General features: G+C 39.6%; 3 protein-coding genes across 4 annotated transcripts in view; 1 reads left to right on the top strand and 2 right to left on the bottom strand.

Annotated features, from left to right (window-relative positions):
• LOC134285019 (uncharacterized) overlaps nucleotides 1–1859 on the bottom strand; it is a 6535-nt gene extending 4676 nt beyond the window's left edge. Inside the window, exon 1 of the mRNA XM_062844881.1 lies at nucleotides 1–1859. This exon is cut by the window's left edge and continues 4448 nt beyond it. Coding sequence (XP_062700865.1) covers nucleotides 1–1705 — 1705 coding nt within the window. The 5' untranslated portion in view covers nucleotides 1706–1859.
• Nucleotides 1860–26791: 24932 nt separating this feature from the next.
• LOC109422046 (pupal cuticle protein) lies at nucleotides 26792–57432 on the bottom strand. Its single transcript, XM_019696681.3, has 4 exons — nucleotides 57087–57432; nucleotides 27688–27902; nucleotides 27387–27569; nucleotides 26792–27329 (listed from the first exon to the last, which is right to left on the bottom strand). Exons 1-4 carry the CDS (start codon nucleotides 57093–57095, stop codon nucleotides 27077–27079), a joined length of 660 nt encoding a protein of 219 aa, XP_019552226.2. The 5' UTR covers nucleotides 57096–57432; the 3' UTR covers nucleotides 26792–27076.
• Nucleotides 37974–53454, top strand: LOC109421349 (uncharacterized). 2 transcript variants are annotated; one of them, XM_062844882.1, is made up of 2 exons: nucleotides 37974–50459; nucleotides 50536–53454. In XM_062844882.1, the coding sequence occupies exon 1, from the start codon at nucleotides 40760–40762 to the stop codon at nucleotides 43661–43663; it is 2904 nt and encodes a 967-aa protein (XP_062700866.1). In that variant the 5' UTR covers nucleotides 37974–40759; the 3' UTR covers nucleotides 43664–50459; nucleotides 50536–53454. Both variants share the same exon structure in this region, with proteins under 2 accessions (XP_062700866.1, XP_062700867.1).
• Nucleotides 57433–72089: the final 14657 nt, after the last annotated feature.

Raw genomic sequence — 72089 nt, forward strand, 5'->3', positions numbered from 1 at the left:
CCAGGTTGAGTTCCTTGAACTTCTCGCACTCTCCAGCTGGATGTCCGTGTTCATTACACGCAGGACATGACTTCACTTCCTCAGCTTTCCCTCCCTTTATCACTTCATCTCGTTTCGATTTGCTTGACGAAGACTCGGGTCCCCCTGGTTCCATGGTCGAATGGGCATTTATGTATGCCTTCTCCTTGAGCTTCGGTCGGTCTTCCTTAACGAATTTTTGGTGAGCACTGAAGAGTGTGACGCTACTTGTGGCAGACGTGACTCGGGCCATATAATCACTGAACGCATTTAGGTCGACCTCTGGCAACTGCTGTTGATACAAGGCCCAGTTGAATTTAACATTCGCCGGTAGTTTGTCGACCAGCTCCTGCAATAATGAAGGGTTCGACAAGTGCCAATCCAATCCAACGGCCTTCAGATGTGCACAGAGATTTTGAACAACTAAACCGAAAGATATCAAGGTTTCCAGACGTTCAGACTTAGGCGGAGGAGTTGCCCGTACCTTTTCGATCATAATGTGTACAATTTGCTCTGGCCGTCCGAACAGGGTTTGCAAAGTCGAGATCACCTGTGAAACCGTGGATGGGTGTAGCAAAAAACTGCTTACTGCATCCTTTGCTGGTCCTTGTAAAGCTCGTTGAAGTCGCAGCAAATTTTCAGCATCAGAGTATCCACAGGCACTTGTTGAGTTACTGTAGCTACTGAAGAAGAGTGGCCAGTCGATGGGATCACCGGTGAAGCTTGGCAATTCCTTAGAGAGAACTTGTCTGGCAGCGAGTTGTTCTGGCGATGGGCAAAATACTTCGTGATGTCCGGGTAACGGCAACCTCGGACTTCCCACTGGTAACGACGTAGCAGGCATTGTTGGGTGGTTTATCAGATGGGGCAAAATATGGTCCAAGGGGGGGGATCGATTTTTATTAAAAGTCATGGATATTGGGGGGTGAAGATCATAATTTTGATACTGAGGCGGTGATGTGTTCGTTTTGGTTGGGTAAAGTGGGGCGGCACTTACCGGGGACGGATCAATTACAAACCCTTTAGTTCCAATAGGACCTCTTGGCTGGTTCGTTCTCTCTGGCTGCTGTTGCTCCATATGTGCAGGCACGTTGTTCACTTCTATAGCACCGTCCCGCTCGCGTTTCTGGCTGAACAGGTTGAGTTGATCCGTTAGTCGCCTTTCTGCATCCTTCAGTCGGCGTATCTCCGTGTCGCGTTGCTGCAATTCCTCGTGCCGGCGTAATTCCAGAGCTGTCTGTCGGTCTGAGAATTCCTGCAGCCTCTTTTGCGTATCAGCTTCGTGCTTCCGAAACTTCTCGATGTCAGAATCTTTCTGAAGTTGTAGACGTTTGATTTCGTCTACCAGATCCAGTTCCCGCCTCCGTCGTGTGTCAATTTCGCTTTGGTGACGCTGCTCCAGCTCGTTTGTCTTGCGTCGAAGAGCTGTATCCCTTTGCCACTGACCGTACGGCAGTAGAGCATTCCTTGCTAGTTTTGGTAGCGCCCCCGTGTGATGAACGATTGCTTTTTGTTCTTCCAGAAGATTCTGCAAGGAGTTCAAATTGACCAGCGAGATGGCAGGCGAAAGAAGATTATCATCCACCTGAGAATTTCCTCCGGCGGCTTCTCCGGGATCGCTTTCTCCGATTGTGATGCTACCGGTCGGTGACATCAAGTCTATGAAATTCGAAGGCTCGCGTTTCATGGGAATCTCGCTGTTTGTGATTTGTTCGTCACGAATAGGCGTGGAAGTACTTTGCTGACCGTGTGCACCTGCCGACTTTACTGGCGTATGATGAGTTGGCGCGGATGGCTTGGACGTCTCTCCAACGACGCCCGTACCAGCATCGCTGGTTGGCTTCTCCTGCGTGTCGATCCAATCCTCAATAAGTTTTTCAGTCGAATGGGTGGAGCGATGGCTCCTGATGCTCACAATATCATCTTCCTCGTCCTGCTGTATGAGCAGATCACGTTTACGCGCCAAGTACTGCTTGTCGCGTTCGATTTTCTCGTTCACGGCCCTCTCATTCATTAACCTTTCTCGGTCCAGCTGTTCCTTCCGCGCTTCCTCTTCTAGTCTCCGTTCTTCCTCTAACAAGGCTAGCTCACGGGCCAGTCGGGCTCTCCGTGTACTAGAGGTACTTGAACGTCCGCAACTGGATAAGGCTGGTGGTGCAGAAAAACGTTGAGCGCAGGATTCACACGTAAACTGTTCTAGACGATCCGTACTCTCTCTGATGCAAGCAGAATGATAACAGTTTGTACATTTTTGGCATTGTACACTACGCTCCGTGTTAATCGGCCCATCACAGGCTTTGCATTTGTGTTGAAAACCACGATCGGCTACTGATTCTGACGTCATGAATCTAACTTGGCGGTTTGTTTGTGTATCAACTTCGCGAACAATGCTGCTCGTTGGTGTCGCACATGTGTTGATTGCACTCATTGGAACACAATTACCAGCGGTAACAATGTCGTGACTCTGTTGCTGGCTAGCCGACGCTTTAGCCTTGGCTTTAGCTTGGGATCGTGTCTTCCTTGTCATGGCTAATGCTCGTTAATTTCTTGAGTTTTTGTTCGTTTCGTTCGGCAATCTTGAAGCAAAGTCGGTTTTGCAATTCAGGACAGCTCAAGCTAGAATTTTATTGATAAGTTTCTGTTCATTTTAAATTTACAAATTTAGCAAAACTTACAAATTAGTGTCCGAACAATTCCGGCGACGAACAAATATGTATAATAATGATACAAATAACCTATAATGAAGTATTATAACTATAAGAACAGTAACAAATACAAATTAGAAAGAAAAACTTACTATTTCAAATGATGTCCAATTCAGCTAATTAGTTTTGACAAATTATATAGTATCTAGTCCTGCTTCTAGTTCCAAGCTCTATTGGTTACAAATGGTGTGCAATGTTGTGACATTAACCTAATCTCCCTTTTCTGACCTAATCCCCCTCTTTTCTGACATTCGCTTGGACATCATTGGGACTCTTTGGGCCATCATTTTGGCTCTTTAGACGAGGGGCTTGCACGTTACATATTGAAAGAATTCCAAGTAATGTTTTCTTGGGCGAATTTCTGTGGGAATCTTGAACAAATTTAGAATTAGATTTTTCGGGATTTAGAATTATCATTCGGAAATTTCTTCTAGATCTTTTTCAGTAATTACTTTGGAAATCCGCGCAGGAATTCGTTAAGGAATATTTTTGAAAATTAATTTGGAAACTGCTTCGGCAGATACTCTGAAAATTTTCTTCGGAAACTGGTTTGGAAATTCCTATTTTTTTTTTTAATTCATTAACAAGGAATTTCCAAGAATCTAAGGATGTTCACAAACAATTTCCTAAGAAAAATCGCTAAAATGTTTGAAGGCATACCAGTAGCATTTTTTGGGGGAAATTCTGTAGAATGCTTAAAAAAATCTTACATTTTTATATGAATCAGTTGAATCTCTGGAGAAATCGCAAAAGAATTATTGGATAAGCTAATAATGATATCTTTGGAAAAAACTCCTGAAGGAAGTTTGGGAGGAATTTCAAAAGGCCTCTTTGAAGGAATTTCTTTAGAATTTTGAATAAAACCTTGGTATAATTTTTTAAGCGATCCCTGGGAAAGCCCAAAAGTAATCCTCTGAAGAGATCTTGGAAAAAATATTGAATAAATTAAGCATCATTGCTTCATCCGATTTATGAAACCTTCGCAGATGTTCCTAACAAGATCTTTGAAGAAACTCCAAAAGATTTTTTTGAAGAAATATTTAAGAAATCCTTGGAAAAAAAAATCCCGTAGGAATTTTTGAAGCGTTTCCTGAAGAATTGGATTGGCAGATGGATATCCTATATGAAGTCCTAAACTTGCATTAACCACTTTAAAGATGCTTCTAGGCATTCTTAAAGAATTTCTTAGTCTTAGGAGGAGTCCTTGGAGAAACTTCTGAAGAAATTATTTTATTTTATTTCATCAAATCAGGTATCTTTTCCTTTACTATTTAAGCATATACGCTCCTGTTTTCATCCTACTGAAAACAAAGGAATGAAGCGCTTGTTTGTTAGAAGTGGCACGAATGATAGCAAAAATTACGTAATCAATCGGTGCCATAATGGCTTTGTTTTCGAACAAGATGAATTTGGAATTGTAAGATTATTAAGGCACGTGATCCCTACCAGGAATCCTCAGAGATTTTGTTAAACAAATTTTCAGAGCAATTTCTGAAGAAATAAAAAATAAAAATAAACCCTGGAGAAATTTTTGACTGACTGGCTTGATGGACACTTAGAATGGTTTTTCAAAAGGTTTTTCGAAAGAATTTTTAAGGAGTCTTATCAAAAGTCGCAATTGGGTTCTTTAGGGGTATCCAGATTATATCATAATCAGATTCTCCACCCAAAAATTAGTCGAAATCCAAAATTTCATAATTTTTGAAGTCCGGGAACTATTTTTAAAGTGCATTTAAAGTTTGTATGCGGAAAATTTTTTGTTCAGGGTGAACTGTCATCCACGAAAATTAAAATTGTTTTGTCAATTCAACCATCAAAACAAAGGTATTGGAATTTAAAAAATTACATTATACTTAGAAAAATGAGCTCTTTCGATTAGGCTATAGAAAATAGCAACATTTTATTCACTAAACAACCCAATTGAAATTTTTAGAAGAATTCCCCAATTGAAATTTTTAGAAGAATTCCGCAACGCTGCGAACTGAAGAAGGAGCACGTATCGTTCACGTGAAGAAAGCGCAAGCAAATCTAGGTAGCAGCACGCAATCTTCGCATGAAGGAAACCCCCCAAAAAGGAGCCAATCGCCACGCTGAGAAGGAGGAAAAAACCATCGTCGTCGTCGACGACGGCCGTCGAGGACGAGAGCAGAAGAAGCGCTACTTGGTGAGCATCAGTTTCAATACGCATCTCGAAGTGATTGGATCGCAGCAACCGAAGAAAAATAGAGAAGTCAAGCCGGCGAGCCAAGCCCGGCAGAAGAAAAGTGTGGGCAGATGACGGCCAGAGTAAAAGTTATGTAAATAGTGTAAATAGTCAAACATTAAAATGAATTAGAGCAAAAACCAGTGTGTGTGTGTGTCGTTTGTCTCTGAGCCGGAAATTCCCTTGGTCCGCCAATCGCCTGCGTGTCCGGTTGAGTCCTTTTCAGGGCTAGAGTTATTTGGAGATAGTTTTCCCACCCTATGGAGTTCGCCGCTGGTCCGTCGGTCGCTGCATGGCAGTTTCCATACACCGAATCCACTTGGGGAATCGGTGAGACCGGCGGGCGCGCTGCAGTCAAGGCAGCTTGGAGAAGAAAAGCAGTTTTACAGTCCACTGCAACACGCCGCAACAGATATGCTAGCAAAAATTCCTGAAGAAATCTTTGGGGAAACTCCTAGAGTAGATGGATATTTCAGAATTCGTGGGAACATATCCAGAAGGATTATTGGAAGAAAATCCTACAGAAGTTCCTCTGAGAATTTTCTTATAGGAACTCCTGTATGGATCCTAGGAGGATTTTTTTAAATTATTATCCAATGGATTCTTTGGAAATTTCTCGTAGGATTTCTAGGATGAATCTCTTAATGAAACTTTAGAGAAACTCCTTGCATTCTTGCAGATTTTTTTTTCGAAAAAAAAAAATAGTTGCAGTATTTCTAGAAGACACATTCCAGCGTAACGTGACACCGCGAGGAACTAACTTTCGTGAACAAATGACGTCTGCAATCGAATATAATGTTCATGACCATATGGTTTAACCGGGGGGAGCGACACTAGTTTTGCCAAGCTCAAAAACCCCAAAAAAGCCGAAAAAAAGTCGAAAAAACCCGCAAAACTTTTGCGGATTTTAGCGACTTTTTTGAGCTTTTTTCAGCTTTTTTTAGGTTCTTTGGCTTGGCAAAACTAGTGTCGCTCCCCCTGGGTTTAACAGGTTTTATAACAAGCTTATTAGATGTACTTCTTGATGCAATACTTGTTCTATGGGGTTTTGGTTTCAATTTACTTTATATAACATGTTACATTTCGTAACGGGACACCATCGCAGAAATCTTCTTTTTAAAATTTTCAAACTGAAATGCGTATATCAGCTCTTCTATGAGGTTTTGAATAATAGAGTCTTCTAGACATTTCTTCTTTGGATTGATGTGAACAAGATTGCCGAAGTAAGTTTTACTGAGAAATGTATAGTTTTGGAAATATTATTGATTTCGTTTTGAGAGCGCAGCGTTACGCTCGCGTGAAAACAGTGTTTTGCAAATGGTGTCCCATTACGGTTAAAGACATCTAGGGTATCGGGATGCTTCGTTGGCATAGCCCCCTCGTTTGGCCTATCTCAACGTAAACCAAAAACTCAAACAAACACGCATAGCTGGATATCAGAAAAGCTATGCGACAAACAACTGTAACATTTCGTTTCAATTTTAGCACTTTGGAGCATTAAAATTGAATGAAAATGTCACTTTATTTAGCTTTTGTAGACGTCATGATTCTTCAGCTTAGTGGGTAGTCTATACACATGATCATAAATGGCATGGTTTTGGAACATTTCGAATTGACTTTTCAATAACTGAACATTTGATGCGACGGTCAAAGACGCTATTTTGAAGTTGTATATTTGTTTTCAACGAATAATAACTATTTTACAAATTGAATGTGGGCCGAATATTGAGGACATTTTTTTCACTATGTACGCAAATCTTGGCCCATCAGTAAAGTGGGGTCAACAACACCGATAAAGTAATGTGAACAACATTGTTTGCATAAGAACCAGAAAGAACGACCAGGAAGAAAGATTTTGTGTGCGGTGATTGTAAAAATAAAACCCAATAATAGGATTTCATTACTAAATTAAGAAAGAACTTTAGTTTAAGTGATTTATTTATAGTTTCTGAAAATTTAGTTCCAAAAATGGAATTTAAAAGTAAGATTGGTGAACAAACAAAGATAAGACTTCAGCAAAAATATTGAAAAATGAAATAATAAGTGGTTCTAGTGCATGGAAAGCAATAGGCCAACGTTGTATCCACTAATAGGCCAATTTTTGTACCATAGACCAACGTTGCATACCATCGCATCGAATCTTTTCAAATTAATTAAGTAAATTCTCGAATATTTACGTTAGTTTACTTCCAATTGGTGAAACATGCATTTCCTAGAGTGTGTTGAAGGGTCAACATATTATTTCAAGTGCTATTAATTCATGAGTTATGGTCAAAATTGTCAAGGCGGCTTTCAAATTGGGCCAAGGAATGGTACATATACCCTAGTTGTCGATCAAATGCTTTGCTAGATAGAATGTTGGTGTCTAAGGCAATGTTTTTCAGACAGATGATAGCTGTCCGGCAGCACACAAATAGGCCTTCAAAGCCGCTCTGGCCCTATGATGGCCATCGGAATGGGCCTTGGGGAACCTGTTTCGAGGTTTATATTTAACCTTCACGTACCCGACCGCCGACAACATTTCGTCAATTTTCATCCGGTTTTTTTTTAAATCGCCCTCAATTGAGCTAGTTTATTATACTCATGTGGCCATGCAATATCCGGAACCATTCCGGCGATATTCCGGATTGTGCTGGGGTCAGGGGGTTGTCAAAATGGCTAAAAGTGATTATTTCGTGTGTTGTTGTGTTTGAACCATCGATTTTCAGTAAAAAATTTGTTGCGAACAGTGAAACACAACTACTATAACCAATATTGAATAAGTTGGCCCATCCGGATCCTCGTGACAGGTTTCGCGGGGCATCATTGGGAACACTTCTAGTTTTCAACCTAAACATGCCAAGCGACATATCAATCTTCATGATTTCGAATGACTGAGTCAGAAACGATAGACTGAAGTATGTATCAACTAATATGGCCACCCCGAAGCATATAGCACAGGTTCCACGGGGGTGTCATCGGGAACATTCGAAAGAATGGAATAGAAAAAATTGACTTATGTATGTATTAACTGATATGGCCGCTCCGTAACACCTGAAGCAGGTTCCGCAGGTATGATCGATCGAGGGCGACTTAAAAAAAATCGAATGAAAAGTGAGGAAATGCCAGCATTTTGAAAATGAGTTTTCGGGGGTCTGATACGTGAAGTTTAATTGTATCTCCAAAACTATGGTTGTGTGACGTATCTATCTTCGCGGTTTTTTACATTCTACATTTAATGATTCGAAGAAGATTCAATGTTATCTCTAGTACATTCTTCCAACACAGTCTTTTTAAGCATATGTCGCATGCTGCTTTAATTCTTTATTTGAAGGCTCATGTGCCTTGGGAATTAAGGAGCCAATTTCATTTATAAATTATTTTACATTTTTAAGGGGATTTTTCTTTTATACTTAGCTAGTTTTAGGGAACCGTTAAACTCGCCGTTTGATCGAGGTTAGAGAGAACAATGTTTTGTTTTTGAAGGGATGGGATTATTAGGGCTTTCAGTTGATATTTAGCTAACGACAACCAGTAACGATACAAACGAACGGATTTCGAGAAGAAAAAAAGGTTGACAATTAAAACGACAAGAGGGAGGTTGCTGGACTTTCAATCAATGGTTACTAAATATGTAGTCACAAAAAGTAATGCAACGCCATTTTCGTGATGCATTTTACATTTATTTTAATTTTCAATAAGAACATAAGCTTCAAAGTATTTTTGTCGTCATAAAAGTAAATTATACGGTGATTAATGGGGTAAAAAGGAATGCCAACCATCACTTTTCGATCTTCAAGTTTTGAACGTTGTGTGATTCTATAAACCTTTTTATACATCATAGTGATAATTCATAGGACATGTTAAAAAGGTTATAGCATTTGAAGAGTATGCTGTCACCACAAAACTTAATAAAATATCACTTGTTATACTGATTCACCAGAATACCTGCCCTTTGTTTACGTAGTTTTCGTAGAGCTGAGAAGCGGGCTTTGTTCCAGTAGGGGCGTTACACCAAGAAATACAATGAAAATATATACACCCTATAATATCACTTCATCATGGTTACAGATTTTTGGTTAAATATTTGAGCAAACCAAACTTATTTATCCATTCATGAATGTCTTTAAAATTTCCGTAACGGGACACCATGTCTACGTACCCATTGTATCGCCTAAGATAACGCGTCGATCAAGGTCTCCATATGTTGGAAGAAAGGTCTCCACGAGTACTAAGAGAATCCTGAAAATCATTTTTCTAAAGTTCGTAATAAATTCGTTTTTACAACAAATGTGCTATTTTCGTAACGGGACACCATTAAATTGCGACTATTGCAAAAAGTGCTTAAAACATATCAAACCCCATTTTTATGAAAAGTTTACTTGGAGTGTATAAAATATACATTATTATACTACATTAACAAAAACTAGGTATAATGTTTTCGAAATTTAACATGCAAGCAGGCATATTTGAAAATTGTCAATGAAAAATTAAATTTTTCTTACATAAAATTCTATTACTTCACCTAGCTATTTAAATACGTTAAAAGTCAAATTATAAGTAAAATAAATGGTTTTCGTAAGATCTAATCTACCCTTTTTCATATGCTGGAAAGCTTGGAGCAAAACAATCACTTTGAAATTTCACACCCTTGGCGTAGAAGTGCGTGGAATGTGTCTGCACGGACAGAAATGTTATCTGGTCGATATAACTTTTCCCATAGTTCTACCAAGCTTCAACGAGATTCTTGGTATAATAGCTTCAAATGGTTGTTCCACAATGATTTGATGTTTGCACCAGGCATATATTTCGTTTGGATCAACGTCATTGAAGATCAATCATCCAATGCTAAAACCAAGAATATACGTCATTACTTGAACCCTCTTGGCTGCTGTCTACTCAGTCACAAAGAATTTGACAAATTTGTTCATCATGGCGGCGAAAATTTTAAGAAACGACTTTAATTCTGTCGAATTGTTGTGAAATCTGTAGGTATGTATAAAACTAAAGTTTTACTTCTATAAGTATATTTTAATCATGATTTTAATATAGTTCGGTTTCAGCTAAAGGGAATGATATGTTATGCCTGCAAATTGCGCGAAGAAATGCAATTTCTCCTGTCTCCACCACGTCTAGCAAAGGCATGCAATGGTTTACGAATTGCCTCGTACTTTGATGAGTGTTACAGATCAATAAAGCTCCAACATCCGCAATATTATATAAAAGATAATTTTATCCTTGAGTTTATCATAAATACATATACGGCTTTTAATGATTTTACAAATAGAAAAGAACAACTTTTGAACTATTCTCAGTGTATGCTTAAACCAATCATCCGATATAGTTAGTTCAACCCTCAAGCTGAGGGTCAAGTTAAGCATAAACATGCTCGAATCCAGCATGAGAATAAGTGAGCTGTCAAACCATTAACCATAAATATTGTTGATGTAAGCATAATATGGTTGTATGAACCATATTTCTTGCTCTGATCAAATCTTCAATTCTGGTTAATTCAACCTTCCATTATTCTTCGACCTATTGTATTATGCGTGATACAATCTCAGAAAAGGATTATATAAAAGTCAGTGCACAAATATGCTTGTTCGGGACCGTAATATGATTGACATCACTTTATATTTTTCTCCGTGTGAAGGATTTTCTAAAGAAATCCTTGGAAGAAATTCTTAAGAAATCTTTAAAGGAACGCCAAGATGATTGATGAATGCTTTAGAAAATGCCAAGGTAAACTCGTGGATAAATCTATGGAGAAATGCTTGACTTTCGTGGAAAAATCATTAAAGGGATATTTAGAGGATCTCATGAAAGAAACCATGGAGGAATGTTTGGAGAAATTCTAGAAGGACTTCTCTTCCGAATTCCGGAATTTCGATGTAATTTCTTGGAAAAATATCTGGTTCCGAAAAAAATCATTGGAGAACTTTTAGTAGTGATTTTTTTCTAAAATTTCTTATGGATTCTTTGATCTTATAGATAAATCCTCATAGATATTATTGATAGTATGCTTGGTGGACTTCCTGAACGAATATTTCGAGAAATACTCGATTAAGCCTTTGCAATAATCTTTTGAAGTAGGTACTCTGATGTACTTTTGAAAACATCCTCGGAGACAACACTGTAAGAATTCCTGAAGGAGTGTTTAGAGAAAAACTGAATGACACCCTTGCTATAACCACTTGAACGATTCTTGAAAAGAAATTATTATTCAAGTAAGATTTTTTTTAAGAAAACAGTAAGGCAATCTTTGAAGGACTATACAACCAACGGCGTGATCATTTGAGAGTTAGAAGGATAGATTTATCATTGTAAAATATGTACATCTGTAATTTTCATGGGGTGGGCCACAAATTTGGTTCCGCACCGGGCCCCCAAATTCCTAGCTACGCCACTGGCCCTTGGTGACCAACCACTGTTATTTTTTCCTAACAGTTATTCACAAGCCAGACCTCAAGTCATACAGACGTGTTTCTGAAATAAACTGTTTTCGTTTGTTAACATCTGCGTTATTCGTCACTCGAGTCGTCCTTTAAAAGGTTATGGTGTTGGCAGATTCCAGATGGCGACAGTGGAATACCCAAAAGGAGTTTCGGATTGTTTGGTGGAGAAATCACACACGACTTTACTTGGTTAACAACTTGGTTTAATAAACGTAAACGAGGATAAAAAGAACAGTGTACACGCGGTAGCGGACGACGAACAAATGCTGAACGACGATGGGCGCGCAACGCAATGTAGGGGTGCGCACGTTGCTGTGCGCGATAGGGTTGAGCAAAAAAGCACACAATGAAAAATGTCGAAGATGTGAGCATTGCCCCCTTCAACACTCCCCCTCAATGCGAAGACTCTTTATCTGGTGGGCCTTCGTCATGTCCGAGCAGCTTGCGTAATCCCGGAAGCTTCACGAGATTCAGCAACCTGTTCCCGAAGCCCGCTTCTGCCTGGTGTGTCGGGAGAGGGTCCGAGGAAATCTGCTTGCTGTCGTCGAATGAATCCTTTCGTCCTACTAGCGGGTACCGGTTGATCACCAGTTCATCGGTTGCATCGTACCACACGACATCCTCCTGGAACGACACATTCCTTGACGGCGAATCGCTGGTCATCCTTACGACCGTGGCTGGTTCTTCTTCCTGTACGTGATCTTCTGCTATCCGAGTTCTGGGGTCTACCTGGCTTTTTGAGTCATATCGATAACCAGAGGCGGCTGGCGGCTGTAGCATGTTCAGATAGTACAACCCGCCATGTTGGTGTCCGGTAGCAACAACCGCTCCATCAACGCCCACTATGTCACATCCTTCACTAGCAAACAACACTTTAAAGTTCTTCTGTGCCAACTGATCAACGGAAATCAGGTTTGATGAAAGTCCTGGCACATATTTCACATTGTTCATCTCGATCTTCATTGCCTCACCAAAACCGTCAATACCGTACACAACACCACTTCCTTCGCCTTGACACTGAATGTTCTTCCCATCTGCCAAAACGATGTATTCACCAGAAGACTTCTTCAAGGACGTAAAGAACGACCTGTCGCTGCACATATGCGCACATGCACCGCTATCGATGACCCAGGATCCACACTTTCCTCCACCAACAGCAAAAGCAACATTTCGCGAATCACTTTGCGCTACTTTTGCTTTCCCGCACTCACTGCAACTAGTGCATGATGAATCTGCTTCCTTCTTCAGCGTTGCCAAGTACTTCCGACAGTTGCGCTTGATGTGACCAGGATTCTTACAGAAATGACAAATCCGGGAATCGACATCCGTTCTGGCCTCCGTGGATCGCATTGCTTTTTCACTCCTGGCAAAATCACCTCCCTTGTCACCCCCTCTTCTTTCCATTTGTCGATTGTACTCGTCCACGAGCTTCGACTTGACGACATCGAGCGAAATATCATCGTCCGACCGACTGTCTAATGCAGTAACCAATCCGTCGAACGAAGGCGGTAGACTCCGAAGCAACAGGCATATTTTGGTATCCTTGTCTAAGGTCGTACCAGCCCCATCGAGACGATCGAATAAATCATCGAAATCACGCAGATGAACTTCCATGTCACCGTCCTCCGCGAGATTGCAGGCGCATAACTTTTTCAAGAGTGACACCCGAATCGATCGTGTTGTCTTTTGATGGTACCGTTTCAATGCCATGTACACATCACGCGCGAGCACACAGTTTTTAACTAACGGTAACTGATTGTCTTCGAGAAGCAATATGATCGTCGCTTTGGCTTTTCTGTTGTCCCTTTTCCAATCTTCGGTACGATCTTCTTCGTCGAATACCGGCTCGTCGATCACGTGCCACAAATCGTCGCGAGCCAACAAGCTCTCCACGCGCACATTCCATGTTTGCCAGTTCGTACCATTCAATTTCGGAATCGAAAACTTTGCATCCCCCATTTCGACTCGAAAACACTTACTCGGGTAGGCAGTCAACACACCAACGAACACGCCGACTGGCAAACAGCTCCTCTCAACACGGCACTTTTTCTTCGTCCCTTCCTCGAGCGGCGGTTGCTCAATGCACTAGGGAACACGATGGAAAAACCCCGAAATCTTCTTTTTCGAGCGATGAATGCTCGGCACACTGTTGCTTTCTCCCCCTGGAGAAGCAAGCACTATTCTTCTTCTTTCCCTTCTTCGAACACCTTCCTCTTTCTCCCCCTGGAGAAGTAATCACTTTCTTCGAGAACTGACTCGGAAAATCACTTTTCTTCACCCTCTCCTGGGGCGGAATACCTGTCCGCAACTGTTTCCTACACTTTTCACCGAGCTTTTCACCACGCGAAACTTTCCGTGCCGACGCAGCAGCGGAAGAATAACACCCTATCCGGCTCTTCCCGGCCGAATCTTTCCACGCAAACTTTCTTCCTTTCTGGGCCGCTAGCTGGGGCCAAAACCTGTTGGCAGATTCCAGATGGCGACAGTGGAATACCCAAAAGGAGTTTCGGATTGTTTGGTGGAGAAATCACACACGACTTTACTTGGTTAACAACTTGGTTTAATAAACGTAAACGAGGATAAAAAGAACAGTGTACACGCGGTAGCGGACGACGAACAAATGCTGAACGACGATGGGCGCGCAACGCAATGTAGGGGTGCGCACGTTGCTGTGCGCGATAGGGTTGAGCAAAAAAGCACACAATGAAAAATGTCGAAGATGTGAGCATTGCCCCCTTCAACATATGGGTCCCTCAACACGTGAATCGACGCACGGAATACCTCAATTCGATGGCGGACAAGGCTTCCAGAACTGGAGTTACAGGGTGAAAATGTTCCTGGATTCCGTTGGAGTACTGAAGACCTTGACGGAGAACCCCCCTGAGGTTGCTGGACAACGAGAGAAGTTTGATGAAGCCGACCGTAAAGCCAAAGCCCACATTGTAAGTTTCCTGGCAAATGAAGTGCTGGAAGTTGTACGCGAGAAGACCTTAGCAAGAGAGATGTGGAAGGCCCTCGAAAACAACTTCGCAAAGAAGTCCATCGGAACTCAAAATCTACTACGGAAGCAGTTGAATCGCTTGAAGCTGGAAGAAGGGAAGTCTGTACGAGCCCATCTGCTGGTATTCGAAGATAGCATCAGGCAGTTGAAGACAGCCGGTGCCAAGATTGATGAAGCGGATGCGGTCATTTCCTTGTTCCAGACTCTACCAGATTCGTTTGATCCGTTGGTCACTGCCCTCGAAAATCTCGCTGAGGAAGATCTCACTCTTGAAATGGTGAAGCAGCGTTTACTGGCTGAAGAGATGAAAAAAACGGAAAGGCAAGAGGATTCGGGGAGAATCAACACTGCGGCGTTTTCGGGAGCTGCGACCAAGCCATGGATGAAGCCCAAGCATGATGCCAAGAAGTTTCAAGGGAGATGCCACCAATGCGGAAAACGTGGCCATTTCAAGAGAGACTGTAGGCAGGAATGAGACAATGAAGCGAATGCTGAAGTGGAGAATGCGGAAAACGGAGTAGTCTTTATGGCAGATCGGTCAAGCAGGAAGCCAAGCAAGAACAATATTATTTTCAAGCTTGATTCCGGTGCCAGTGACCATCTGGTGAATCGTCAAGATGTTTTCGCAACATACGGGAAGCTGAGACAGTCAATTGCCATCAACGTGGCCAAAGACGGTGTAACATTGGAAGCGAAGGTTGCAGGAACAATTACTGGGTGCAGCAATCGAGGGATGCCACTACGGATGGAGGACGTACTGCTCGTTCCGGAATTGCGGGACAATCTGATGTCTGTAAAGAAGCTTGCCAACGCAGGAGTGGACGTGACGGAAAAATTAAGAAATAAAAAAATGTTTTCGGTATTAGATTTAAAATCTGGATTTCAACAAATCAAAATTGCTCCTGAGTGCACTAAGTCATAGATAATTAATACATAGATTTCCCACTTGTCCATCAGTGCTTGTATTCAGTCGGAAATAACGATGACTGCGCCATCTATTCAACGGGTGAACTAAATGTCATGCAGTTTAATAAGGGGTGCGCATTTTTCATCTTATTTACCCTGCGCATAACCATTTTTTACGGGCGCATTCACGATTGCCATGGGCTGCCGGGTAACCAGGGCAATAATTGTTGTTTACATTACGAATTGATTGTTGACGTTCTTCTGGACCTTTTCAAATTTCAAATTCGGTGCGAGGATATTTTGGGAAAACCTAATCAAACTCGACCAAAGGATAATGATGAGTGACGGATTGCAACCTCAGATCAATGAGATTGCTGGTGGCGGTGAGAATCGGTTCAGCTCATTGGGTATTGGGCCCGTGACAGCGGCAAGGATCCAACCGAAGTGCTAAGGCTCTTGCTTTCGATTTTGTCACCCACAAGGACAAGATGGCACGAGGAGTCGCGGCCGCAAGATAGATGCTCGATCGTTAGACAGGCGTGACAATAGATGCGACAGTGTCATCGTTCGGTGTACCGCCGGGCCAGGTTAGTTCCGGTGTTGATTATTGAACCGACACTCCCCCTGATGACATCAATGAAATAACTCCGTCAAGCTGTGTCCGGGTCTAGTGACGACGGAACAGCAACCACCACCACCTCCCCCTCCCTTTTAAGAACTGCAATGGGCACATCCGAGACCTGGGACCTACAACAATAAATCAATCTGGCATAGCACAGAACCCGCAACAATGTTCGGGCTTCACGACAGGCCGTAACTCATACCGGCGACCTATCCTGGGATCCTAGGGTGAGCTTTACTCTTAGACCAAGCCCACTCGTGGGCTTCATACTACACACGCAACAGCACGTCGTTAACGATTTTTAATTTCGTTATCCACCCATTTTCGCACCGGTCGTTCGTTTTCATGTGAGTAAAATAGTGATCGGTCGCCTTTGCGCACCGGTGGTCTCTATTCTATCCGTACCATCGGTTTTTTGCACTTCTGTTAATCATCGCAATATTTTGTGTATTTCTATGGTGTTATTGCAAATCTTATTCAGTATAATCATCTGTGCTCATATTTTGAAAGCAGGGGTTTTGGATAAGACTGAAAACTGTTAGTAAAAATTGAACTCAAATAAATAATTCCCTTGGAGATTTGAACCAGTTTTTGTGCGTTTAAAAATGTCATTTTCTCAATAATGTATAATTGTATTGAATCCCGGAATTTAAGCAATCTTTTTTTGAATTATATGTTTGTTGCTTACTGTATGACTTGTAGGTTGAATTTTCATCTAAAATAATATCCATCTCTTCGATATCCATGTTGCCTTTCTCGCAGATAAGAATTTGAGATTTTGAGCATCTTTTTTAATAATTAGGTTTATTAAATAATTACATCCCTTGCATTTCCAACACATTTATAACGTAGTTGTCTCCTTTACAACTTCGCGAAGGTCTAGATTATTGAATCCTGGTCATAGTAGAAGCTGTCTTCTAACAGTCTGCGAAAAGTTTGCGCAACCTTTTTTCATTAACGTGTATTTTAACATCAGCTAATTCTATACTCAGTCACAACCTTTTAGTTACAAAGCATCAATCGGAAATCTTAATATATATTGCGATCTTTTATATACTGGTATATGAATATTTTGTTGGAAGCAGATTTTATGCGCTTGAAGTAGACTGCGTATTTGTGAAAGTACATAATGAGCCCACTCTCTTTTTTGGCACTTCATACAACAATTGTTGTATTTAAACATCCAACACCTTGCTTTTTCTATAACGAGGAACCTATAATATGGCAGTCCTGCACACCGCCCATTTTAATTGATAAAACTTGGCAGCTCGACTACATTTTTTTAGATTTTTATCGGTATGATTAAAGTTTGTTTTTACAACAACAAAAAAAACTGTAGTATTTCTATGATATTTGAATTGAGTTAGGTACAGTCAAAGCATCTTTGAAAAATTATAACTACTCTAATCTAATCTTATACATACGCAGCCAGTACGCGGAATCACCCTGGAAAGCAATCGTGTTACTTTTCTTGTCAATATTGATGCTTGCAGCATATCAGGACACATGCATCAAAGCGGCCAGGTCTATTGCGTTGTATTTACGCGCAAGGAGTACAGAACAATTTCTTTCGGCAAGGTACTTCTTGAATTTACAGGGGAGGAAGGATGCGTGTAAGGTACACCGGGGCAAGTTGAAACGGGTGGGGCAAGATGAAACACGAAGTTTTGAAATTGATTTCAATACATTTTGGAAATTTGTACTCCGTGAAAAGATTGTTTGAATCAAAAACTATGTGTTATGGCAATCAAACTGTTTATTATCATTAGAAAACATTATGTTAACCCCCTGTTTCATCTTGCCCCACCCGTTTCAACTTGCCCCGGTGTACCTTACCAAACAATCCAGATTACATGTTGATGAATTTGTTTTAAATATATGAAAATGTGTATAATAGAGCTATGAATAAATGTGTAATATTGGAAAAATCTCCCCTATTGTTGGGTTGTTTTTATAGATCTAATGTCGAACCTCCTATTCTGTATGATCGGTGTTATTCACATGGGGTTGTCGCAGATTTTTTTCTGCTTTGCCCTATTGTTTCTACAAGGGTGAAGTTACCCATTTCGCACACTTTCTTCCTAATGCCTCGTTTATTTAATTTATATTTTTAAATTTATATTGAATAAACCACCCACTGACGACTACCATTTTCAAAAACAGCAATCAAACCAAAACTCCTTTGCCTTTTTCGAAACATACACGACAATACGAAACTCGAGGCACAGCTTTTTCAAAGCGGGGGATCTCAGCCCGGAAAGTGGAGAAAGAAAACCTTGTGGTCACTTATTACCGTCAAATGGTATCTTTTCGGGTTAGAAAATACGCACATCTTCTTACCGGAATCTGCGACGGATGACGATAATCTTGGAACTTGTCGGAACGAACTTCGCCAGTTATTTATTTGGACATTTTTCTAAATGTGCGAAACCAAACTTTACTTGCAGCGTAGAAACCCCGGCTCAAGCATGTACGTGTTAAAATAGCAAAATTCAGTGAATCACTATACATTTCAAATATTAGTTTTGAAACGATCGGCTGAATCAAAAACTAAAAGTGCGATTATGAACAATCGTGACTATTTTAAGAGAAAATCAATACATTTTCGATATGCATGATCCCAAAATTGGCGAAGAAGGGAAAACTTTATTCATAACTTTAGTAAAATACGTGTTATCTCTTTGATCGTTTATTAGGGTATGAATGTAATCAATGTAGGTACTCAACATTGTACACTTCTTCATACTACAATAACATACTTAAGCAAAGCTTGTCAATTTAAACCTATTATTTTTCTGCGTTTGTATAGTCACTCTATCACAATTGTATGTCAGACAATTTGTTGTGTTATTCGTGTAACGATCTATTATATTATTTGGTTGAAAATTTCAAAGCAAGTAAGAATAAAATTTTTAAATATTTTATGCAAACTAAAATAAATTCCTATCACACAAAACAAGAAAATCATTCTCTAGAAACTATATACCTGGCAACTAATCCATACTCATGTTCTTTCGCCTCCTCTTTACGCTACCCAGAGAGCTAAACGCGAGAGAGCGCATGAGCCCACGGATAGAGACCGTACTTTGCGTGTCTCTATATTTTCTAAGCCCTGCTACGAACCGTACGTAAACTTTTCGCTTTCGAGCCCTACTTAGCAGCGACCGGTGCGGTTCGTTTCTTTGTTCGGGGCTCTACTTAACGTTAAAACGCTTGATTGAGCCCATGAGTGGGCTTGGTCTGAGCGAGGCTTCTTAGGTAGGTACAGTCGAGTCTCTTACTAAACGAATTCCTATTAAACGGACTCCTATTAAACGAACTCCTACTAGACAGGGGTGAGCGTTATAGGAGACTAAGAGCTTATGGGATTTCGGCTTTTTGGGGGTGTGGCCTATTATCTCGGGTGTGTTAAGAGTTAGCGCAATACATTCTTCGGCAAAGTTTTAGGGCTTGATAATATCTACCATTTAGAACTTTGGTTCATATGCTTAGTTGGCAACTTGGCCGCTAGAGGGACCATCAACAGTTTGATGCTAAATTGCACTACTGGAACCATAGCAGGATGTCAAGCAAATGTTACGATATGCGACAGCTCAAGACCCTGATGATTTGGAAGGATAGTGTCTTCGGGAAAGTTGTTGGGTACGCCAATAACTTACTGACGATGAGTTGCGAAGTTCGAAATTCCTCCACTGGGCGGCGCTAGTGAGCAAGTAAATTTTCAAAACCTCATATCTCAGAATCCCGATAACTTAGAAAGTTGGTGTCTTCGGCAAAGTTGATCAGTATGACATAAACTTACATAAAAATAAATATTTGTTTCGCAATTCTTCCACTAGGCGGCGCTAGTGACCATGTTAATTTTCAAAACCTCATATCTAAGAATCCCGATAACTTAGAAAGTTGGTGTCTTCGGCAAAGTTGATCAGTATGACATAAATTTACATAAAAATAAACACTTGTTTCGCAATGCTGCCACTAGGCGGCGCTAGTGAACATGCAAATTTTAGAAATCTCATAGTTCAGAACCCTGATAACTTAGAAAGTTTGTGTCTTCGGCAAAGTTGATCAGTATGACATAAACTTACACAAAAATAAACATTTGTTTCGCAATTCTGCCACTAGGTGGTGTTTACCGGGTTTTTCGTCTTTTTTTCGACTTTTTTTCGGTTTTCGGTTTTCGGCTTGGCAAAACTAGTGTCGCTCCCTCCGATAACTTAGAAAGTTGATGTCTTTGGAAAAGTTGATCAGAATGACATAAACTTACATAAAAATTAAGAAACACCAACTTTCTAAGTTATCAGGATTATGAGTTATGAGATTTCTAAAATTTGCTTGTTCACTAGCGCCTCCTAGTGACAGAAGTGCGAAACAAGTGTTTATTTTTCTGTAAGTTTATGCCATACTGATCAACATTGCCTAAGACACAAGCTTTCTAGTTTATCAGGATTCTGAGCTATGAGATTTCTAAAATTTGCATGTTCACTAGCGCCGCCTAGTGGCAGAATTGCGAAATAAGTGTTTATTTTTATGTAAATTTATGTCATACTGATCAACTTTGCCGAAGACACCAACTTTCTAAGTTATCGGGATTCTTAGATATGAGGTTTGAATAATTTACATGCTCACTAGCGCCACCTAGTGGCAGAATTGCGGAACAAGTGTTTATTTTTATGTAAGTTTATGTCATACTGACCAACTTTGCCGAAGACACCAACTATCTAAGTTATCAGGATTCTGAGCTATGAGATTTCTAAAGTTTGCATGTTCACTAGCGCCGCCTAGTGATAAAATTGCGAAACAAGTGTTTGTTTTTATGTAAGTTTATGTCATACTGATCAACTTATCCGAAGACACCAACTTTCTAAGTTATCAGCATTCTGGCCTATGAGATTTCTAAAATTTACATATTCACTAGCGCCGCCTAGTGGCAGAATTGCGAAACAAGTATTAATTTTTATGTAAGTTTTTGTCATTCTGATCAACTTTTCCAAAGACACCAACTTTCTAAGTTATCGGAGGGAGTGACACTAGTTTTGCCAAGCCGAAAACCCCCAAAAAAAGTCGAAAAAAAAGACGAAACACCCGGTAAACGCCACCTAGTGGCAGAATTTCAGAACAAATGTTTATTTTTGTGTAAGTCTATGTCATACTGATCAACATTGCCGAAGACACCAACTTTCTAAGTTATCAGGGTTCTGAGCTATGAGATTTCTAAATTTTCCATGTTCACTAGCGCCGCCTAGTGGCAGAATTGCGAAACAAGTGTTTATTTTTATGTAAGTTTATGTCATACTGATCAACTTTTCCGAAAACACCAACTTTCTAAGCTATCGGGATTCTTAGATATGAGGTTTTGAAAATTAACATGCTCACTAGCGCCGCCTAGTGGCAGAATTGCGAAACATGTATTAATTTTTATGTAAGTTTATGTCATACTGATCAACTTTTCCGAAGACACCAACTTTCTAAGTTATCAGCATTCTGGCCTATGAGATTTCTAAAATTTACATATTCACTAGCGCTGCCTAGTGGCAGAATTGCGAAACAAGTATTAATTTTTATGTAAGTTTTTGTCATTCTGATCAACTTTTCCAAAGACACCAACTTTCTAAGTTATCGGAGGGAAGCCGAAAACCCCCAAAAAAAGTCGAAAAAAAAGACGAAACACCCGGTAAACGCCACCTAGTGGCAGAATTTCGGAACAAATGTTTATTTTTGTGTAAGTCTATGTCATACTGATCAACATTGCCGAAGACACCAACTTTCTATGTTATCAGGGTTCTGAGCTATGAGATTTCTAAATTTTCCATGTTCACTAGCGCCGCCTAGTGGCAGATTTGCGAAACAAGTGTTTATTTTTATGTAAGTTTATGTCATACTGATCAACTTTTCCGAAGACACCAACTTTCTAAGCTATCGGGATTCTTAGATATGAGGTTTTGAAAATTAACATGCTCACTAGCGCCGCCTAGTGGCAGAATTGCAAAACAAGTATTATCTTTTATGTAAGTTTATGTCATACTGATCAACTTTGCCGAAGACACCAACTTTCTAAGTTATCAGGATTCTGAGATATGAGGTTTTGAAAATTTTCTTTACTCACTAGCGCCGCCCAGTGGAGGAATTTCGAACTTCGCAACTCATCGTCAGTAAGTTATTGGCGTACCCAACAACTTTCCCGAAGACACTATCCTTCCAAATCATCAGGGTCTTGAGCTGTCGCATATCGTAACATTTGCTTGACAACCTGCTATGGTTCCAGTAGTGCAATTTAGCATCAAACTGTTGATGGTCCCTCTAGCGGCCAAGTTGCCAACTAAGCATATGAACCAAAGTTCTAAATGGTAGATCTTATCAAGCCCTAAAACTTTGCCGAAGAAAGTATTGCGCTAACTCTTAACACACCCGAGATAATAGGCCATACCCCCAAAAAGCCGAAATCCCATAAGCTCTTAGTCTCCTATTAAGCGGATTCCTATTGCGCCCCCCGACCAGTGATCTTATAAGAGTCTCGACTGTAGTTAAATCAGCTCTATAGTTTTCGGTACAGATGACCATCCACTTTTCTAGCCAGTAATCTACAAGCTCTCGCGTTCGGTTTCTCATCTCGAAGTCACCTACTTCAGGTGTGCGTTTGGCTCGGCGTTTGGTGTGGATCTCTTACTAATATAAATTTCATTCCCTAGCTTTCCAGTAATCTCTCCAGTTTCTCATAATTTACCTACAGTATCGGACAATAAAAAGGCACCAAAGCCGTTTTCCCATACAAACTAGTCAACTTTGGATTGCCATATCGCAGTTATGTCTCAACCGATTGTTTTCATTTTTCTGTGACGAACTACAAAACATTTCAATTTTCAAAAACTATTGAAAAAATTCAATGATAACTATTGATACAAAAGTTACAAATAGGTTGAATTTTGACAATAAAAATGCACCAAGACAAAAAATTATGTAACCAAAAATGCTGAAGTCAAATCACTATGGTGTCTTCGGCAAATATGCTTCTTGTGTGATGACCAATAAATTTGCTAAAGACACCATAGCTATCTGACTTCAGCACTTTAGGCTACACAATTTTTTGTCTTGGTGCATTTTTATTGTCAAAATTCAACCTATCTGTAATTTTTGTATCAATAATTATCACTGAACTTTCTCAATAGTTTTTGAAAATTGAAAGGTTTTGTAGTTCGTCACAGAAAAATGAAAACAATCGGTTGAGACATAACTGAGATATGGCAATCTAAAGTTGACTAGTTTGTATGGGAAAACAGCTTTGATGCATTTTTATTGTCCGATACTGTAGATGTGATCTAGGGTGTGATTCTGCTGCAACAACAAGAAAGAAAAAAGCATATGCGATTGACAGGTGTTGGCTTGGCATGCTATGTCCTGTTAACGTGTTTAAATTTTGCTTCAGTCGGGAAATGCGCAGGGATACTGAGTGATCAAGTAGTTCACCCATTTGCCGTTGCTACTAGTTAGGCGCTACTGTTTTGTTGCCAGTTTCTTCCCAAAGTTGCATATCTATGTTTTAATTTATATTTATCTAAGACTAAGTTCACATAGTTTGTCACTCCATCTGGCCAGTATGAATATTTACGTGTACCTTTTGGGTTTGTAATGCTCCTGCAGTGTTTTGAAGATTTATAAATATGATATTTAAAGATTTGATAGAGGAAGGTAAGATTTGTGTATATTAGATGATATTATTATATTTTCTGATATTTTCGAGGAACATTTGGAAACATTGCAAATTGTTCTCAAAATTTTAAACAACAATCTTTTAGAGTTGAATTTGGAAAAATGTAAGTTTTTATATGAAGAAATAGATTATTTAGGTTACACAATTAATAAGTATGGTAGACGACCAAACAAGTCTCACATTGAAGCTGTATCTAATTTTCCTGTTCCAAAAAATGTGAAAGATGCTCAAAGATTTCTAGGATTGACGAGTTATTTCAGAAAATTTATTAAGAACTAGCTGTACCCGGCAAACTTTGTCTTGCCTACTGCGTTTATTGACGTTTCAAGTTTCTAGCCAAGAACGAATCCCCGGTCAAAATGTATTGAAGATCTATTTTCAAAAACTCTCAATTTTTCCATGTTTTTTGCCTCATAAACCTTCCTTGGGTGAAAACTAACAGAACAAAACTTAGACGTCCCAAATCGGACCATCCGTTCGCAAGTTATGCGCGGTCCCACGTATGCCACTGCATTTTTATATATATAGATTTCGCTACTATTGCAAGACCATTGTACAACTTATTAAAAAAAGATTCAGTATTTACCTTCAGTAACGATCAGTTAGACGCTTTTGAAACACTTAAACAAAGATTAATAACTGCACCAATTTTGTGCATTTTAATCCACATGCTGAATCTCAACTGCATTGCGATGCAAGCTCATATGGATTTGGAGCAATTTTATTACAAAAACAAGAAGACAACAACTTTCATCCGGTTAGTTACTACAGTAAAAATACAGATAATTCCGAGTCAAAATTACACAGTTTTGAATTGGAAACTCTGGCAGTAGTTGATGCAATTAAACGTTTCCATGTTTATTTATCTGGCATGAAATTTAAAATATATACAGATTGTAATGCATTGGCGCAGACTTTGATAAAAAAGGAATTTAATCCAAAAATAAGTAGATGGGCATTGTTTTTGGAAAACTATGAATACACTTTGGAGTATAGGGATGAAGTACGAATGAGACATGTAGATGCTCTGAGTAGGCAAAATATGTGCAGACTATTAATGAAAAACTGCAAGATGTTAAAACAGTAGAAATTAATTTATTAGACACCGAAGATATTGAAAGAAATGTGATTTTGGCTCAAGAGCAAGATGAAAAGTTGAAAAATATTAAACAACATCTAGAAAACAGTACTTTTCCTAACTTTGAATTGAAAAATGGAATTCTTTTTAGAAAGGATGATAATAAATTATTGTTAGTGATACCCAATTCAATGATTGACAATATAATCCGAATTTGTTATGACAAAAATGGTCATATTGGAATAGATGAAACAATGGTAGAAATAAAAAAGCATTACTGGTTCTCAAACATGAAGAAAATCGTCAAAAAATATATTTCAAACTGTTTAAGCTGCATTTTCTATAGTCTAAAGGAAGGTAAAAAAGAAGGGTTTTTAAAAAAGATTGATACAGGCTGTGAACCATTCAATACAATTCATTTGGACCATTATGGTCCTATTCAACTACCTTCGAGTGGAAGGTTCAAGCATATTCTAGTTGTTGTTGATGGATTTACTACATTTGTCAAGTTTTATCCAACAAAAACTACAAATACAGATGAAGTAATAAGACATCTGTCAAATTATATCAGCTACTATACTGCCCATGATCGCATAGTTGTCCCATATGAATAGGAAACCCACCAAAGATGGGACTGATAAGCGATCATAGGCAGTATAGTAAACCAAGAAGAATAATAACAGACAGAGGTTCTCGCTTTTCTTCAGCAAAGTTTGAAATGTATGTTAAAAACAATTGCATTGAACACATCAAAACTGCAGCATACACTCCAGAAGCGAATGGACAAGCAGAGCGTGTGAATAGAACATTGACCCCTATGCTCGCAAAACTAATTAATGATACTGGTCTTAAATGGAATCAACTATATATATTTAATAACACTTATAACAGATCAATAAAAAATTACCCTAGTGTTTTGCTTTTTGGATCATTTCAAAAAAGATATAAATATAAATCATAATTTAGAAGCATTTGTGAATAATTTTCAACAATATAACAACAACAGAATTAATTTGCAATCTGTACGGAACCAGGCAAAGGAGAGCATACAAAAAAATCAAATATATAATAAATCGGCATTTGACAAAAAGCGAAAAATGTAACTGAGTACAAGGTAGGTGATTTTATTGTTCTCAAGTCAGTTTCGTCTTCAAAATTGATGGAAAAATTCAAAGGTCCATATGTTATCCAAAAAAAATTACCAAATGATCGTTATGTAGTTTCGGATATATATGGGTTTCAAGTATCTAGCATCCCATTTAATTCAGTGTGTTCACCAGGAAATATGGAATTATGGTTATCTCCTAATAATGTAGTAGAACTAAATTCAAATAATCCAAATGTCGATGAGGACATCGGGTAGTCAGGATGGCCGAAATGTGGTAAATAAGGTTAGATTAGATAATCATAGTAGGTGGCGACTTAGGCTAGACGTAAGATAATTTGTAAAATGATGGACATTCAATAAACAACCCTTGAACTGGAAACAAGTCGTTACTTTATTGTCCCACAACGCTGCCCCGAGACCATCACGCAAAAACGCCTTCGCTGAAAAATGTGTTCGGCTTGCACATTTTTAGTAAACATCCATGCCGCACATGACTGTGTTGGAGACACACATTTTTTTTAAATTGCTCGTACGCTCACATGAGCATGTATTTTGCAATAATTTCGACATGGCAACCTCACTGGGTTTATAAACCATCTTCAAATACCGAAAAATATTGATATTTTGCAAAAATGTGAGCGTATGAGCAATTTTAAAAAATGTGTGTTTCCAACACAGTCCTTGTGCGGCATGGGCGTTACTCAAAAATGAGAGCTTTTGTTTTAGAGAGATACGAGTTGTTTATGTAGCGAAGTGGAAGAATCAATACTAGCACCGACCACGTCCTTACAGATAAAAAGGAATAAGGGAAGGAATATTAGGAAAGTAGTAGCATTGAGAGCTATTAAATACCGATGAATCTCCTACATCAAACATTCTAGGAAAGGGTTACTGACAGACAGGTACAGTGTCCAGCTATAACAGGCTTTCTATTTGTCTCCTGAATTGATTTCGTTCCATTTTCGCCAGGCTGTGATTTATCTCGGAACTATACTGCTATCACTCCACTATGGTTGCAATTGGCCTCAAGCCACAACGCAAATTTGTATCATACTAAGCTTTATTTCAAGTTATAAATATCCTAATCCTAGAGAGTATTCAATCTATATTTACACGTGTCGCCATCAATGAAGAATGTTGGAAACTGTTGCCTAAACAACTACTGTTTTCTTTTATTCTGTTGTTATGAGAGATTTGAGTGTGACTATGGGATTATCATGTTAGTCATGTGCAATGGCAAAAAATCTATCTAGCACTAGCCCTCCCAGCTATCAGCTAAGGCCCACACACACATTAGAGAATATTCTGTCCCCGGTACTGGGGGCTGAACAGAGGTGGGAGTTGATTTACTGGCGGCTCGTTGGCGTCCTTCGCCGGCAGGTACTGGTTGGATGGCGGCAGGTAACCGTTGGTGGGTGGCAGATAGCCATTCGTGGGACGCTCGTACGAGTACCCCGGATGCTCGGTGGTCGTGGTTGTAGTGGTCGTCGTAGCCTTCGGTTTGAACGTGGAGGGTTTGATGGGAGCTGGTGCGGCTGCGCCGGGTCTGTGGGAGATTGTTAAAGTGACTATTTGAAATGGGAATTTTCCCAGGAAATCTTACTCTGGGATGTCGATGTCCAGCTCGGTGATGGGATGATAGCCAAACTCGTCAGCAGTGTATCGGACGCGATATCGCTTGCCGTTGGCTCCCGTGTAGGTGTACGATCCCATGACCACGAAGGTTTTGTTGTCATTCCTCAGCTTGCCGATCTGCTCGATTTCGATACCGTTCGCGGTTTCCACGCTGAAAATAAACATACAAATGGACATGCAAATGTGTTCAGATTAGCATCGGTTGAACCAATGGGGGTAAACGGAGAATCCCGCCAATTCAGTGATTTTTTTTTTTTTTCGATACTCACGCATATTTGAACTTGCCCTTGCCCTGGTTCTTGACTTCGGCCATCAGAATACCGGCCTTCATCACGTCCCCCTTGAAGATGGTGGGATCCTTGTTGTCCTCCACCGGGAAAGTGAACTCGTCCTCCGAGAACAGGTCATCGTTCCGGTTCTTCGACGGGATCTTTATCTTGGCGGCATACGTAACGCCCAGGAAACCACACACGATCACCAGCACCTGTAGAGATGAAGTAGATGGAGAAGACAGAAAAAAAAAGATCATTATCAATTAGCTGCAGGTTTTACGGGAAGCAAGTCATCGGTCGCCCATTTGGCGCAACATCCCCAACAGGTGCCATTTGTTTTTTTTTTTTGGAGGGGGACAAGACCCCCGGCCAGGTTTTTGCTTATAATGCAATAATGTAGGTGAGATATGCTGTTCCCGAAACCGGTTTTCGTTGCACGTTTCGTTTAATCCCACTCGAAAGTCGTGTTTGGAGCTTTTGTAGCAGATTTTCCACTCCCAAATGATGATCTTATCGGAGTCGGACAGATGGTGGGTTCTATAATATTTGTTTCACAGATTTTCGAGTAAAGTTTATGGTTATAAACATTTTACGACTTTTTACGACCACAGCAAAGGATATTGGAACGAATCAAATGGGGGTCGACTAATTAAAAGATTTCGGGATGGAAAAGAACAGAATCGGATACGGATTTGTAACGCTTGAACTTTATTATTGGGCGATTTGCAGTTTTTTTTTTTTTCTTAAATCAATACTTTTCTGTAAGAGATTTTTTGTTCTTTATGGCTTCAAAGTCGTTCGAAAAAATAACATATACCTAGTTTATTGACGCTATCCTATTAGCCATAACAAAATGTATTCTAAGTATATTCTTCTCAAATTGGTGGTTTGCAGCTCCATACTCGATCATGCTTGATGATCGCCAGATAACGTTCTAGCTGATCTACCCATCTTGCTCACTGCGCTCCTAGCCTTTTTGTACATAAATTTTGCAGAGTCGTTGTCTGGAATTCGTGCAACTTGCCCTTGTCCATCGTATCGTTCCGGCTTTGACAACATTCGGGATGCTGAACTACACCTACACACCACCGAAGATTCTTCTCAGGGCGTATCACTCGAAGCACTCTTCATTCTATGCTACCACTAGTGCTATGGGTATGATGTATGGAGACCGCTACTGTCGTGAGCAGCTTACGCTTGGTCGATACTTCCGAGCTATTTGACATTATCTTCGACAACGTCATGATCGCCATGCTTGCCCTTTTGCAAGAATATTCAGTGAGCGCTTGGAATTGATGAATTGATCGTGCACCTACCCGTGGTACCCCCGCCTGCTGTGGTTATGGTGCGCGAGTACCAACTGTCTTGACAGGTGTCGACCTCATCTAGTCTTCCACTAATGTCGAATTCGTTTATTCCCGACGGTGCACTGCACCGGTGTAGCAATTGACACCGGAAAAACGAACGGTTTCGGTGCAATTTGTTGACAGCTTATGATGGTATTAGTAAGAGCGCGTGAGCGCGTCAATAAAAACAATAAAGGATATCAAAAATAAACATAATCAATGGTTTCATGATTTCCGTGATGAACAAAATTATTTTTATTTATTTTTATTTTTTACTTTCTATATACAATTCAACAATTTTAAAAGTTTTCAGTAATCCTCTTGTACATGATAAACTTGTAATGATAAATGTTACTTGAAAATTGTTATCCAAAGTTTTAACACTCCTACATTAGTTATCTTCTTCAAATTTTTGTAATATAAAAAATTTTCAATTGAAAGCAACTTTTTAGAATTTAACAATTTCCGTTGCTCAATAAAAAAATATGCTAACATACAATTGTAAACGATCTACGTGCACAAATTTAACACAAAAAATGTTAAAGACAGTTCAATAGAAAACGTTTAGCTACAACGTAAAAAGGAAAATAAATAAATGTTTTTTTAAAACATAACGATATTGAAACGCAACTCATATGAAAAACGGTTTAACCATCCTTTTGTGACATTTGTTTGACGTTCAATGTAATTCAAAAATTCAATATTTGTTGTCAGCATGCGACAGAAAATTCTAATGATTAAAACCATTAAATTAATCCACATATTTGCGATAATAAAAAAATGATGAGAAAAATGTACGTTGAATCAACTCTTTGAAATTTCATGTTACCGATAAATTTTTAAGATCCCTCAGAAGTTAAATCATGTCATCGATCAAGTTTAAAATTTTTTTTAAACGCACAGATTTGCTGTTTGGAAATTAAAACATCTCAAAATAAACGAATATTCAAGAAAACTGTTTACCTAATGCCGAAGAGAAAATCATCATTCCTACCAAAACAAAATCACGATACAAGTTCAGCGATATGCATGTATTGGTAAAACTAGCTTTGTACCTGCTACACCGCGCTCAAACTGGGTGTAGCATTTTCTTGCACCGGTGCCAATCGGGTGTCAAAACAGAACAGTACCTGCGAATAAACGAACGGTTTCGGTGCAAGTTTGCTACACCCGGTGGCAAAGCGGTGCAGGCGGTGCAAATAAACGAATTCGACATAAGCCTATCGCGTGCGTTGCTGTCAGCTCCGCTTCCTCTATCGACTCGCCGTATACCATGAGGGTAATAAATAGAGGTAGTAAGCTATAGAGGAAGAATGTCGCTGGCGTCGCTGCCGAAACATCTCTTGCTGGCGGAGATAGGCCGGGCTATAAGTGTCAAAGCGAAGTATGCAGTTTGATAGATAGATACCCGACATGTTTGCGAGCAAGAACAAAGGGAACAGCAGCGACATTCGTCCTCTATAGTTTAGTAACTCTATTGGGTAATATCATCGACAAAGTCGACCAGCTTTGCAATACAGTATGCGGCAGGAAAAAATGCGAAAGTGTTTTTCAACTTCAAACCTCATATTCGTCCATTTGACATTAACCAATCTATGTTCAACGTTCCATGATCTATAATAGGCTAGTTTTCTGAAAAGTTAATTAAAAAATTTCCCATTTTGGTCACTAACCTTTACAGGGCGGCGCCTGAAGATGAAGACAACCAGAATTTTCAAACCGCAAAAAATCGCACAGGTCGCTAAATTTCGCATCTGATAAAACAAAATTTTTGATTTTCTCTACAATATCATCAAATATATGTACTTATTTCATCTGGTATGTGAAACTACATGGATCTGGATCAGTGTGGTTGTTCATCGAATTTGAGCTAATTTTGTTACTGTTATAGTCATTTTGTTTAATGACCATTGGGCGCGCAGTTTATTGATATCCGCTTATTAGGCCTACATTATCACATGCTAAACATCAAATATGTTCATTTTTATTTTTCAGTGCTAGAATATAGACATTGACTGATACACTGTCATGAAAAAATACACATATATCCTATATTTAGCGTGTAATAGTGCCTTGAACTTTTCGCATTTTTTCCTGCCGCACCCTGTAGTACCTAGCCTAGTATGGTGCCCTGAGGCACCCCCGCGGTGATGTTATAGCTTCTCTCGCCTTCCTTGGTGTCATAGATCAGCACCCTTTTCTGGAAGTAGCTCTCCATTATCCGCCTGTTGAACGTATTCTTTACGTCCAGCGTGACGATCGCGCAATAGCGGATTCCCGTTAGCTTCTTTTGGAGCGCTATCTCGGGCATTTTGGTTACAGTCCTAATAGCGCCCACCGTCGATCGGCCCTTTCGGAAGCCAAACTGGCTATCCGAGAGGCCTGAGTCATCGAGTTTCTCATTATAGACCGCCAGCCTCGTCACCATCCTTTTCAACAGTTTCCCGGTGGTGTTTAGAAGGCAGATAGGTCTGTATGCCGACGGGTCACAAGGTGGCTTCCCGGGTTTGGGCAGTATGTAGAACCAATCTTTGCCTTTTCCACCTCTCTGGAAAGTCACCTCTGTCCAGCCAGGCACATATGCATAGCCATTCTGAACATGTCAGGGCTAGCCTCGATAGCCAACTTGATGGCTACTATTGGAATACCGTCCGGACCCGGAGCCTTGTTCAAATTCAGCGACTTCGCTATTGCGATGAGCTCGTCATTTGTCACCGCCCCGACCTCACTTTGAACGGTTTGGCCATAAGGGACGGGGGTCCATGGTCTTGTATCGTGGCGCGGGAACAACGCCTTCTGCAGCATCTCGGGGGATCGTTCTAGGGGTGCTGACACGCCCTTCGTTTTGGCCATGACTACTCTGTAGGCATCACCCCATGGGGACTCTTTGTTCGGCGTCAGTTTAGCCGCCCTGTTAGACCTCACTTCGGTCCTTTCGGTACGACTCTTTGCATCCTCCTTCTAGCTCTTAGGCACGATGCGCGGAGTTCTGTGATTTCTGGACACCACCAGTATACCGGTTTGCGTTCATTTCTGGATAGGGATCGCTTTGGCATTGTAGCGTCACATACACGGCTTAGAGTTCCGACTAGATCATCGCTGGATAGATAGTGGATGTTACCACAAATTCGTCTGTTATGTTATCCTCCCACAGCAGTCGCTCCACAAATGCCGGTTTGTCAAAGCGCGAGGTCAGCCAGTGTGCCACAGTGACAGATGGGCATTCATCGTCGACCCTCCAGTCCGAGCTAAAGCTATAGTCCGGGCTCCAGAAGGTCACGTCAATGATGGACTCTGTACCGTTTCCCGCAAGCATATCTGGAGACCCTCAAACGGCGAAGTTTGCAACCAATTCGACCATGTGCTGGTAGATGGCCGATACTTCTCGGATGTCATTGATGTTACAATATTTTCGGGTCCCAACATCGGCTCAGATCACTATCTCGTAGTTAGAAAGATTCGAACTTGGTTGTTAACCGTATCGGACTCTACGAATCAGCAATCGATGCGTTTCAACATCCAGCGGTTTTCAGCAGACGATACGATATCAGACTATCACCAGAAGCTGGAAGAGCTGATAAGTTAGATCAATGTTGGCGATAATCCTAACATTCTCTGGGTCTATCTATAGACCGCTAAGTACGTCAGCGCGGGAGGTGATAGGCACTGCTTAAAGACGACGAGTGCCAGAAGGTAACGGACGAGAAGAATATTGCTAGAAACCGAATGCTGGTGTCGGGGACTCAGCAGTGCAGAGAGCGATATAGGGAAGCAAAAGTAGCAAGAGTAGAGTATGAAACAGAATGATATGAGGAGGTTTTACGAAACTGTCAATGGTATTCGGAAATGATGCCTTATCCCGTCATGTGCAACGACCGTGATGGAAACTTGCTAACAGACAAAGTAACGGTGGGAGTGGAAGAGCGACAGACAAAATTGAAATCGATGACGACGGACAGGCTCGCAGAGGAACCTTGAACTCTAGATGAGTTCAAGCAAGACAGCCATTAGAGGGCCGAAGAACAACAATGCTGCATGGAAGGACGAACTAACGGCCAAGCTGCCGAGCTTCTCAAACACGCTCTAGTGAGCAGCTGTATCAGCTCTTACACCGTATTATATTGAAGTATAAGAAGACGAAGAACTGCCGGCTAGTTGGTTGGATGGTCTCATTTGCAGTGCGTGAACTACAGAGGAATAACACTTCTCAATTCAGCGTACAAAATGTTGTCCGGAAAGCTGAGCTCAATTGAGGAGTCCTTCATCGGCGAATATCAGGCGGGGTTTCGTGAGGGCCGATCAACGACGGATCAGTCTATGACAGATTCTCGATAAATTTCGAGAGTACAACTTGCAGACCCATCACCTGTTTATTGAATTCGAGGTGGCGTATGAGTTATTAAAGAGAAACGAGATATGGTAGATAATGATCTAACATGGTTTTCCGGCGAAGCTGATTAGACTGATTCTTGCGACGCTTGATGGATCGGAATTAAGTGTATGGGTTATAGGGTCTGAGATCGTTTGGGCTGGAGGGCCTATTTTGGGCACTTGCTGCTATAACTCAGTCAATTTTGACTTAATTTTTGGGACACGATCAGATACGTAGGTACAATATCTACACTGAAATAAATTTTGTTGTGGAAACTACCGATTCCATAGTAAAATTAATAACCGTACCTATGATTCTCAACCGACAACAAAATCTGTGAAGTTCACTGAAATATGATTGAAGTTACAATGCATTGCAGTAAATTTGACTAAAAGCGTAGTTGCCTCAACAACAAAACATTGTCAATTTTTCCTGGACACGCATCTTACAACACGGTATGGTTAAAAATACAATGCCCAGCTGTTAAATTTAGATAATTTTTGGTAATGTTAACAGCACTGCTAGTTAAATTGACAGTGTTTTAGTGGAATTAACAGGAAATAGCTGTCGGTTGAGAATCATAGGTGCGGTTATTAATTTTACTATGGAATCGGTAGTTTCCACAACAAAATTTATTTCAGTGTAGCCATGTTCAAAAATTCAAGCCAATCGGTTTGAAATTGACTGAGCAATCGCAGCATGTGCCCAAAATAGGCCCCCCTGCCCAAATTGGAGGGAAGGTTATGCCTACATTCACAGCGATCACCGGGATATTCGCTACAGTATTGACAACAACAACAGCAGACAGCAGGTAGAGGAAGGGGCGGCTAGTCCATGGCCATTGACCAAGCCCTGATAGCGGTGCTCTGGCATGCATGCAATGCGACCATGCCTAGGGAAGTCCACCCTTAGAATGGGAGACCACCAGGCGTACTGGTGGACTTAAGAGATTGCAAGGAGGCGGCTGATGCAGCGAGCGGTACTGATGAGTAGCGAAATGAACGACGGGTGGTGTTTGCCGCTGCCGAAGTCGCGCTGAAGACCGAGATAAGCGTAAGCGTAAGCAAAAAGGTCTGCTTTGATGGTCGCCGTGAAGTAATGCCTACAGGATCGTGGCCAAGACATAAGGTGCAATGGCTCCTGCAGAGCAGTCTCCTGAGATGTTGAAGGGTCTCTTTCCGCGTCAAGAATCGAGCCCATGGCCTCCTCTCGTAGGACAGCTGGGGACTGGTGCTGGCGATGAGCAACCTGCGGGGATTGCAAAATCTCTTAGCGTAGGTATGGCCACAGGTCCGTATTGAGTTCCGCACCTGGCCTTAAAAGTAGCTATTGCAGATGCTCTCGGGATGTTCAGATCTGCTATGCAGAAATACCTGGACGAAGAAGTTTTTCCAGAGGTTTGGAAGCGGTAGAGCCTGGTAAGTTGAACAATACTCTTGATCGACATGTGGGCGCTCTAGAGGATTGTTGGAGTACAGTAAAGGCAGCCATCAACGACGCAGTCGAGAGCACTATCGGATACGTGGAAAGAAGTCGACGGAATAAATAGTTCGACGAGGAGTGCAGAGCGATTTTGGAGAAGAAGAACGCAGCACAGGCGATAATGCTGCAGCAAGGAACTCGGTAGAACGTGGAACGTTACAAATGAAGCAGAAACAACAGACCTGCCTTTTTCGGATGAAAAAACGCTACCTGGAAGAAGCGAAGTGTGAGCAAATGGAACTGTTGTGCTCGGCAAGTCTCGTTGGATAAAGGCACTACATACCCGTGCTGTAAAAATCCTCATTTTTCAACTCGTTGCATAAATAATTAAGGCCAATTAGTTTGTTAAATCGAACTATTTATTAAATTCATAAAGAAAACGTGCGGGGATCACATCTTCCCAGGGAGCAAGTTGCCTCAGTCTCCCTTAGTTATTTAGGCTTAAAACGTTCGTTATCCTGATATCGAAACAATGTCAATTCGCTTGGGACGTTCGTTTCAACTCATGCTTTTATAAAATAATTAGCTCGTTATAAAAATACTCCAATAAATTATTTCAGCCAATTTGAATTAGAATTTCCGAATTTGTTCTAATTAACTCGCTGATCGCGTTCTGTATAAGGAAGGTGTCTCCAAAACGGCTTAAGAATCGCTACCCTTTTATCGCCTTTTTGAGCAATTAAATAATGAAAGCCGAAAACTGGTTCGCAACTGGCCAACGAATATGTTTTATGTTAATTGAACGGAATACGAAAATAATAATATATTCAGGGAGGACAAAGAGACAAATTTACTCAATTTCGAAAACAAAGCATCAGGAACGGCGACGACCGTTGATCTGGTACAGATCTTTCCGAGATATTGAGATATTTGAATAATTTATGACACATTTTAATGTAGCTAGTTGCTGACGTAATAATAGCTTCCAGAATAGATTTCCAATTAACCTTCTCCGGCGATGGAACTAAGAATACCGCGAATTCGCTTTCCGAATGGAATATGGATACAAATCTTCCTTGACCAGACCGCGGCTGTAGTCCAGTCGAGTCACTGTTGAACAAAAATATGGCATTATTAAATTGGCCCATAATTCACAAATCGAAAAACTTCCTTCTTTTATGGATCGTATGCGGCTACGGACGGATGGACGTAACCTGTCTGCGCACGGTTTACCGCACCGGCACACCCCATATACGCAGAGTTGATAAAACCGCGCGTGCACGATCCAAAAGCGCGATCTTGAAGACTACAACAGGTTGTCACCCGAACTCTCGCCGCGAGCAAACTCGACCGTGCTGATCTGCGATGATGCATTTTAAATCAGTGGCAGTAAATCAATCGCGGCAGACTACGGTAGAGTATCGCGCCACTTGGGCGGTGGCTTCTATATTCGTCTGTTTCCCACTATAACTCAGTCAATTTTGAACCAATTGACTTGAAATGTTGTACACGGGTAGATACTATACCTATCTCAACACATTCCAAAAGTTGTGTCAATTGGTTCAAATTTGACTGAGTTGGAAAACAGACGAATATAGAAGCCACCGCCCAAGTGGCGCGATTCCCTATGGTCTTTGACTTTGTATTGAACATTGGTTAGGTTATGTGTGGGGCTTGCCGATTGAAAGATTCTACAATATTCTTATGATGCTTGGTATCAAATTTCACAATAGTTTCCAACTAAATATCAGGGCATATATTCGTCCAATCGAAAGTTGATTTGTTTTTGCTGGACGTTGAACGCAAAATAAACGACCTTAGATATATTCATCAACTTTCCATGCTTAGTGAGTACAACAACTGTGACTTAATCTTAACCTTCCGTAACTCGCGCGGTTGACTACCTGCGTCAGCACCACGCTAATGCTGAGTACAAAAAGCGAGATTTTTTCAACATGTTGTACAAAATACAACAGCGCGATCGCTCGAGGGTTAACAGCAGATTACTGGTTACGATTATTTTATTACTACATATTACGATACGTCAGATCATTCTTCTGGATTAAATAACAGCAACGATTGATCTTTGTAGACTTTTGTAAAATGGTACAGCTCAAGTGGCTTTAATCAAAGATCTTTGCTGTCCTTGTGAATCTGGTGATTGTTACTTTGTATGTAAATGAAGTGCAAACTCGGGTGTCATGCCTCGAGCATTTGTGCTTGTCAACAATGCAAACGTTGATGAGCTCCTCGCTTAACTAATTAGCAGAGGTGTATGTATAGTAGACTGGGTCAACAAAGTCAATTTTTTGGAACAAAGCTTTTTCGACTCCTTTTAGCGTCCAAAACAACTGTGCAAAATTTGGGAGCGATTGGTTGCTTCCCCGTATTCCGCATTACGATTGAAATTTGTATGGAATTTAGTATGGGAAAACGGGCTTTTTTGCATTTTTCTCTTAAATTGAAATTTTTCGTCTAAAACAATCTAACAAATAACGGTAAAGTATAGCCTAGGATATGCCGAAAAACTTTTCCGAAGACCGCAAAGTGATCTGACACTTGTGAAAAAAGTTATAAGGTACAGATTGCCCGGTGGTACTTAACATTTAACATGTAAAGGAATAACATCAATAATAAAATCTCAATTTTTGGCCTAAGTTACCAGGCGAATAACTTTTTTCACAAGCGTCAGATCACTTTGCGGTCTTCGGCAAAGTTTTTCGGCATATCCTAGGCTATACTTTAACGTCATTAGTTACATGGTAATAGACAAAAGAATTCAACTTATGAGTAAAATGCAAAAAAGTACGTTTTCCCATATTAACTTCCATACAAATTTCAATCGCAATGCGGAATACGGGGACGCATTCAATCGCTCCCAAATTTTGCACAGTTGTTTTTGACGCTAATATAGATTGAAAAAGCTTTGTTCCGGGTTGATACGATCAAATTTAAAGTTTCTCCATACAACGTTGACCCACTCTAATGTATAGCCATTGATGTATCTATTGGAAACACAGAATATACGTCTATTGTTCGGTTTATGTGCCGTATTATCCCATCCGTTACCAACCGACCCCTCCCCCCCCCCTCATCCCCCTTAACGAGAATGTGAAAAAACACTTTTTTCGTTGTACCTTTTTTTCTTTTTTAATTTCAATATTTTCAACGAAATTTTGACACAAGGATATGCGCTTCATCCTTCTAATTTAGGGATTCCATAGGCATTGCTGGAATGGCCAGCTGGTTCCGGAGTTATTCCGGAATAAAATTTGAATTGGCTATTTTGGAAAAAGTAAATTGTCGATAGTTGTCGATATGAGAACAGTTTAGTTTTCAGACCTAAGCGAACTAAAAAAGATAGAAAAACATGTCTGAAAGTCCATCCCGGTCACTAAGCGCCTTGGCACCAGTTTTACGGATGATCCGGGGAACTGGTTCTGAGGTCAATTGTTGAATGTGATTAAATACCATCACGCGGCATTTTTCGCGATTTTTCATTGACATCATTCTGAGCTGTTTTTGTGATATCCAAAACATTTGCTCCTGCGATTCATTAAGGGACTCTTTTAAGAATTCCTCAAGGAATACCTCTAATGGTTCTTCTAGGGGTTTCTCTAGGTATTCTTTTGTGGATTTATCGAGATATTTCTTCCAAGAACTCTTAGGATTCCTCCAGACAGTCTTGATGGATTTCCAATAAAATTTTCTGCAAGGATTCCTCCAGCAACTACAACTAGAATTTCTCTAAAAATTCTTACTATTGTACTTCTCGGAATTATTCTAGGGATTCCACTAGAAATTTCTATTGGGATTCCTACAAAAAATCCTGGTGGGATTATTTAAGAAAATCTTCCTGGGATGCTTCCAGGTTCTTCCAGGTGATTCTTCCTAATTTATTCAAAAATTTTATCAAGAGATTCCTCGAGAAATTCTTCATGGAACTTCTACAGGAGCTCCTATTATGATTTCTCCTGCTGCGATTCTTCCAGCAATTTCTCCTAGAACTCCTCAAGATGTTCTAACTGTGGTACCTTCAGGAATTCTACTAGGGATTCCTGTAGATTCCCTCTAGCATTCCTGCTGGGATTCTTCCAGGGATTTTTTCAAGGATTTATCCAAGACTTCCTCCAGGAAGTTTATCCAGGGATTCTTCAAGAAATTCCTCATTCCTGCTGGCCTTCCTCCATGAATTCCAGCAGGGATTCCTCAACCAATTTCTAGGACTCATCCAGAAATTAAAACTGTGATAAATACTTTCAGGAATAAAAATTTCTCATGCGATTCCACCAGGGACTCCTCCAGAATACTTCTATCGATTCGCCCTAGGAGGACTGTAGGTATAATCCTCCAGGTATTTGTTCAAGGAACTTCTGTTAGGATTCTTAATGGGGCTCTCCAATAATAATTCCTCTGGAGATTCTTTCAGCAATTCCTATTAATTCTAGGAATTCCTCCAGAAATTCCTTCAAGTATTGTTGGTGAGATCATTCAAGACAATCTGGTAACTGTACTGAGTGCCTGAGAGTAAACGCGACTAAAATAATAGCTCCAAATTTTATCACAATATTTAATAATACTTAGCGTATAAAATCACGAAAATATAACGTTTCTATACATCGAAACGGGCTCTTCGAGTTGTGGTGAAAATATTCCGATTATATCAGTGATAAGTTATTAAAATAGTTAAATTTCAAAAACTATTTGATAGAGCGTCCCTATTGCGAGTTGATATGAGTACCACGTCTATTCGATACAAAAGATCAGCAATGGACGAATGCTCAGTATGTAACACTGAAATCCAGTCTGACGAGAAAAATGTGAAATGTGTGTATTGCAGCAATTTATTGCACGTTAAATGCGCGGGTCTATCAGATTCTCGCTATAACAAGATTCAGAAGGGACATTGCTACTACTGTTCCGGTCATTGTGAAACCTCGCATGCAAACAGCAGAAAGATGGACGAACTATTAACTAATATGAAGTGCTTGCAAACGTCGATGGACAAACTCAATCAAAAATGCGAAGAAAACGGTACAAATCAGAAGAAAACGGATGATGCTGTGAGAAAACTGAGTGCGTCCATGTGTGAACTCACAAAGTCTCAGAGTGACATTAAGAATTCGGTTGAAGAAGTGAAATCTTCACAAGCGTTCATTGCGGCTCAGTATGAAGACATCAAGTCCTTACACGAGGACATGAAGAAGGACTTTGCAGGGTGTGTTACTAAAGTGAGCGAACATGATGGCCACATTCAGGCCTTAAACAGCACTATCGTCGATATGAAGAAGCGTCTGCGTCTGGCGGAGCAAAATTTGTTGAAAAACGAAATCATCATTAATGGCATACCCAAGGAACTCACTATCGCAGAATCGACGATCATCACAAAAGTAGCGGCTGCCGTAGGGGTGCAACTATTCTCTACTGACATCGAAAGAACCCTCCGGGCTAGGAACGGAATGATCCTGGTCGAATTCAGCAACTCTAAAGTACGAAATGACATCCTTCGTGCTCGTAAGGGTAAATCGGTGTATGCTGATGAAATCGACTTTGGCAATGCGGCGCTACCCACCAGCTCAAGGTCTTCTCCCAACAACAAGCGATTCCATACTAAGGTCTTCATAAATGAGAATCTGACGAGAGAAACCCGTTCACTGTTTCGAGAAGCCAAATCTCTCCGGGTATCTCATGGGTTCAAGTATGTGTGGTGCAACAACGGGAACATCTACTGCAAGAGAGACGACTCGGCAGATGTCTACATCATCGATTCCATTGAGGATCTCAAGAGATTGCGTTCATCTCCAAGGAAAGCTTGATCGCTCAAACTCTCTGCTGTTGTTGCTGGCTGCTGTTGTTGCTGCTGGTTGCTGTTGGAGGCTGCTGATGTTGGTGTTAGTACGGTGTTTTCTGTTCACATGTATTTTCTGTCATGGGAACGAACGATGACGACGATTTTATTAGCAATGTGCGATTAGGTGATAACTTAAATATTGTATACCCAAACTCGAACGAAATTTTTACCAATTCAAAAATCAACCTGTTGTATATGAATATTAATTCGATACGAAATAAAATAGAAGATCTTATGTTGTATTTAGCAAAGTTCAAATCAACTATCCATATTATCTGTATCACTGAAATGAGATTAAATCCCGATGAGATCTATATGTGCAATATTCCTAGCTACAACGTAGTTTGTTGTCCACGATCCAATAGACTAGGTGGTGGTGCCTGTATGTTTATTCACGAATCTATAGAGTATGATGTTATGAAAAACGAAGAATTTCTGGAAGGTAGCTGTATTATTGTTTCTCTGAGAGAGCCGAGATTGGATATTGCAGTAGTGTATAGACCCCCACATGCAAATTTGAATGACACTATACTGTACCTAGATTCTCTGTTGGAATCTGCTGGGAAACTGATTTGTGTTGGTGACTTCAACATCAACTTACTAAACACGACCTCGAATGCTTATGTATCAATGGTGGAATCCAATGGATTTACATTTTTAAACAGAGTCGATAACGATAGTGCTACACATGGAATAAACCCAACAGGAACAATAATAGATCATGCTTTTACGAACATATATTACCTAAACTTTGGATTATGTATCGATGACATTAGTTTCACAGATCATAAATCATTGCTTATCAGCTTCGACTCGCAGAATAGTTTATCTAGAAGCAATAAATCAACCAATGTTGTGAAATACAATTACGCTAGCATTACTGCTGATCTAACGCATTTAGTGGAATCAGCTGCCTGTTTGAATAGTTTTAACCAGTTGATAAAAAATTGTATGTCCAAAAACTCATATCAAATTCGTACATGTAGTAGATATCAAGCTAAAGCGCCATGGATAGACGAAACAGTACTTGGAGAAATACGATACAGGGATCAGTTATACAGGAGAACGCTTCAATGGCCAGATAACTTACTAATACAGCAAAATTACCGAAAACAAAAGAACTACGTGACTCGTCTCATTAAACAAAAGCAAAAAACATATTATCAAAATCAGATAGTTGCGAATCGCAGCAACATTAGAAAGGTGTGGAGTATATTGAATGAAATTGTGTTTCGAAGAAAAACAAAACAAGGAAATTCAAGTATTTCGAAAATACTCTTGAATGATAGGGTATTGGAGGATAGTGTAGATATATGTAATGCATTCAATAGTTATTTTATCAACATACCTCACGAGCTTTTGTATAATTTGGATCAAAAATTTAATAATGAGCCTCGAGATTTCACATTGAATAGATCAATTGCAAATTCTATTGTTATACTACCAGCTTCAGCCAATGAGGTTGGCAACTACATACGTAGCCTAAAAAACTCTAATGCAGCAGGAGTAGATGGTATTCTGTCGAAAGTTATTAAACAAAATTTAGAAATAATTGTTCAAAAACTAACCTCTCTAATCAACCAATCGATCGCCGACGGCGTATTTCCTTATTGTTTGAAATCAGCGAAAATAGTGCCAATTTACAAAAGCGGCTGCAAAACAGGTTTAGGAAACTATAGGCCAATATCAGTCCTCCCGGTTCTATCCAAACCATTCGAAAAGATTATACAGCAAAGGCTGTGTAGTTTTTTTGATCGCCACAAAATAATCAGTAAAAATCAATATGGCTTTCAACAAAATTCGAATACCACCAGCGCCACTGTCAATCTAATAAATGAAATTCAGGTTAACTTAGACGAACGTAAATTATGTTCTGCAATTTTTATAGACGTATCAAAAGCATTTGATTGTGTCTCTCACACAATACTATTGAAAAAACTCCATCAGTACGGTATTAGAAACAAAGCTTTCTCACTGATTGAATCATACTTGAATAACAGATGTCAATGTGTAAGCATCAATAATCATACTAGTCGAGAATTGACTGTTGACTTTGGCGTACCACAGGGCTCAATCCTAGGACCATTACTATTTAACGTTTATGTAAACGACATTTTTGATCTTCCTTTGAAAGGAAAGCTTCAACTCTTCGCTGATGATGCCGCTTTAGTTTATAATGCAAATAGTTTCGAATTCCTTTACCAAGATATGCAACATGATTTGAATTTACTACAACAATGGTTTTTCAATAATGGATTAACGGTTAATGCATCTAAAACAAAGTATATTATATTCCGTAAGAACGATCAGTTAGATAACATACATTATGACCTGTGGCTTAGTGGAGAAAAGCTAGAAAGGGTTGTCTCTTTGGCTTATTTGGGTCTGATAGTTCAACAGAGTTTGCGATGGAATTTACATGTTGAACACATTCATAAGAAAATTAGTAAATTTCTCGGTATGCTCCGCCAAAGCAGCTACATGATACCCCTTAAAGAGAGGAAAAATCTATTCTATGCCCATGTTAATTCACAAATTTGTTATCTCTGTATAATATGGCAAAACGCTCCTAATTACGTGATTAGTAAAATCTCAATAACTTTGAACAAGTTCATGAGAACTATTTTTTGGGAAGATTATTTGGATCCTAACGTTAGAACTGTTGATTTGTACAAAAACAACTACATTATGAATTTTGCTCAACTTAAGTATTTCGAATCTGCTTTGTTTGTTTATAAAGTAAAAAATAATCTAATTAAACATAACTTAGAACTCCAATCATTGAGTGAGTTACACCGATTCAACACACGAAACATGATTAATATACAAATAAGAATACCAAGAACTAATTACATTAAGCTTGGTTGCATATATCCTGCCATAATTAACTACAATAACTTACCACTGAGTTTGAAAACTATTACTTCAATCCACATATTTAAAAATAGTCTGAAAAAATACGTTATTGAAAACATTATATGATATATATTGATTATTATACTTAAATACTCTCATTTGCACTGAACTACCATCGATTAAAGACCTCCTAATCAGTCTTCGGACTGTCTGAGGTCTATCAAACAATAACTAAGCATTGTAATAAATAGGTTAGGGGAAGAAAGTTAGAATTAGAAATGTTTGTAATGTTTCTTTTGTATACTTTTTTGAAGGGGTTTTTACGCCTGGGATTGAAACATATCAATATAAATGTTTCCATCCTGGCTTTTCCCCTTACCGAAAAAATGAATAAATAAATTAAAAAATAAAAAAAAAAAATTAAAAAATAAAAAAATCTTCCTGGGATTATTCAGAAGTTCCTCCGGTGATGCCTCCAGGAACATCTTCAGATATTTAATCCAGGAATTCCAGCTGGGATCCCTCAAGCAATTGCAACTGTGGTTCTACCGGCAATTCATCGTAGGACTCCTCCAGAAATTCTAACTGTAATATTTTTAGGTGTTTTCCTAGAGATTTCTCTTGGGATTTCTTCAGGAATTCTTGCTTGGATTATTCATAGAAATATTTCTGAAATTCTTCCAGAAGTTCCTCCAGGAATGTCCAAAGAAATTTTGTCCAAAACGCCCGGCTGGATTCTTCATTTAATTAATCCTGCGGTTGTTCCAGCTATTCTTGTCCTACTCCTTCAAAAATTCTAACTGTGGTACTTCAGAAACTCTGCTAGAGATCCTTTTAGAGCTTTCTACTGGCTTTCTCGCTGGGATCTTCTGGGCGATGTGCCTGGAATTCTTGCAGAAATTCCTTCGGTTGATCTACCAGGGATTTCTCCACGGACACATCCAGGAATTCCTCCAGAGATATTAAAGACTGGACTCGAAAAAAAATGAGACACTCAAAATAATGTATAACTTTTGATTGCGTTCAGAAAAATAGCTGATTTTCTAACCAGGAATAGCATGTTATGTGTAGTTAATGCCCTAAAAATTTCATCAAAATCGGTTCAGTATTGGCGCAAATATTGTCGATACAATAAAATGTGATTTTGGAAATTTTGGGCTTCCATTTTAAAAATTGTTTAGGCTATAACTTGGTTGTTAGCTCATCAAAACGTCTGAAAATTTGACTGTAAGTTCTTCAAGTAAGTCATAATAAGTGGTGAAAATTTCATTTTAATCGGTTCAGTACTTTTTTTTATAATTCAAACAAAAAAACGGGGTTTTCAAATTTTGGGCACTTTTTAACATTTTAAAATCAGTGTGCATTATTTTGACTGTAGTTCAGACTGTAGACAGATGTTCCTCGAGTGATTCCTCCAGGAATTTTTATCGAAGACATTTTATCCAAGAATTCTCCTATGGATTTCTCATGGGATTCCTCTAGGAACTCTTGTTAGCTTTCCTCCATGAATTCCTACTGGATTTCTCAAACAATTCATGCTGTGGTTCTTCAATCAATTTCTCCTGTGGAGCGGACCTGGTGCGATGGTTAAAGCACGTGGCTATCACGCCGCACACTGGGGCAGAACTGAAATACATGGGAATAACCTCAAGCTCGTCGAGATGTTGAGATACTCATTTGGTGTCTTCAGAGAAAATATTTCTATGAACATGGTCGATATTCTGAGCGGTAGTTAATTTTTCTTACGTTATTCGCATAAAAGTCCTATAAGTCATTTTGGCCAAATTACATTTTAGCGACATGGTGTCTTCAGCAAACTTTGTCAGCATAAATAGCCGAACAACTTTGCCGAAGACACCATATCGCTAAAATGTAATTTGGCCAAAATGACTTATAGGACTTTTATGCGAATAACGTAAGAAAAATTGACTATCACTCATAATATCGACCATGTTCATAGAAATATTTTCTCTGAAGACACCAAATGAGTATCTCAACATCTCGATGAGCTAGAGGTTTTTTCCATGTATTTTCAGTTCTGCCCCAGTGTGCGCCGAGGACCTGGGATCGAATCCCACTCCCGACATACTCACAAAATGTGAGTTCTTCCTTCGGAAGGGAAGTAAAGCGTGGGTCCCGAGATGAACTAGCCTAGGGCTAAAAATCTCGTTAATACAGATAGAAAAAAAAATCTCCTAGGACAACTCCAGAAATTCTTACTGTAATATCTCCCGCAATGCTTCTGGGGATTATTCTGAGGATTTCTTCTGAGATTACTTCAAAAACTCTTGCTGGGAATATTTAAGGCAATTTTCCTAGGATTCTTCAATATGTTCCTTTGGTGTTTCCTCATGGAATTCCTCTAGAAATTCTTGGAATACGCCATTTTTTTCTTTTTTTTTCTTACTCACCTTCATAAACAAACACGAGAAATAAAAGAAGGGAAGAGAGACACTGACCTCTCTTGGCCTTCCTCCAGGAATTCCATCCGAAAGAACTCCATAGGAACCTCTAGAAGAATCCCTAAAAGAAATTATGGAGATAGCATAGTTGGAAAGTTTAGAGAAATCCTACGATGTATTACTGGACAAATCTTCCTACATGAAATAATTCTAAAAGAAGTTCCTTGAATATATACCCAGTATATACCAGAAGAAACTACAAGTGAAATCACTGGAAGAATCGGTATACATACATATACATCGGTATTCTTATTAGATAAAGCCCATAAAATTACTTTTAAAAAAAATTTCAAGATTTTTGCGACACTTTTTCTTTAGCACTTAATTTTAGGTAAATTTTATTTACCGTGTATGTCAAACAGGAACATTTGTTGTCAAAAGCTGTGTTCAGTCATCCAGTTTACAAAAGTTGTACTTCTCGGCAATCAGTTGATGACTGAGATAATGTGTTATCTCAAGTATGTTTGACAATTTACGTATCATTCAAATCACTACATGTTTTATGGCCTTTCCACTCATTGCCAAAATCACTAGACTTTCACACTTCTATGAAGCGTTACGTAATTTATGCATGGTGACTGACGTTATGCAATAGTTAATAAATACATGTTTTGCGTAACATTTTTTATACACTGCGTAAAAACTGACAATTGCAACAAAATTTCTTCTTTTTTACCGTTACGTAATTTTTAAACGTTCCCTGCCGCAAAAAAATGAATAGAAAAGATGTAAACTTCACGTAGTTTTAACTATGTTTAAATTTTTGCTGAGGTGGCTTTCATTTGATCAATCAATTGAAGTTTAATTTGGTGGGCCAAAATATGTGCACTTGGTGGTCCAAAATAGAAGCCCGAGATCCTTCGGGAGTTTTGATATTTCTTGTATTTACTACAACAATTTTGAGTGTCGTTTGGCCTTTTTCGAAAGAAAACATGTTGCTCTACGTAATGCCTACTGTAATTATCCATATTTGAAGTGGGAACTTTCTTTTTTCGCTTAATTGTTCATCCACTTCCTAAAGGGGTCCAAAATACCTCCCTTGGAAGAACACTTTCCAAGCAAAACACATATGTCACAGTACAGTCACGACAGCAAGGGTTTCAGTTGCGCAGATGTCGCTGTGACTTACTTCTAGTAAATAACTGCTTACTTGCTGGAAGTAAGTCACAGTAACTGCTGAGCAACCAAAACCTACGCTGTCGTGACTTTTCTGTGACATGTGTACTTGGAACGGAAATCCGTAAAGTAATACCATGTGACATTGTTGGAGGAATCCATGGAGTTATCCCTTGACAAGTGACAAGAAGAATGTGTTGAGCAATCCCAGCAAATATTTTTAGAGGAATGCTTGGAGAATAGACAGGTCCAAATACAAAAATGTCGAAAAATTCCACCGGGCACCCTCTAGAATGCCTTTGGATGAGAAGAACAATCTGTGAAAGATTCTACTCAATCGGTTAAAATCTGAGCTGGCGCCAATGAGTTGAAGGTTTGTATGGGATGTTCAGCATAAGCGTAACTAGGTCATAGCTCTAGGGGGGGCCAAAGCCATGTCGATATAGATTTATACTAAAAAGATACTTTTCGCCTGAATCGCGTGATTTTTTTCCGAAATGGATTTTTCTGGAGGGGGCCAGGCCCCTCCTGGCCACCCCCTATTTACGCCAATGATGTTCAGCCCAAATATATGAGAAATTGGATGATCTCCAGTCTGTCATTCAGTACGCCGGTTTGGCAAGTTCGATTTGGCTCAGGATTGAAAAAATAATAGTTGATATCCTAATGAACAACTTTATAGAAGACCATATCATGATAAAACTTACTTTAGTTGCGGTTTCGACCAACGAAAGCAGGATGAGGACATCTTCCCCCGTTTACTCTCGGTTGTTACATGCAGCACGTGTTTGCCGTTCGAAACTTGAACATTACATCATAGGCGGCTATGTTGTCCTTCATTTCAATTGCTCACGCACGTGGATGGGTATCGACACAATGAAGAATTGCATAGCTGCCTAGCTGCATGGCTGCGCGCTACGCATAAGCTTCGACCGACAAACACGTGCTGCATATAACAACCGAGAGTAAACATGAGAAGATGTCATCCTGCTTTCGTTAGCTGAAACCGCAACTAAAGTAAGTTTTATCATGATATGGTCTTCTACAAAGTTGTTCCTTAGGGTATCGACTACCATTCTTTCAATTCTGAGCGAAATCGAACTCGCCAAACCGACGTGCTGAATGAGAGACTGGAGGTTTTCCAATTTCCTATATATTTCGGCTGAACATCTCATACAAACCTTCAACTCATTTGCGCTAGCTCAGATTTTAACCGATTGAGCTGAATCTTTCACAGATTGTTCTTGGAGATTCCCCTTGGAACCTCGTATAGATTCCCTCAGAAATCTCGTGGAGATTTACCCAGAAATCTCATGGAAATTCTTCCTGGAATCTCGTGGAGACTACGCCCTGGATCTCGTGGGAATCTCCACGAGATCCATGGCGTATCTACACGAGATTACCTGGAATCTCGTGAAGATTCTCCCTAGACTCTCGCGGAAAGTCTTCCTGGAAACTCGTGGAGATTTCCCTGGAACTGGAACCTCAAAGAGATTCTCCCTGGAATCTAGTGTAGATTCCTCCTGAAATCGCGTGAAAAGTCTCCCTGGAATCTCGTGAGGATTCTTCCTGGAATCTCGTGGAGATTCTCTCTGGAATCTCGTGAAGATTCTCCTTGGAATTTCGTGGAGATTCTCCCCTTGAATCTCGTAGAGATTCTCACGAAAGACTATCGCGGAAAGTCTTCCTGGAAACTCGTGGAGATTTCCTTGGAACTGGAACCTCAAAGAGATTCTCCCTGGAATCTAGTGGAGATTCCCCCTAGAATCGCGTAGAAAGTCTCCCTGGAATCTCGTGAGGATTCTTCCTGGAATCTCGTGAAGATTTATCTGGACGTTCGTGTAGATTCTCCCTGGAATCTCGTGGGGATTCTCCCTGGAATTTCGTGGGGATTCTCCCTGGAATCTCGTGGAGATTCTCCCTGGAATCGCGTGGAGATTCTCCTTGGAATCTAGTGGATATTCTCCCTGGAATCTCGTAGAGATTCCACATGGAATCTCGTTGAGATTTCACCTGGAATCTCGTGGAGATTCCACCTGATATCTCGTGGAGATTTTCCTTGAAATCGTGTACAGATGCCACCCGGAATCTCAAGGAAATTCTTCCTGGAATCTCGTGGAGATTCCTCCTGGAATCTCGTGGAGATTCCTCCTGGAATCTTGTGGAGATTCTTCCTGGAACCTCGTAAAGACTCCCTCAGAAATCTCGTGGAGATTCCCCCAGAAATCTTATAAAGATTTTTCCTGCAATCTCGTGGAGATTCTCCCCTGGAATCTCGTGAAGCGCTTCCCTTAATAACTGCGGAAGTGCTCAAAGAACACTAAGATGTAGAGAGGCAGTCCAAGTTCCAGTGGGATGATACATATACTCGGATGTTATACTAGGCGGAGCTGTCAAACAGCTATCAGAAGATAATATCAAAAAATCTCTTCGAAATTGATTTTAGATATCAAAACAAAGTTCTATAAATATGAAAAAAAGTCTTAGAAAAAAGTGCTCTTTTGTATAATATTTTAAAAATCAATAAATTGTCCAAAATTTAGGAACCCAATTACAGTTGTCTTTCTACATCTCGATATTGAAGGGACCATCGATATAGGGAGAGATCGAATTGAAGGACCTATTTATAATGCACACTAGATTGAAAAAGCTTCGGTAACTAGGAAGAACCGTCAACAAACAGATGTCACCTCGCCTTTCCAGAATGTTATACACCTACTAGGATAGGATGTGAAATTCTCCTGTCAAACATTTCAATTTTGATGCTTATTTCGCACCGTAAAGCACTATTTGCAATTGGATTAGCAAAGCTAGCAACTAAAATTGCTTTCAAACGCAATGTTCTTTTATTTGTAGTGAAATATATCGAAAATTCAATTAATTTTACACCAATCAATGATTTTTATCGGTGTTCGGGCTTGGGAGTCACTTTAGGTTGATTAAGTTCTAAATGCTGGCATATTTGAAGCGACGAAGCTTGAATTAAAAATATACCTTGATTTTAAATATTGCTATCAAATGCTAAACCTACAAACTAGCAACACGGCCAAACCAACAACAAAGCGATCAGATCGCAGCAAACGGATATCAATTTCGACCAATCAGCGATTGGTCTCCGTTTGACAGCAAATTGTTCTTGAATCAGCTGACAACGTGACGCATCCTAACCTAGTACACTTAGAAAACATGGTCTAGCAACCATGAAAATGGCCATATCAACATAGGGCAATGCATACTGCGGTTGCTAAGGAAAAATTTTCTAAGTCTCTGACGTTTCGTGGCCTTGTTGTTTACAGTTTGGACTTAGAGAATTTCAGTCGAATTTTCGTTTTGTCCGGGAAGAGGTGCGTGAGTAAATCAATTCGAATGAGGAATTTTATCGTATCCATCAGCTTTGTAACTTCCGCGATTTCGTTATAGATCCAGTGATGATGGTCGAGCCCAGAATATTTCAAGCCAGCGCCAATTGGGTCATTCTGACCGAACAAGTTCCACCGAACCAGGAAATATTCGTGACCGAAACCTATTTGATGAGGGTAAACCATATTTGAAGCGGATATTCTACCAGCTTCTATTATAATACTGCGATGGCGCAGATCCACCCCCAGAAGACATGGACGCCAGCAAACGATCAAGTTCTGGAAGGAGTGTGACCCTAGATATGCCGAACCTTTGCGAGATTGCCGCCCTCAAGATTCTCCTTTCATCCATCCAGATGGCCATAATAGTGTACCTCGGCACCAATCCAGGTCAAGCTTTCCATCACTCACCGCTGAAGAAGAGGAAGTTGGAGTTTCTAACGCACCGTTATTCAGATTGGTTTTATGCGAGTAGATGATTACCAAATTGTTAAATATACCTAATGGAATAAAAGTGCAGTGCCGAACATTCCGATTCAAAATATTTTTCTAATGAAATTGTTGGACAAATTCTGGTTGAATTCCGTGGGAATTCTGGCATGCATCCGGTTGGCCTTATGGTGGGAATAATGGATTAACTTGAAAGCCCGGAAGCCCCTAAGAGCAGTTTTTATGATATTTCTAAAGAGGTTTTATCTGGGATTCTTCCAGGAGTTTTTTCCGTTATTCTCACAGGAACTCCTTCCACGATTGCTTATTTCAGAGATTCCTTCTGGGATTTCTCCAAAAATTCCTTCTGGGATGCCGCCAGAAGTTTTGGGATTTCTCCAGAAATTCTTTCCGAGATTCCACCAGGAAATTTTAAGGACCTCCATGTGCTTGTTTCATTTGAATAAAACTAACCGTGAAACATCGTTCCTTCGAATGACTCTTCAGGAGTTTCTTCTGGTATTTCTGCAGCAGCTCAATTTTTATTTCTTCAAGAGCTACATCTAAGATTTCTCCAGAAGTTCCTTCTGGAATTCCTTCTTTTCAGAATTCTCCCTTCTGGGATTCCTCCAAAATTTCCTTCTAAATTCCTCTTTCTGGGGATTTCTCCTCCAAAGATTTCTGCAGAAGTTAATGCTGAGATTTTTCTGGAATTCCTTCCAAGGTTCCCCAAGAAGGTTATTCATGGGTTCTTCCAGGGTTTCTTTCTAAGATTATACCAGGAGTTTCCTCGGATATCCCTCAAGGAATTTCAACCGGAATTTCTTCCGGGATTCCCCCAGAAGTTCATTCTGAGATTCCTCAAGAACTTCCTTCCTGGTTTCCTTTAGGAATTTCTACCAGGATTCCTTCAGGTGTTTCTTCCGGGCACTTAGATATGCATTCCGAGATTCCTCCAGGAATTTCTTCCGGGATTATTCCAGGAATTCCATTCAAAATCTTTCCAGATGTACCTTTAGGGATTCCTCCAGGATTCTTCCTTTTGAGAATTCCTCCTTCTGATTCATTCCGGAGTACCTTCTAGGATTCCTCTAAGATTTTCTCCTGGGTTTAATCAGGAACTCCTTCTGGGATCCCTCCAGAAATTCCTTCTAGGATTTCTCCAAGATCTCCTTTCGATATTCCTCTAGGAATTTGTTGCAAGATACCTCTAAGAGTTCCTTCTGAGATTCCCCAAGAATTTCTTCTTTAGATTCCCGTTTTTTTTTCTGGAAATAAATAAATAAATAAATAAAATTTCTCTAGAAGTTTCATCAGGGATTCCTTTACGAGTTTCCTCTGAGATTCCTCCAGTTCCTTTCGGAATGTCTTTGGAATTTTTTTGAACTATTGGAACTATTGGATGAAACTGAAAGGAACGATTGGAGAAAAACTGAAGGAACTCCTGTAGCAATTCGCTACAAATCTGCTGGAAATATTGCTTAAAAAGTTGTTGGAGGAATTTCTCTAGGAAGTGTTTAGGAATTGTATATGGAACTCATGATTGAATTCCAGATGGAATTCTTGGAATTCTTTCATAAGGAATTCAAACAAAAAAATCCTGGATGATTGCCATGAGGAACATCTGAGAGAATTCCAGAGGAATTCCAGAATGATCTGTAAGAATTTCATATGGAACTGCTGTAGGAATCCCGGAAGAAGTTCTAGGAGGAATTACGGAAGGAGTTCATAAAGAAATCCCGGAATGAGTAGGATTACCGGAAGAAGTTCTCGACTGAATCCGGCAGAAGTTCTTGGAGGAACCCCGGAAAGATTTTCTGGATAAATCCCAGAAAGAATTCTTGGAGAAATCTCAGATGGAACTCCTGCAAAAATTTGGCAAAAATCGTGAATTGAATTTCTGGAGGTGTCCGGAAGAAATCCCGGAAGGAATTACTGAAGCAATCCTGTAAAGAACTTATGAAAAAATCCCGGAAGATATCACGGGTGATATTTCTGGGGGGATCTCAGATGCCACTCCAAGTGTAATCTCAGAAGAAAATCCTGAAAGAAATTCTGGAGGAACGAATGGGAGGAACCCGTGAAGTAACTCCTGGAGGAGTCCTAGAAGCAGTTCCTGTAGGAATCCTCGAAGAAATTAATGAACAACCCCCTGGAAGAAGTTTATGGAAGAAAGATTTCCTGGATGAATCCCATAAAAAAAACTCCTGGAGCGCTTCAAATAGCAATTCCTGGAGGAATCATTGGAGGAACCTCTGGACGAAACAAAGAATTTATTCTTAAATAAATCCCAGAAGAAACTGGGAATAATCCCGGAAGGAATATGTGCTGGAATTTCGAAATGAATATCTGAGTGGACCCTGGAAGGAACACCTGAAGAAATGTCGGTTAAAATTCCAGGAGGGAGGTCCGAAAAATTTCCTGGTGGAATCTCAGAAGAAAACTCTGGAGGAAACCCTGAAGGAACTCGTGAAAGAACCCATGCATTAGCTCCTGGAGTAATCTTAGAAGCATCTCATGGATGGATTTCTGGTAGAAGTTCTTATGTAAATCCCAAAAAAAAAATAGTTTGGAGAATCCCCGATGAATTCTTGGAAGAATTTTTAGAGGATTTACTGCGAAACTCCAAGAACCTACTTAGGGGTCGTCCATAAATGACGTAGCATTTTAGGGGGGAGGGGGAATCTCTGATTATGCTACGAGCCATGTATTATGTATGGGAAAATAGGCTACGAGGGGGGAAAGGGTGTCAAAAATCGTCAAAACATGCTACGTCATTTATGGACGGCCCCTTACAGAATGACACAAGATTTGCCAGAAAGAATCCTTCATAGAAGAATCCTCCATCTCCATTGAATTACCATCAAATTCCCCGTAAAGCTTTGTCCCAGTATTTCTTCTAAAACTCCACAAGGTTACCGTTGGAGTCCCAGACGAATTCATCCCACCGTATGACCGAGCCACAATCTTGGCAATGCGGGTCCCTTGAAGGAACAATGTCTCAAGGTGATTTTTATTCGAATAAAACAAATTTTATTTTCTTACATAGCAGATTTATTATTAAACATTTCATTTATTAAGTAATATCTTCGAAAAACCTACTTGGTATTTATCTGAACAAGGAACACCAATTGTCCTGGAGGAACCCTAGAAGGGATACCCGAAGGAATCTCGGAAAGAATTTCTAGAGGAATCCCAAAACTCCTGGCGGCATCCCAGAAGGAATTTTTGGAGAAATCCCAGAAGGAATCTCTGAAATAAGCAATCGTGGAAGGAGTTCCTGTGAGAATAACGGAAAAAACTCCTGGAAGAATCCCAGATAAAACCTCTTTAGAAATATCATAAAAACTGCTCTTAGGGGCTTCCGGGCTTTCAAGTTAATCCATTATTCCCACCATAAGGCCAACCGGATGCATGCCAGAATTCCCACGGAATTCAACCAGAATTTGTCCAACAATTTCATTAGAAAAATATTTTGAATCGGAATGTTCGGCACTGCACTTTTATTCCATTAGGTATATTTAACAATTTGGTAATCATCTACTCGCATAAAACCAATCTGAATAACGGTGCGTTAGAAACTCCAACTTCCTCTTCTTCAGCGGTGAGTGATGGAAAGCTTGACCTGGATTGGTGCCGAGGTACACTATTATGGCCATCTGGATGGATGAAAGGAGAATCTTGAGGGCGGCAATCTCGCAAAGGTTCGGCATATCTAGGGTCACACTCCTTCCAGAACTTGATCGTTTGCTGGCGTCCATGTCTTCTGGGGGTGGATCTGCGCCATCGCAGTATTATAATAGAAGCTGGTAGAATATCCGCTTCAAATATGGTTTACCCTCATCAAATAGGTTTCGGTCACGAATATTTCCTGGTTCGGTGGAACTTGTTCGGTCAGAATGACCCAATTGGCGCTGGCTTGAAATATTCTGGGCTCGACCATCATCACTGGATCTATAACGAAATCGCGGAAGTTACAAAGCTGATGGATACGATAAAATTCCTCATTCGAATTGATTTACTCACGCACCTCTTCCCGGACAAAACGAAAATTCGACTGAAATTCTCTAAGTCCAAACTGTAAACAACAAGGCCACGAAACGTCAGAGACTTAGAAAATTTTTCCTTAGCAACCGCAGTATGCACTGCCCTATAGGCAGAGATATCGAAATCTAGAACATTGACATGTGGAGAGTCGACTGTATAAGAAAGCGTCAGTTATTCTTTAGACATCAGAGAACATTCATTAGAATACTGCCCTCTAATGAATGTTCTCTGGTACGAAAGGTACGAAAACTCATTACACTCAATCAAGAGAGTATTCTACATAGAGAGTTTAAAAAGTCGCTACAATACCATTTTTTATATTCAAAAACCAGTTCACAACTAAATATATAAAGCACAGATAAAGACGTATCACTTGGAACAAATAGCGACAAAAATCATCGTCATGAAATCATTATCGCCCAATGATAACCAAGCTGTGTTACGCAAACCACTCAGTAGGTGGCGGTAGTGAGCAAACGTCAAACAAGAGCAAAAACGATACAAGCGCCGTGACCGAGCGATTTGCGAACTACGAAATATTTGGACTAACCGTTAAAAAGGGTAACAATGAGAAGTGAGTAGAGTGAGACGTCTGTTTGTCTGTGTATAAAGCATTTGTGAATTCTAATATCAAATATAGATTTAGCATACCGAAATTGTCATAATCTGAAAAATTCAGCAAATTTGGGACAAGCTTGAGGTTTTGTCCGGTTTTTGTATGAGGATTCGCCATTGTCTTTTATCCAGCAACATAATCATAAAACTCACCATACACGATCAGCCTCAGAATTGGTATTAAAAATGCCCGAAGAGAATACAAGCCGCATACTGCCTATGATCGCACATCAGTCCCATATTTGCTGCGTTTCCTATTCATATGGGACAGTTATGCGACCATAGGTAGCATAACACTTTGACGTGTGCGAGAAGTCACTAATGTGATGGGCAGTGCCACTATTCGCTATCGACACCGTAGATATAGGCCTAAAATATGACATGTTTTTGAGGGGGTGACCCCAAACTTTTGATCGGGAGTGTATATCTTAATTGACCAAGAGTCCAAGAGAAATTAGCTAACATTGAATTGCATTGATGATGGCAAATTCATTTTCTAGACCAACCTTGAACAAACCCCAAAAACTGACCCCATCAAACCAGAAATATCAATCAGATTGAAGATGATGCTTTCCTAACCGTTACCGCTCCAAATATGATTCGAAAATTATAGCCTCAGCCGATTGGAAAAGGTTACATTGACGTTTTTGCAATTCAAATCTGTAGTAGATCACTAGTCCATGGCCAAATTTTAGCATTTCTTTTCGTTACTGCAAAGAAAAAACTTCCATTTCCAACCTTCAAAAATCCTCTGAAATGTGATATGCTTTGATATGGTTGGTGACCGACTATCATCGTAAAACAGGACAAAAGTTCCATTTATGGGCGGTCTCTCACATATCAGGAAAACATCATAAAATTTTCACACCAATCCGTGCTTGCAGACACCTCTGTGACCTCCACTAAATGATAATTTGATTAGTTATACAAACTTATAAAGATGTAAATTTCCACCGCGTCCACGGAGTCTGCGCCGGATGACAAATCATCAGCGGACAGACAGTCTTTTATCACGCAAATTGAGTCGGAACCGCGGTGACGTCTGTTCAACTTCCGACACGAATGGTTTGATATGACTACCGATTTCACGACAACGATAGATGATTTCCGTAAGGTTTCTTAGAGACTCCCCTGTTTTTCTGTTCGTCATTAGCTATGAAACATGAGTAACTTTATTTCACTGATGACTTAAGTAACTTGCTATTTATCTGCTTTCAGTGTTCCTCATTAGACATCCCTAGCAACACATTTTCATATCTAGAGATGCTCAATCAGAAATCTTTTCAAAGAAGAAAAGCAAAATAAGCAGTAATTTAAGTTTCAGAGTGTACGTGTATTAGGAGCATGAAAAAAAGTGAAAATCATCGATTGTATCTATATAAATTATGTTTCCTAAAATCTTTAAATACTTAAGAATTAGTCATTCACGTCAATGTTCGCTGAATTGTTCACATTTTCCACAAAAGTCCTTGCCATCAACTTATCCAAAAATGATCCACAATCATCAGCATTCGCACTTACAATTTTCATTTCAGCTTTCACTTTCCACCGGCTCTTTTCCTCAAAATTTCACAATCCACCAACAGACTGCAGCTGCGAAGAAGAACTTTCACTTGCTCTCCTCGCGACAAACCACTTGGACGTAGGTAGGACGCTAACGATCAAGCGGAAACACGCGACACTTCCCACACACGCACTAGTTTCCCGAAAAAACGTGCTGCTGCTGTTGCTGCTAGGATCGGTTCGGCTATCAAACTAAACCAGATCGACGGCAGGAGTGGCACTTTATAGAAATGATGATGTGCTCGATCCATCGATCGATCCCAGCGAGCAACGAACGATACCGAGACGAGACACCGCGACAGACTGGATCTTCCTTCACGCGAAAGGCTCGGCTCGCTTGCTCGCGGTTCTATAACTGCCAAAATTGCCGAAAAACCTGATCCTCCTAATTCGGCGGCGCAAAATCGTCGCACCGTAGCAATCAGGCAGAAAAGGATGAGGCAGAACAGCAGCGTGATCGAGCGCGTGTGTGTCTGCCAGCTGGAACGATTCCACCAAAAGAAATGATAATTTGAGTAGCTTTTGGTTTGTAGATTATTGTTGGTCCAGTAGTAGGCCGATTGTTGGAAACTTTTTCGCTAATTTTGATAAAAGAGCTGTTTACAGTTCAGAAGGATTTTTTCGGCCTATCTTGATGCATAGGAAATTCCTTGCCTAAAATTAGAAAACATATCACCATATTCCATGTTGTAGGTAGATTGCACCTCGATCGCACGCCTCGATGTATATTTCCATTTGCGTCATCTAGCATAACAAGGGCCTCTAGCAGGATATGACCTCGCCGGAGCATGAAATGGCTACCCCCATTCTACGGTCCAGAAATTAAGGTCACCGACTATTACAACCGACCTTCGCCCTGTCAGCACGGTCGTCATATAGTCCAACATCTGCGGGATTTGCTTGATCCACCACCGCGGAGGCACGTAGCTACAGAAGAAGACCTCGTTTACCTTGACTAGAAGCCCTGGTAAGTAGTAGACATCAACTTCTGAACGGAGTTTTAATCCGTCGTTCATATCGCAGCCATTTTCCGGACATCTATTCGCGACCTAGTTACCACTACCAGCCAGCGGGTACGGTACTCGGTATGGGTCCGCTATGATGGCGATCCACCCCCCTATTCAACGACTTCTTGCCACAGCAGTGGCTTAGCTGCGTTACAGTTGTTCAAGATCAGGTGCATTACCTGCACTGGTTCTTCTAGAGGCCGGGTACCTTGGGCCTCCCGTTGGGTGCTTCGCGGGTGCTTTCCCGGAACAAATAAAACACTTGGGAGAATTCGTGCAGCTTTGCGCCTTGTGGCTTTCACCACCACATAGACTACACAGCTTGCTCATGTCAGGGCCTTTACAGTCCCATGACTGTTGTTCTGGTTTCAGGCACCTGAAGGAAGCCTCCGTTGGTTCGTGTATGGTGCGTTGGCATACTGACCAGCCCACCTTGAGCTACCATACTGTATAACGAACTTTGTTACATGTAGTATCCGTCACATGTAGGTGTAACAAGGTCACATGTGTGCCACGTCAATGAGGGTTGAAGCTGGAGTACCAGCCAGTAAGCAAGTATCAGAAGTAGTAGTAGGCAGCAGCGCTGTTATTGGTCGTGAGCTTCCCATGACGGTGAACAAGTAGGCCCTTTCATCGTCACAAGATGAAACGAGCATTCGCACACTTCATCATGTCAGGGTGCCGTTATAGTTACGCGTGAGACTGAGAGTGCGCGTGTGCGAAGCCGCAAAAAAGAATATCAACAACAGCAAATCCACGAAAATCCTTTGGACGCGCACTCCCACTCTCATTTTGAAGCGGCACTATGGCAGCGCCGTCATTTTGCAATGATCAAGCGTCATGACGGAAACTTTCACATTATTTTGAAATTAAATTTTTCTCCTGGTCCAAGCAAATTTAGGCTAGCCGTTGTATTTAACAGATAGAGAGGACATACATTCATGCTTTGAAGGATTTAAACAATGACAAAATCCATGAATGTTGTAGTAATTGCCTTGTTTACAACCATGTCACGCTCCGTCATGACCGAAAAATGAGCGAATATTGTTAGACTCTCTTAGTCATTGTCTCCCGATTCGATGACATTGAGAGAGGCACTTCTGTAAAATTCGCGTGACGACCCGTGTTGACGCTGACGCTTTCCAAGCCTGGTAGCGAAGACGGCTAATAAAGACGCCCTCAACGATTCACAGGAACATTAAAACATGATTGTGTGCGTGTGCATGTTAATACGTACACGGAAATTGTAGCATCGCACGCACACTCATTCATGATGTTGTTCCCTGAAGTCGTTCGCGGCGCTAGTGTGCTTGTAGCTCCCAAAGTATATGGAGCAAGAGGGTAGATGTCTGTCTTGTTATTAGCCGTCTTCGCTGGTAGGCAGTGCAGCACCGGTTGAGGATGCGCAGATGACTAGCGCAGACCTCACGCCGGCGCACGCTATGTCTGAACCAACAGATTATAAAAATTGAATGTACATCGGGTTTCCTTCCATAAAACATCAGTATTTAAGCTATATTTTCATTTGCAGAAGGTTTCAAAATATTCTATCGGGGAAATTTTGATTTTTCCATCTTTTTGGCCGTTTTTCATACAAATTTGCTTGAAATCCTCATTTTCGGTCAATTTCTCTCCCATACAAAATGTATGGAAAAATTTTCACCGATAGAATATTTTAAAACCTTCTGCAAATGAAAATATAGCTTGAATACTGATGTTTTATGGAAAGAAACCCGATGTACATTCAATTTTTATAATCTGCTGGTTCAGACATAGCGTGCGGCGCTGAACCGCCGAAGGCTGAAGGCTTTCAAAAGTGTTGGTAGTCGCCGAGCATCTCAACGAGCTGATCGGTTGGTTGCACGAGCGGGCGGAGCAACATCAGCAAGGACCTCAAGCAAGGTTTGCTGAAGCTCCCAAAGTCGGTGGCCCTGGCCAACCCACCGCCCCACGGCTCAAGCTGCATGGGCGAAACCTGTTAAAGGAGAAGGGGGGGTTGGGTTGGCAAGAAGCGCCCGGCAGAAATTGGTGGAACTTCAAAGAGGAGGAATGGGACGATCAACGCGAGCAACGAGGCTCCCAAGCCGGTTCTATGGCAAAAGATCGAAAGTCATAAGGTCGACGGTCAAAAGGTCGAAAGGACAAAGGGTCGATGGGTCAAAAGGTCGAAAACTAGGACAAAAGGTCTAAAATATGTGGTTAAAAGTTCGAAATTTCAAAAAAATGACAAGGATAAAATGTTCAAAGGAAAATGGTTCAAAGCTCGAAGGCTGTAGTTAAATAGTACAACTGTAGTTAATACAACTGAAAGTACCAGAATTCGTTAGTTGCGAGAAGCGGATTTCAAATTTATTCAAGCGCCTGCAGCGCGATGATGTACGCCATAATTTTTATTCGCAATCCGTCACTCATAATCAATATGAATATTCGGATGGAATAAAAAAAATGGTCAAAACAAATAGAAACATTACGTATAAAGTACAAAACATGCAGTGTTTATAATAGGTACATTGAACGAAAAAAAAAAATAAATAAAACGTAACTTTGGTATCTGCATTTTTTATATTTTTATAAATCCTCGAAGTCGATCTGATTGGAAATATCTAAATTCAAATTTATAATAATCGTTGTGATAGTATAACTCGAAAAAACTACTTATTTTTTATGAGGGTGAAATATTATTAACATTTATATTATTAGTAAGTAGGGGAGACTGAAAAGACTTGGTCCCTGGGAAGACTTGTTCCCTCCATTTTTTCTCGGAATTAAAAACAGTTTTCTTCTAGCATTTTTTTTTTCAAAACTACATCTGGACAAACGACAATGTTTTGGCTACAAGTGATTTCGATTCTGAATTGCATTATTTTTTAAAGGCTAATGGTTTGTTTTCAGTTTTTCAGAAATTTCTTAGGCGATTCCAAAAAATTCAATAACTTTGTGAAAATTGAACCAAATCGTGTCAAAATTTCACAGTACATAGTATAAATAAAACATTATCAAACGCGTTTATCAAAATAAGGCTGTTATATAAAAATTTAAAAAAAAGGAAGCATAGTATATACAACAGCGACGTGGGAGACTTGATTCCTCGAGGATTACACACACATTATACATGTGAAAAATAAAATTCTTATTATATTATTATTAAACACCATAAAAAGGGGGATAAAGTCTTCCCATTTTCAAAATACGGCATATCCTTAACATTTAAGGAAATCTTTTAATTTCAAATACACCATTTTCATCAAAAATACAAGAAAACTTGAAAAGAAAATGAATATGAAGCTTCTGGAGTTATTTTCTCTTTAAATTAATCATGTGCTCAAAAGGGGCTCACGGCTACACAGAAAAAAAATCCATTCTCAAGATCATGAATATGACTCGACATTTTTATGATTTTATGTTATAAATATACACCATGACTATAATTTATGATTTTATGATTGATTTCACCATAACGCTATGCACCCGTTATTGTTTTAGCTTTCGACGACCAAAAATGTAAAATATAATCATGAAGCTATGATTAAATAAGCTGGGATCATGAGAAGCATTCATAAAGCCAAAACTAATTTTCATAAACCTGGATGCAGATCCTGATGCTCTACCACCAGATTCATAAAATTATGGTTTGGTGAGGTAGAACCATGCATAGAATTCATGGAATCAAAAAATACTTTTATGATTCCGTCGTCGGACCTCAATGCTTCTCAGTCAAATTCATAAAATCATGTTTGAGTGAAATGGAGCCATACATAGAATTCATGAAATTAAGTATAACTTTTATGGTTCCGTCGTCGTCGTTCTCAAATGCTTTTAATTAGATTAATAAAACGATGCAAGCTAAAATCATAAGAAAATAAAATACGTGATATCAGAGCCCATTTCTATGATTTTGGGACCTATCCATCATCCTTTTTTTCTATGAGCAAACAGCACTTTTTAGTTGGCCACTTGTTAGTGAAGATATGTCATGTTAAATATAAAAGAGAACAACAATGATCGAACTCTCCGGATAATCATATTTAGCTGGTTTACTATTTTTGTCTTTGGCTGCTACATCCAACAGGCTAAGGATGCCCTCCAAACCATATCGATTGTTTACAAGTTCACACCACTTGCTGAGTCTCCGAAGTCGTCGAACGAAGGATAAACCGGAAAAATAGAGTAGAGAGAATTACCGTAAATTAGCGCACGCGACTCCCACTTTGCTTCACCCTCCGTACATAAACTCAGAACTACGATGGATGGCACAACGAAAACGCGAACTGGGCACTGTTTACTTTTTGCGCGTTTACTTTTTAGTCAATCAACTCCCAACAAACTGTCGAATCTTACGGGCACACTGTTTTAATGTTCCATTTCCGGATATGTTTATGCACATTTATTACTCTATCCAAATAAAAACTTTGCAAAAATAGCAGGTTCAACTTTTTCCACATGTCCGTGCTGGACGACCGCGCGATTTATATAATTGCATATGGCAGATAAGTGTAACGCTAGGAAGCGACCATGAATATAATTTATGAAAATGCTTGTTTCTATTCATATTTCTGGTCAACTCATTCATGATATTATGAATCTTAATTATGATATTATGACTTGGCAGACAGCATAACCCTTTCGGGACGGAGAGCAAAAAACTGAAACTTTCATACAAATTGCTCAAATTTAGCTCTCCAGAACTCCCAGACTTTTAAATATATCAACACTTTTTCTTTGGCATTTGCAAGAACTACTCTTTAACTTTCGATTCCATGCTTTGTCCACCTTGATAAATTAAAAATTAAAAATTTGCGACAGATAAAACTTTTTCATGTTTTACAATTCTTGTTCACTTTTTGTTTAACTTGTTGTGGTAAATCTCACACACAACATAAACAAAAGTTTGTTTACACACATGCAAGTATATGTAATGGCTCAATATATAAAACAATTTGCATCAGATAAACCAAATACAAAACAGAAGGAACAATTACGCAAAACTGTTATTGCTCAACAGCACAATTGTGCTGGTTCGTCACGAAAGGGATAAGAACATGATTTTTTATTCATGATGAGGGGAATGGATTTTTTTTCGTGAAGTCCTTATGTTGTATATAAACTTGCAATATAGATGTCTACCTGCCATTCTGTACGAAAACCGAATCTAATTTTGTGTTTTTCTTAGGTGCAGGCAAATCAAGAAAAAGGGACCAAGTCTACCCAGTCTCCCCTACCGTAATCCGGGGTAACATTGATCAACATTTTCGATTTTTCCTAATTAATTCCCTTGTTTAAGCAAACGATACATATTTATACTTTAGAAACAAGTACTGACCCTACTTCAAAAAGTATTGTGAAGCTTTAAAATATGTTTAAATAGGATTTTTATTCAAATTTTTCATTTTGTTGATTTGGGGTAGCATTGATTATCAAAGTTAACAATGTTCGTTTGTGTTGAAAATACCCTTACTTACTAAATCTGGGGGCCCTGAATTCGTATATGTTGTCTAAATTCTTACATGTTGTGTACTTTTAGTTATTTTAGAATTAAAATCGAAACCGCGAATAACGCCTAAAGGTATGCAATGGCTTAAGGAATTGAAAGACTACTTTTAATAAATCGTATATTTTATTGAAAAAGAGCACTTTTATAAAAAGTTTGTTTATGAAATCAAACTCTGGGATGTTATATTGAGCTTAAATAATGATTTTGAGCCTAGTATTGTATATAGTAATTATGCCAAGTATGAATGTTTAAAAATGTATCCTATCTTATTGTGTTACGAAACACAGTTAAGGAAATCGATTTATTTATATGATTTTGAAACTAGGGACAAGACAGATCTAACGAGAGTAAATCTGTGTTCGAGTTGTTGTTCAGAATTTCTCACAGTTCCTCAGAATTTCTCCCATTTATGCCAGAGGGTGATCTGACACCAATGTCAAACTGCAAAGTGTTGCGTGTGCTGAATGAAAATTACAGTTTTAGGGATGTCTTTTAACAAATTTTGTCGATCATTGATAAAAAATAAACTCATAATCTCTCAGAGTTGCTATCGTTTGCACAGTGTCTAACCCCTAGTTATGAAACTCAATTTTCATGAACTTGATGTTATTGATTAGTGAATATGTTACTTCAAAGAACTACCGTTTTCCAAAAGGATGTATGTTGTATAAAGCTATGTTCATTTAGAATCCGGAATGACAAAATCACGTATATCTTAGGGATGGAATAACAAACATAAAAGGTGAAGCCCTCAAAACAAAGGTTATTTACTGTACTTTCATGGAAAAATATCATTAAAATTATTTATTTTTATTTTTCACACATTTTCTCACTTTTTCAGTGTTGACCTCTCTAAAAATCTGCACAGCGGTGGTAAATTTTAGCATCAACCCTTTCCGCACGTTAGTTCAACAATCAGGTCATCTATGCAGTGTCCTGAGTGCCTTGACTAATCTGACTAGGATTCCGAAGAAAAAATTCCATTTTTTTATTGCGAAATAAGGGGCAATTCAGTGAATTGAGAAAACGCGAAATTTGAGTGTTTTTTTCGTTGATAAACACTACCCATCTGTGACGATACCACTGAACGTCTCCGGCTGTCATGGCAGCTCATCAAAATAGGTAAAACCTCTACATATCCCTTGTGTGCGTTTTTGAAAAACAGCACGCGATTCTTGAGGCTGTCATCCTTGTATGAATTGGTTCTCATCATCTTGTTGCGAAAAAACAATGCCCAGAGTTCGAACTTCTTGCCAAATCTTCAAATTCAAAGCAGTTTTATCAATGAACCCAAGCTTTTTTCTTCCGAGGACACTTCCTTATGCCATGGTTAACAGACACATTCTACGGGCCCCGTATCACATATTTGACATTTTTATCACATTCTACATTACTTTTGTCATCCAAAAATGTATTGGACATGATATTAGTATGACAATAAATATAAATTGAACGACGATTAAGATTAACATTAAAATCGTGATTTTAAGTCTTTTAGGCACACTTTTCATCCAAACTATCGTATTTTAAACACCAACACACTGATTTTTCAAAAGTATTCCATCATTTGTAGATAAATGTATGTAGATTTTTTAGCAAAAAAAGATTTTTAATCGGAAGACTTTACAACTTTGAAATATGGCTGATCATAGTATGGGTTTTTATTGCGTTGTAACGTCACGAAAAATCAACATTATTTAATTTTATTCAAATACGGAAAACGTTACAAATATGAAATTTTGTATGTTCTTTGTACTCGAGAAGATCTTTCAAATGAGACTAAAAAAAAGAAAATTGGTTCACGGAGGCCTGAGTTTCACCTGGTTGAAGTTTGCGTTGTAACGTCACGAAAAAAAGTTCTGCGGAAAAGACCAAATCTTTCTGGCTTGGACGGCTTCTGAATTGGACAAACGTAGTTCTATATTCAAAACAGTTTCGTTCTCGTTGCTCTTTTTCGAGATATCGTTTATAAATTGCGTACCATTGCCGGCTAATAAACCACGTAGATTTTTGAAGGACGGGGGAGATGGTAAATCTACGATGTAATTGTACTGCAATATTGTAATTTTTTTTAATCGTCATCTAATACCACTCAAACCGAAAATATCTGTGATATGAGTGGCCAACAGACGAAACACTGACGAAATTACAAAGTTATTGAGTTGGTCAAAGACTTACAGTTGATGGACAGTATGATTTAAAGTTCCACCAACAGGCGGCGCTAGAGAACTTACAAATTTTAAATTTCATACATCTCAGGATCCCTTTTACATAAAAATACGATTTCTTCGGCAAAGTTGTTTGGTAAGTAAAGGACTTGCAGTTGATTTACCAATAGATGTGAGATTTTGCCATTAGAAGACGTTAGTTTCCATTTTGCAAAAGCAGGCAAGGGGTTAGATTTGCTTGAAAAGTTTTCTACAAGCTGGAACTTTTTTCACTTTGGACATATTGTATTCAAATCAAATTGTAATCAAAGATCAATATATAGTTCTTAACTTTCAAAATTTAATTTGATTTGATTAACTTATTCCTTAGATATAAGAGTTAATAGAACACAGTCAAAAATATGATTCTGCTTAAAGCGCTCCAGCTTTGTGTAGAACTAACCAACCAAGTCCAAAATTGTAGAAATTACAGATAACAAGATGAGGAACTATCAGTCGAAATTTGAGAATTTTTGATATATTTTTATAAATTTTTATTTACGGCTTGTTGAATGTGTTTTGGGTAATTATTAAAAGTGGCATGCCTTTGAAAATTTGCAACTGCCACCACTGTGTGGCAGAAATTAATACCATGCGGCTATTAAACTGAAAGTCTAGTGATCTACCAAACAACTTTAATGAAGCAACCATCTTTCCAATTAATCAAGTAAAACTAATAATGTGTATGCCCTCTAGCGCCTCCTAATCATACGGCCCATCAATTGAAAGTTCTTGACCAGCCAAACAATTTTGTCGAGGACACCAACTGTCTAAATAGTTAGGATCCTGAAATATATGGGATGGATATTACGTCAGTGTTACATCTATTTTTGATATAACATGAATCACCGACAAACAGACGTAACACCTACGAAATTGAAACTCATATCTCGGGACTCTAATTACTTAGACTTTATACTCGTATACTCTTGTCAAGAATTTTCAGTTTAAAAGCCGTTTGGTTCAAGTTTCTAACTGACTAGTGGTAGTTGAAATTTTGAAAAATAATGCACTTTATATTTATTCAAAAAATATTCAACATGTTGTAACTTCTTATAAAGTGCCCAAAGATTTTGCCAAAAAATAATTTCTCAACTAATCAATATTTGTTGAAAACTTTTTGGAAAATTCTAAACTATTGTAAACTTTTAATAAGCGTAGCCCAGTGTGTCTGAATCTCACATCAAATAGTAAATCAGCTGTAAGTTTTTGACTTATCAAACAACTTTGCCAAAGACACTATTGTCTATCCGGTTGGAATCAAGACCGACATTCAATCAAAAATTGCCATTTTCTTGGTCCACAAGTGTCGCAACTGTTTCGCATCTAGTGCGCTGTGTTGCTCACAACAACGGGAAGGATGCGCACTACCTTTGACATGATAAAAAAACGTCGCGAGTTGGGTCGCGTCGCGACTTGATTGTGCGAAGTCCGGTTTGGTGGCGGCCCGACAATAACTCTCTAAGTAATTATGACTCTGACATATATAGGATGGATTTTTTTTTGTCAGAATTACGTCTATTTGTCTCTGGATCACAGAAATTGATGCCCCTAAGTGGTATGCAGATCCTCAGGTATGTCTTTGGTTCAATAACTGCTCGCCATCTTAAAGCGTTTTTAATTTAATCAATGACATTGCATAAATTATTGAAAAAATGTTTAATTCGACGGCGTGATTAGTTTTATGCTGCAAAATCTAAATATCTGGCAGTGCGAAGTAATGAATATCAACGGTTTAGTCTTTGAAACAATATTAGATGAATATGGGTGGTACTAGGCCGAAGATGGGTACCATTAACCTTCATGAAGGAGTTTTCATACTGCTGATAGCAATAACTTGGCCCTCCGAGCCATTTATCACAAAACGGATTTTTAATAGAATAAAGTTGCTCTTGGAGCAGTAAAAATAATGCAATAATATATTCACAAATTCGGGCAATTTTGTCTGATAATTCTGTTTCAAAAATGATGTGCATTTTCGTGACGTTACAACGCGAGCAGAACCCTGTTTGAAACTGAACGGGCGTTGTAACCTCACGAAATGTAAAAGTCGGTTATCCAAAAACGAATCTGTTTTATTTCATTGCATTGAAGAACAAACCAATAAATTTCAATGGTGGGAGAAATGTTCAGTTTAAACTTAAGATCCGAGCAAATTTTTCAAGATGTTGGTTGCGCGGTAGAGGGGGTCGGATTCTAGCGCGTTGTAACGTCACGCTACAAATACGCTTTTTAAACAAGATTTTCTAATGAAAACTAAATGTTAAATAGGTCAAACCTATCGGAAATTTTACAAGGAATCTGAATATAATAAAATATTTTGAGGTTTACAGTCGTTTTTATGAATTATAGTGAAAAGTCTGACTACGAATGCGTAGAAACGTTGTAACGTCACGGTAGAATGTGCCTTATCTCAACGGCGTGATGAGTTATATGCTGAAAAATTTAAATATCTGGCGGTGCAAAAGCGCGCTAGTCTTTGGAACAAAACTAGAAGAATATGGGTGATACTAAACCAAAGATGGGTGCCGGTGTCATTAACCATCATGAAGGAGTATTCATACTATTGATAGCAATAACTTGCCCCCCCGAGCCATTTATCACAAAACGGATTTTCAATAGAATAAAGTTCCCCTTGCAGCAGTGAAGATAATGCAATGATATATTCACAAATTCGGGTAAATTTGGCTGATTATGCTGATTCTAACATGATGTGCATTTTCGTGACGTTACAACGCGAGCAGAACCCCGTTTGAAACTGAACGGGCGTTGTAACGTCACGAAATGTAAAAATCGATTATTCAAAAACAAATCAGAAATTTACATGTTTTATTCCAATTGAAGAACAAACCAATAAATTTCAATGGTGGAAAAGAAATTCAGAATATCATAAAAATCCGAGCAGATTTTTTAAGATGTGGGTAGCGCGTTAGAGAGGGTCGGATTCCAGCGCGTTGTAACGTCACGCTACAAATACGCATTTTGAACACGTTTTTCTAATGAAAACTAAATGTTCAATAGGTCAAATATATCAGAAATTTTACAAGGAATCCGAATATGAAAAAATATTTTGCGGTTTACGCTCGTTTTCATCAGTTATAGAGGAAAATCTGACTACGAATGCGTCAAAACGTTGTAACGTCACGGTAGAATGTGTCAACAACATCTGTGCACATAACACATAATGGTTTTGACGATATTAACATTTTTCGCGACTGTCGTACCGTTTTTTTTTATTTATTTATTTATTTATTTTTTTTTTGTCTGTATTAACGAGATTTTTAACCCTAGGCTAGTTCATCTCGGGACCCACGCTTTACTTCCCTTCCGAAGGAAGAACCCACATTTTGTGAGTATGTCGGGAGTGGGATTCGATCCCAGGTCCTCGGCGTGATAGTCAAGTGTTCTAACCACCACACCAGGTCCGCTCCACAACTGTCGTACCTGACCATGCTAAATTTTCAACGTGTTTGTGCAAGATTTTTTTCCTCCTCTTATCAACAATCTGAAATAACTTTTCACTCGTTGCAAGAAAATCGATGAAATTTTCACCATTAAAAGAGGATTAGTGTATGACTATGATTATGTTCATTGAGAGCGCCACTGGAAAATGTGACATGATTCCGGATTCTAAGTGCACATAGCTTTAAAACTAGTATCAGGTAAACTATTATACAAAGCCCAAACTAAAGCATCGATTTCCGTTCCGAACGGGAAATTTTGTCGAGTTCCTAGGTACAGTGTATCAAACAATTGTCCGTACAGCAATTCTTTGGTCAAAATAATTTATCATTTAAATGTTTATAACTTTTTTATACGTCAATAAAAAACGCTGTTGAATCCCTCAATCACTTCTGCCAAACCAAGCAGATTTTTTTGTTTTGCAAAGCATTTACTACTTTGCAAATGCTGGAGAAGGGGTAATTTTCAAATTATGCACAGGTGTTGAGATAGCAAGCACTATTACCTGTAACTATTGAGACTTACAGGGCTGCTCCGCAGCCACAGTGACTCCCAATTACTCCCGGAACATGCTCAGTAGCATGAGATCCCTCGAGCTGGGTCACAGGGCCGGCATGCTACTTGAGGGGCTTCGCGGACTAAATATGAAAATCAGGAATATTCACACAATTTTATTGTGTGTAAAGTGTGCGTGTTGTTCTGCGTTTTCTAAACGGATACGAGGTCCTAAATCGGATTATATTTGTCCGTCAGGTTGGTTAAAAGGATTATGCTCGACCTAATTACCTGAACGGAGGCAGCTCCCTTGTCCTACCCCTTGAATAGGGGGGGGATATCACTTGGTCGTTTTCCGGCATCGCACAAGGGCTTCGCAATAGCGAAAATCAACGGGGTGTACTAGTGCAGTTGTTATGCTACCACACTGAATATTCTGAAAGAATTAAGAAATTCCTCTAGTTGCATTTATGTGGATATTTTTTAAATTTTCAAGTGTAACTGGCAGTATCAATTGAAGTCAATTCTTTTGAAACTCTAAAAGATTTTCTGACTGAAGTCCAATAAACATATCTATCAATGTTGCTAGCAATTTCTATAAAAGGAGGAATCTCTAGAGAGAAGAATCTAGCGAAATTCCTGAAAAATACATACTTGAGCGATGCCTTTGCGAAACCAATAACGTGCGCAATAACTGAAGATATCCGTGAAGTGTTTCTTTGAGGATTTGTTTAAAAGCGTTAGCTGCAATTTTTAAAATGTCCGACAATATTTAAGAAAGTTTGCACAGGAACCACTCGAAAGATTTTTTGCTGGAACTGCCAAGCTTACCTTATACAAAAATATAGTGTAACTTCTTGTTGTTTTCTTTGCAAAATTCCTTCATAAATTCATGAACAGAATTTTAAACAAATTATGCAGAAAATTCTCCTAAAGTATCGCCAAGATTGTATTAAGAATTCCATCAGAAATTCCATCATCTCATGCTTCTGTCCTAAATGCTGGTGGAATGTTCTCCTTAAATGTCATTATAGTTGGAACTAGAAATTTCCCAAAAAGTTGCGTTTCCACGAATTTCTAGAAATCTGAAAACATGTTTAGTTTAGTCGATTTGTTAAACCTGGAATTATTTTCAAAAACCTGGAAAAATCCTGGAAATATCAGGGAATTTCATTTTCATAATTGAGTAGACACCCTGGTTGAGATTTTGGTAAAACATTACTGAAGTCGGTGATTTTATCTAACTGTGTAAGTTGAACAAGGCTCCGGGTCCGGACGGTATCCCGGACAGTAGCCATCAAGACAGAACACGCTCAGAACGGCTATGCAAATGTTTCTAGACAGAGGCGAATTTCCAGAGAGGAGGAAAAGGCAAAGATTGGTTCTACTACCCAAACCCGGGAAGTCACCTGGCGACCCGTCAGCATACAGATCTATCTGCCTTCTGGACACCGCCGGGAAACTGTTAGAGCGGGTCATTCTGTCCAGGCTGATGGTCTACGCCGGGAAACCAGATGACTCTGGGCTCTCGGATAACCAGTTCGGCTTCCGGAAGGGTCGATGTACTTTAGGGTGGTCAGTGCATACCACACGGTCTCAAAAGACTCAATTTCTGTCAGGCCATGGGTGCTTCAGGTGGTATCTGCACAGATTCGAACACACAGGCTCTCGCGCATGTCCAGAATGCGAAGACTGCGAAGCGACCGATGAGCAGGAACGTAGGAACAACAAGTCAAGGAAAGGTAGGAGGGCGAGTGCCAAGCACGAGAAAGAGTACGCGCTCATCATCAAGACGGACGAGTCCAAGTGCTGGGAAGTCTTGAAGGCGATGAGGAGCGATGCCAAACGTACGCAGTACTCGACGTTCTCGTACAAGCGTTCTCAAGCTCAAGCACGACAAAACGTGCAAGTCCACTGCCTACAAATGTCTACAGGAAGAGATCCTTGGCGAGAGTGTCGCGGAAGTGCTCGTCACTGCACTGCAAGATTTTAGAAATCTACTTCCAGAATCGAGTAGTGGTATACCCCTCAGAGGTGGGTCAGAAGTGCTTTCAAAAAACCTCAGAAGTTCCACAAAGTTTCATCCTGGGTCTGGTGTTATGGAGTGTCATGGATGACGAGGTGTTCAGGTTTCGCTAACGATAACGCTAACGTTGGAGGTCTACAGTGAATCAATCGAAGAGGTGGAGCTTACTGCTGCCTACTCGATCACGGTTGTATAGGAGTCGATATAAATAAGCTCAAGGAAACTGGGATTGGCTCACCACAAAACTGAGATGGTTGTTGTGAACTATTGCTA

Source organism: Aedes albopictus, chromosome 1 (genome assembly GCF_035046485.1).
Source record: "Aedes albopictus strain Foshan chromosome 1, AalbF5, whole genome shotgun sequence".
NCBI lineage: Eukaryota > Metazoa > Arthropoda > Insecta > Diptera > Culicidae > Aedes > Aedes albopictus.

What these genes read in the sequence shown, in the direction of transcription:
- LOC109421349 (XM_062844882.1), top strand. Translation starts at nt 40,760, where the DNA reads ATGGGAACGAACGATGACGACGATTTTATTAGCAATGTGCGATTAGGT.
- LOC109422046 (XM_019696681.3), bottom strand. An exon ending in AAGGGCAAGTTCAAATATGC is followed by an intron (nt 27,570 to 27,687) that starts GTGAGTATCGAA and finishes GTTTATTTTCAG; the next exon opens with CGTGGAAACCGCGAACGGTA. An exon ending in CTGGACATCGACATCCCAGA is followed by an intron (nt 27,330 to 27,386) that starts GTAAGATTTCCT and finishes AATCTCCCACAG; the next exon opens with ACCCGGCGCAGCCGCACCAG.